Source organism: Dendrobates tinctorius, unplaced genomic scaffold (genome assembly GCF_039654945.1).
Source record: "Dendrobates tinctorius isolate UK_male_01 unplaced genomic scaffold, ASM3965494v1 ptg000188l, whole genome shotgun sequence".
In the NCBI taxonomy this organism is placed as follows: domain Eukaryota; kingdom Metazoa; phylum Chordata; class Amphibia; order Anura; family Dendrobatidae; genus Dendrobates; species Dendrobates tinctorius.
Genome location: NW_027361855.1, coordinates 6,250,746 through 6,322,834, shown reverse-complemented (window position 1 = coordinate 6,322,834; position 72,089 = coordinate 6,250,746).

Genomic DNA, 72,089 nt, shown 5'->3' with positions numbered 1-72,089 from the left:
ATGGAACCAGCCTTTATTACCAGAACCCACAGCCCACATAGGAAGCACCGAAACTGCAGGCACCATAGACTCGGCTAACCCGACCGCAACACGACAGGACAACGTATCGGTGGCAAAGTGACGTTGACACTACCCGGAAACAGCAGGCATGCTGGAACCAGGCTGGGCAGGAGGGAGTGCCCGTGCCAAAGACACTTCCGAGAACCAGCTGACAGTGCTGGAACCCGTATAGGTAGCATTAGCTACAAGAGTCAATGGAACTACCGAGAACCAGCTGACAGTGCTGGAACCCGGAGGGGCAGCAGAAGGAACAACATCCAATGGCACAACCGTGGACCAGCTGACGGTGCTTGAACACGGTTACTAAGCAAGAGGTACCTGTGCTACAAAGCACTACCAAGGACCAGCAGACGTTGCTGGAACTCGGATACCATGAAGGAGGCACCTAGGCCAAAGGCTCAGTGGCAAAGTGACGTCGACACTACTCGGAAACAGCAGGCGTGCTGTAACCAGGCTGGGCAGGAGGGAGTACCCGTGCCAAAGACACTGCCGAGAACCAGCTGACGGTGCTGGAACCCGGAGGGGAAGTAGAAGGAACAAGAGCCAATGGCACAACCGTGGACCAGCTGACGTTGCTGGAACACGGTTACTAAGCGGGAGGTACCTGTGCTACAAAGCACTACCAAGGACCAGCAGACGTTGCTGAAACTCGGATACCAAGAAGGAGGCACCTAGGCCAAAGGCACTGCCGTTAACCAGCTGACGGTGATGGAACCCAGATGGGTAACAGAAGGTACCTGTCATGGTCCAGTCCGGAGTTTATCTTCTGCTGTCTTCACTCCGGACTGGTCATGCGGGGGTTAATCTCCTCAGCCTCGTTCTGGAGCTAGCTGGGCTATTTCAATCCCTCACAGCCTGCTGACCAGTGTTAGTGATAGCTCAAGCTTGCAGTTTAGAGCCGCTGACCCTTGTACCCTGGTGATCCTCCTGCCTTGGACTGATATTCACGTGTATGACCCGGACTGATTTCTGACCCCGTCTCTTGGTATTTGTTTCTGCTGTTACGTTCCCTCTCTGGCATCTGACTCCCTGGCTTGTACCCCGACCACGTATTTCGTCTCACGTTTTGGACCCTGTGATCATGTTCTGGCTTTCTGACTCTCAGCTTTGGTATTTTGACTACGAGTATTGCTGCTCCTTCTGGTACGTCTGCTCCTGTTAGTTTCTGACTCGGTTCGTCTGACTATTCTCTCTCGTTACCTGTGGCACCTGTGCTGTTGCTCAGGGTTGCTGCTCTTAGTGTATAACCTCTCTTCCCTCACCAGCTCCCCCTGGTGGAGGTTTCACTACATTATCACTAACCAGACATTTAAACGGGATTTTGCTTTTTTTTTTCCTCTGGCCATGGATCTGCTGCATAACTTGGCAGATCAAGTGTCCAGTTTGACACAGATGGCGCAGGACTTTTCTGTGAATCATCAGTCCCTTGTCATGTCTCAGACCCACTTACAGAAAGAACTGACTGAGACTATTAAGACCATGCAGGGAAACACCTCTCATATTGTTTGTCCACCAGGTGACTCTGTAGATGTTATTTTGCACTCTCCTGAACCCTCAGTTAAACTTCCTGACACATTTTCTGGTGAAAAAGATAAATTTCATATATTCAAGGAGAGTTGTAAATTATGGTTTTCTCTTAGACCCCGATCGTCTGGGGATGAGACTCAGCGGGTGGGGATTGTTATCTCCTTACTTAGGGAGGGTCCCCAATCCTGGGCTTTTTCATTGCCCCCTACTGCCCCTGAACGGATGTCGGTAGATAGGTTCTTTGAGGCCCTAGGACTTATCTATGACGAACCGGACCGTGTTAGGGTGGCAGAGAACACTATTTTGGGTCTGGGGCAAGGGAAGCACTCAGCCGAATGGTACAGCTCCGAATTCCGTCGATGGTCCACTGAGGTGTCCTGGGACGACTCTGCACTGAGATGTCTGTTCAGGAAGGGACTGTCGGATTGCTTGAAGGACGCTCTGGCTCTCCATCCACCTCCCAGTTCATTGGAGGAGGCTATGACTCAGGCTATCCGTATGGATCGGAGACTGCGGGAGAGAGGTGTTACTCAGCGAGGGGTTCCGTTTTTCCCTGCTAACCCTGATGTTTTGCTTCCATCTGAACCTATGGAGGTGGGAGCCACCAACCCCCAGGAGAAAGAGAGGAGACGGCGACGTGATGGAAAATTGTGTTTTTACTGCGGAGATCCCGGACATTGGAAAAAAGACTGCCCCTCCTGTCCTCCGACTAACAAGCGGCTGAGTCTGGGTGATAATCGTGGCGGTCACCCAGACTCTCAGGTACCTTTTTCTTCTTTTTCAAGAGTACTGCTAAAGGTGGAACTTGGTGTTGAGAATGGCTTTTTCCATACTTCGGCTTTTTATAGACTGTGGGTCATCTCTGAACCTGATTGACTCTAAGCTGGTTGCTCGCTGTAGATTAGGGACAGTTAGGTTGGAGACTCCCTTAAAAATTGTGGCTATTGATTCTACACCTCTCACTAAGGATGGTCTCCATTTCAGTTCTAAAGAATTTACCCTCAGGGTGGGGGCCCTACACCAGGAGCGCATGTCATGCTTTGTTTTGGATAACCTCCCTGCTGGCCTGGTGTTAGGGTTTCCCTGGTTGCAATGGCATAACCCAGTTATTGACTGGGGGTCCCGGGATATTGTTAAATGGGGACCTGGGTGTTCTGAAAATTGTCTTGCTACTGTGTCTATGTCATCCGTCAACCTGGAGGGTATTCCGGAGTACCTAAAAGGGTTTTAAGGATGTGTTCTCCGAAAAGGAGGCTGAGGTTCTACCACCACACCGCCCATTCAATTGTGCCGTGGATCTTGTTCCCGGTGCCAAATTGCCCAAAGCCCGGCTGTACAATCTCTCCGGCCCTGAGCGGGCTGCTATGAAGGAGTATATCTCTGAGAGCCTCCGTAAAGGGCATATACGGCCATCTGTCTCTCCCGTGGCAGCGGGGTTCTTTTTTGTAAAAAAGAAGGATGGTGGGCCCATGCCTCGATTTTCAAGAACTGAATAAAATAACCATAAGAAACGCCTACCCTCTCCCACTGATACCTGATTTGTACAATCAATTGTCGGGGGCCAGGTGGTTCTCTAAGTTGGACCTCAGGGGAGCATACAATCTCATCCGTATGCAGGAGGGGGATGAATGGAAAACTGCGTTTCTCACCTCTGAGGGTCTGTTTGAAAATTTGGTTATGCCCTTCGGTTTGACTACCACACCAGCGGTATTCCAGAATTTCATTAACCATGTTTTTTCTGATTTTATTGGACGTTTTGTAGTTGTTTATCTTGACGATATACTTATATATTCTTCTGATAGACAAAGTCATATGGGTCATATTCATGCGGTTCTCCAGAGGCTCAGGGAGAACTCACTCTTTGCCAAATTGGAGAAGTGTTCATTTTTTACTCAAGAAGTGTCCTTTCTAGGGGTCATCCTGTCTGCTGAGGGGTTTCGTATGGACCCTAAGAAGGTACAGGCCATTGTGGATTGGGTGCAACCCAGATATCTCAAGGGTCTTCAGCGATTTCTGGGTTTTGCAAATTATTACAGAAAATTCATCAAGGGGTTCTCTCAAGTGGTCAAACCCCTCACTGATCTCACCCAAAAGGGAGCGGATCTTAAAAACTGGTCAGCTCCAGCTGTGGCGGCGTTTTCTTTGTTAAAAGAACGTTTCATGACTGCTCCGGTACTGGTGCAACCTGACTTGTCTAAACCATTCATCGTAGAAGTGGATGCCTCTGAGGTGGGAGTGGGGGCTGTGTTGTCCCAGGGGCCCACCACATTAACTAACTTAAGACCCTGTGCCTTCTTTTCTAAAAAAATTTTCCTCTGCTGAAAGGAATTATGATGTGGGTAACCGAGAGTTGTTGGCCATTAAATTGGCTTTTGAAGAATGGAGGCATTTTTTGGAGGGGGCTGTCCATCGTATCACTGTCATTACAGATCACAAGAATCTGTCTTACATCGAATCCGCCAAATGTCTGACTCCGAGACAGGCAAGGTGGTCACTTTGTTTTTTCCAATTTCAGTTTTCCATCACTTTCAGACCAGGTTCCAAGAATGTGAAGGCGGGTGCCTTGTCTCGCAGCCTAGATCCGGTATCGCCTCCGGAGCCTCCTTCCTCCATTCTTCAGCGCGGGGTGGTGGTGGCCTTGGTGTCCCAGAGATTGGAGCAGGAGATTCGTGAGGCCCAATCTCTAGCTCCCCCATCCATACCTGAAAATAAGCTCTTTGTGCCTGTCCAGTATCGGTTAAGGGTGCTTCGGGAGTTCCACGACTCGGCTCTGAGTGGGCATCCAGGAATCTCGGCCACTCGTAAAGCCATCACTAGGCTGTTCTGGTGGCCCTCGTTGACTTCTGACGTCACTGGTTTTGTGTCCTCCTGTGAAACTTGTGCCCGCGCTAAAGCCTCCCACAACCGGCCGGCCGGGGAATTGGTGCTACTGCCAATTCCGGATAGACCGTGGACTCATCTGTCCATGGATTTTATCACCGATCTCCCACCCTCTAATGGCAAAACCGTGATCTGGGTAGTTGTGGATAGGTTCAGTAAACAAGCACATTTTGTACCCTTAACGGGCCTTCCTAATGCTGAGACTCTATCTAAGCTATTCATTGAGCATGTGATTCGGTTGCATGGTGTGCCTGTCAGTGTGGTGTCTGATAGAGGGGTGCAATTCGTGTCAAAATTCTGGAGAGCTTTTTGTAAAAGGCTGGGCATCAGTCTGACCTTTTCATCGGCCTACCATCCCGAGACCAATGGTCAGACTGAAAGGACCAATCAGTCTTTAGAGCAGATCCTGCGGTGTCTTGTCACATCCAGACAGGATGATTGGTGCTCTATGATACCTATGGCAGAATTCGCCTTCAATAATCGTGTCAATCAGTCTACTGGTACTTCTCCTTTCTTCTGCAACTATGGGTTTCACCCCCATTTTGGTGAATTCTCCAGACTAGATTCGGAGTGTCCAGGGGCTGATTCAGCCTTTTTGCGGTTGGAGGAGGTTTGGAGGGAAGTTCAGAGAAACATTGGGGAGGCTCAGGGCAAATATAATTTTTTTGCAGATAAACGACGCTCGGTGGGGCCGACTTATCAGGTTGGGGATAAAGTATGGTTATCCACCAAAAACATAAGGCTGAGAATTCCCTCTGCTAAGTTGGGTCCCAAGTTTATTGGTCCGTATGAGATTTTAGAGGTGATTAATCCTGTGGTCTTTCGCCTGCGGTTGCCTCCGTCATTACGGATTCCTAATGTGTTCCATAAAGCACTTTTGAAGCCATCGGTGCCTTCCTCTGATGAGTCTCCCTTGCACCTGCCACCTGTTATGGTAGATGGGCAGACCGAGTACGAGGTGGAACAGGTGGTGGATTCTCGTATGCTCCGTCGTTCACTTCAGTACTTGGTCCATTGGAAAGGATACGGTCCTGAGGATCGGTCATGGGTGCCGGCGCGTTCGGTCCATGCGGATCGGTTGGTCCGGGCCTTTCACGCTCGTCATCCAGGGAAGCCTGGGGGTCCAGTGGCCCCCCATTGAGAGGGGGGTACTGTCATGGTCCAGTCCGGAGTTTATCTTCTGCTGTCTTCACTCCGGACTGGTCATGCGGGGGTTAATCTCCTCAGCCTCGTTCTGGAGCTAGCTGGGCTATTTCAATCCCTCACAGCCTGCTGACTAGTGTTAGTGATAGCTCAAGCTTGCAGTTTAGAGCCGCTGACCCTTGTACCCTGGTGATCCACCTGCCTTGGACTGATATTCACGTGTATGACCCGGACTGATTTCTGACCCCGTCTCTAGGTATTTGTTTCTGCTGTTACGTTCCCTCTCTGGCATCTGACTCCCTGGCTTGTACCCCGACCACGTATTTCGTCTCACGTTTTGGACCCTGTGATCATGTTCTGGCTTTCTGACTCTCGGCTTTGGTATTTTGACTACATGTATTGCTGCTCCTTCTGGTACGTCTGCTCCTGTTAGTTTCTGACTCGGTTCGTCTGACTATTCTCTCTCGTTACCTGTGGCACCTGTGCTGTTGCTCAGGGTTGCTGCTCTTAGTGTATAACCTCTCTTCCCTCACCAGCTCCCCCTGGTGGAGGTTTCACTACAGTACCCATGAAAAACAAAGTTGCAAGGCTGCGAGCCGGCCGCAGTTACCAAGACACACAGTCCTACAGGGAGTGATTGTCCTATTGGCACTATGGAACCAGCTTTTGTTACCAGAACCCGCAGCTCACATAGGAAGCACTGAAACTGCAGGCACCATAGACTCGGCTAACTCAACCGCAACACGACAGGACAACGTATCAGTGGCATAGTGACGTCGACACTACCCGGAAACAGCAGGCGTGCTGTAACCAGGCTGGGCAGGAGGGAGTATCCGTGCCAAAGACACTTCCGAGAACCAGCTTATGGTGCTGGAACCCGGAGGGGCAGCAAAAGGAACAAGAGCCAATGGCACAACCGTGGACCAGCTGACATTGCTGGAACACAGTTACTAAGCAGGAGGTACCTGTGCTAAAAAGCACTACCAAGGACCAGCAGACGTTGCTGGAACTCGGATACCATGAAGGAGGCACCTAGGCCCAAGGCTCTGCCGAGAAACAGCTGACGTTGCTGGAACCCGGCTGGGCAGGAGGGAGTACACGTGGCAAACCCACTTCTGAGCAGCAACATGCGATGTTGAAGCCCAGGGGTCAATCAGGCAGCAGGCTCAGGCCAACTAGGAGCGAGTTTTATATTGGTTGTACACAACTACTGATTGTAACCGTGATCCACTTTGGCCTCTGGCTCTACTGTCTCTAGTATTTCCCCTGGCCTCCAACCATGGCAGTTGCTGCTCTGCAGAGTTGTCTGCACAATCCACACTTGTTCCTGAGTTACTGGGGCTCAGTCACGTCAGTTGATCCCCTGATGTGTGTCAGGCAAGGTGTCCTGCTCTGTCCACATTCCCACAACTATTAATGGGAATGGGGACAGAGCAGGAGACATTACCAGACACACCACAGGGGATCAACTGACGTGACTGAGCCCCAGTAACACAGGAACAAGTGTGGATTGTGCAGATGGCACAGCAGAGCAGCGACTGGTGGGGTTGGAGGCCAGGGGAAATACTAGAGACAGTACAGCCAGAGGCCTAAGTGGACCACGGTTAAAAGTCAGTAGTAGTGTGATGTTGGAGGCAGAAGGAGACTTTGCCATCCGCACAGCAGGGGAACAGCTGGCGTTACTGAACCCCACAGACACAGGAGCGAGTGTTTCTATCTGTGCGGACGGCACTTCCAAGCTACAACTGGCTGTGTTGAAGCCCAGGATCAATGCTCCGAGCAGGCTGAGGCCTACTTGGAGCAAGTGGAAAATAACATGTAGTGTGATGTTGGAGGCAGCTGGAGACTTTGCCATCCGCACAGCAGGGGAACAGCTGGCATTACTGAACCCCACTAACACAGGAGCTAGCGTGTGTTTCTCTGTTAAGACGGCACTTCTGAACAACAACTGGCATTGTTGGAGCCCAGTATGAGGCATGGAGTTGGCTGAGGCCAACTTCCAGCACGTTTTATAGAGGTTGTAGACTACTACTGATTGTAACCGTGCTCCACTTATGCCTCTGGCTCCACTGTCTCTAGTATTTCCCCTGGCCTCCAACCCCGCCAGTGACAGCTCTGAAGTGGCATCAGCACAATCCACACTTGTTCCTGTGTTACTTGGCCTCAGTCCCGTCAGTTGATCCCCCGTTGAGTGTCCGGCAAGGTCTCCTGCTCTTTCCTCATTCACACTACTAGTAATGGGAATGTGGACAGAGCAGGAGACCTTTACGAACACACATCAGGGGATCAACTGACGTGACTGAGGCCAAGTAACACAGGAACAAGTGTGGATTGTGCTGACGCCACTTCAGAGCTGTCACTGGCGGGGTTAGAGGCCAGGGGAAATACTAGAGACAGTGGAGCCAGAGGCCTAAGTGGAGCAGGGTTAAAAATCAGTTGTAGTTTGAATGTGGATGGAGCAGGAGACTTTGACGTCCACACAGCAGGGAAGCAGCTGGCATTACTGATCCCCACTAACACAGGAGCGAGTTTTTCTATCTGTGCGGACGGCACTTCCAGGCTACAACTGGCTGTGTTGTAGCCCAGGATCAATGCTCCGAGCAGGCTGAGGCCTACTTGGAGTGAGGAGAAAAAGCGTTGCAGTGTGAGTTTGGAGGCAGCTGGAAACTTTGCCGTCCACACAGCAGGGGAACAGCTGGCTTTACTGAACCCCACTAACACAGGAGTGAGTGTTTCTATCTGTGCGGACGGCACTTCCAGGCTACAACTGGCTGTGTTGCAGCCCAGGATCAATGCTCCGAGCAGGCTGAGGCCTACTTGGAGCGAGGAGAAAAAGCGTTGTAGTGTGAGTTTGGAGGCAGCTGGAGACTTTGCCGTCCACACAGCAGGGGAACAGCTGGCGTTACTGAACCCCACTAACACAGGAGGGAGTGTTTCTATTTGTGCGGACGGCACTTCCAGGCTACAACTGACTGTGTTGTAGCCCAGGATCAATGCTCTGAGCAGGCTGAGGCCTACTTGAAGCGAGGAGAAAAAGCGTTGCAGTGTGAGTTTGGAGGCAGATGAGACTTTGCCGTCCACACAGCAAGGGAACAGCTGGCGTTACTGAACCCCACTAACACAGGAGTGAGTGTTTCTATCTGTGCGGACGGCACTTCCAGGCTACAACTGGCTGTGTTGTAGCCCAGGATCAATGCTCCGAGCAGACTGAGGCCTATTTGGAGCAAGGAGAAAAAGCGTTGTAGAGTGAGTTTGGAGGCAGCTGGAGACTTTGCCGTCCACACAGCAGGGGAACAGCTGGCGTTACTGAACCCCACTAACACAGGAGTGAGTGTTTCTATCTGTGCGGACGGCACTTCCAGGCTACAACTGGCTGTGTTGTAGCCCAGGATCAATGCTCCGAGCAGACTGAGGCCTATTTGGAGCGAGGAGAAAAAGCGTTGTAGTGTGAGTTTGGAGGCAGCTGGAGACTTTGCCGTCCACACAGCAGGGGAACAGCTGGTGTTACTGAACCCCACTAACACAGGAGCGAGTGTTTCTATCTGTGCGGACGGCACTTCCAGGCTACAACTGGCTGTGTTGTAGCCCAGGATGAGGCATGCAGCAGGCGGAGGACAACTTGCAGCTGGTTTTATAGAGGTTGTAGACTACTACTGATTGTCACCATGCTCCACTATGGCCTCCATCTCCACTGTCTCTAGTATTTCCCCAGGCCAACAACCCCGCCAGTTACAGCTCTGAAGTGGCGCCTGAACAATCCACACTTGTTCCTGTGTAACTGTGGCTCAGTCCCATCTGTTGATCCCCTGATGTGTGTCTGGAAGCTCTCCTGCTCAGTCCTCATTCACACTGCTAGCAATGTGAATGTGGACAGAGCAGGAGACCTTGCTGGACACACATCAGGGGATCAACTGACGGGACTGAGCCACAGTAACTCAGGAACAAGTGTGGATTTTCAGACGCCACTTCACAGCTGTAACTGACGTGGTTGTTGGCCAGGGGAAATACTAGAGACAGTGGAGCCAGAGGCCTAAGTTGACCAAAGTTACAAATCTGTAGTAGTTTGCATGTGGAGGCAGCAGGAGACTTTGCCATCCACACAGCAGGGGAACAGCTGACGTTACTGAACCCCACTAACACAGGAGCTAGTGTGTTTTTCTCTGCGGAGACGGCACTTATGAACACCAACTGGCGTTGTTGGAGCCCAGGATGAGGCATGGAGCAGGCTGAGGCCTGATGGTGTTGGCATGTGGAGGCAGCAGGAGACATTGCCGTCTACACAGAGGGGAACAGCTGGCATTACTGAACCCCACTGACACAGGAGCTAGAGTGTTATTCTCTGCGGAGACGGCACTTCTGAACACCAACTGGCGTTGTTGGAGCCCAGGATGAGGCATGGAGCAGGCTGAGGCCTGATGGTGTTGGCATGTGTATGGAGCAGGAGACATTGCCGTCTACATAGCAAGGGAATAGCTTTCATTACTGAACCCCACTGACACAGGAGCTAGAGTGTTTTTCTCTGCGGAGACGGCACTTCTGAACACCAACTGGCGTTGTTGGAGCCCAGGATGAGGCATGGAGCAGGCTGAGGCCTGATGGTGTTGGCATGTGTATGGAGCAGGAGACATTGCCATCTACACAGCAGGGGAACAGCTGGCATTACTGAACCCCACTGACACCAGGAGCTAGAGTGTTTTTCTCTGCGGAAACGGCACTTCTGAACACCAACTGGCGTTGTTGGAGCCCAGGATGAGGCATGGAGCAGGCTGAGGCCTGATGGTGTTGGCATGTGTATGGAGCAGGAGACATTGCCGTCTATACAGCAGGGGAACAGCTGGCATTACTGAACTCCACTAACACAGGAGCTAGTGTGTTTTTCTCTGTGAAGACAGCACTTCTGAACACCAACTGGCATTGTTGGAGCCCAGGATGAGGCATGGAGCAGGCTGAGGCTTGCTGTTTTTTGAATGTGGAGGCAGCAGGAGACATTGCCGTCCACACAGCAGGGGAACAGCTGACGTTACTGAACCCCACTAACACAGGAGTTAGTGTGTTTTTCTCTGTGAAGACGGCACTTCTGAACACCAACTGACCTTGTTGGAGCCCAGGATGAAGCATGGAGCTGGCTGAGGCCAGTTTGCAACACGTTTTATAGAGGTAGTAGACTACAACTGATTGTAACCGTGCTCCAATATGGTCTCCGGCTCCACTGTCTCTAGTATTTCCCCTGGCCTCCAACCCCGCCAGTGACAGCTCTGAAGTGGCGTCAGCACAATCCACACTTTTTCCTGTGTTACTTGGGCTCAGTTCCGTCAGTTGATCCCCTGATGTGTGTCCCGCAAGGTCTCCTGCTCTGTCCTCATTTACACTACTAGTAATGGGAATGTGGACAGAGCAGGAGACCTTGCCGGACACACATCAGGGGATCAACTGACGTGACTGAGGCCAAGTAACACTGGAACAAGTGTGGATTATGCAGACGCCACTTAAGAGCTGTCACTGGTGGGGTTGGAGGCCAGGGGAAATACTAGAGACAGTGAAGCCAGAGGCCTAAGTGGAACAGGGTTAAAAATCAGTAGTATTTTGAATGTGGATGGAGCAGGAGACTTTGCCGTCCACACAGCAGGGGAGCAGCTGGCGTTACTGAACCCCACTAACACAGGAGCTAGTGTTTTTCTCTGTGCAGATGACACTTCTGAGCAACAACTGGCTGTGTTGAAGCCCAGGGATTATAGTTCAGGTGGTAGAAACATGAACACAACAGGAGACCCGGATACAATTGCCAACAAATTATTTAGTCGGGAAGAGGACTAGCAAATTCTGGGGAGATCCAGGCCTTGTTCATTTTCAGAAAAGTAAGCCGATCGACGTTATCGGAAGAAAGTCGCGTGCGACAGTCAAAAAAAGTGTATATCACTAGTGAGGATATCATAATATATGGGATACTGAATATAAATTTATAGTAGTGAGGATATCAGAAAGTATGGGATTCTGGTTCTATATTTATACTAGTGACGATATCAGAATGTATGGGCTTCTGATTATATATTTGCACTAGTGACGATATCAGAATGTATGGGCTTCTGAATATAAATTTATAGTATTGTGGATATCAGAATGTATGGGCATCTGGTTATATATTTACACTAGTGAGGATTTCAGAATGTATGGGATTCTGATTCTATATTTACACTAGTTAGGATATCAGAATGTATGGGCTTCTAGTTATATATTTATACTAGTGAGGATATCAGAATGTATGGGCTTCTCGTTATATATTTACACTAGTGAGGATGTCAGAATGTATGATCTTCTGGTTCTATATTTATACTAGTGAGGATATCAGTATGTATGGACTACTGGTTATATATTTACACTAGTGAGGATATCAGAGTGTATGGGTTTCTGGTTATATATTTAAACTAGTGAGGATATCAGAATGCATGGGATTCTGTTTTTATATTTACACTAGTGAGGATATCAGAATGTATGGGCTTCTGGTTATATATTTACACTTGTAAGGATATCAGAATGTATGGCCTTCTGGTTATATATTTACACTAGTGAGGATATCAGTATGTATGGGCTTCTTGTTATATATTTATACTAGTGAGGATATCAGAATATATGGGCTTCTGGTTATAAATTTACACTAGTGAGGATATCAGAATGTATAGGATTCTGAATATAAATTTATAGTAGTAAGGATATCAGAAAGTATGGGCTTCTGGTTCTATATTTATACTAGTGATGATATCAGAATGTATGGGCTTCTGGTTATATATTTACACTAGTGAGGATGTCAGAATGTATGAGCTTCTGGTTATATCTTTACACTAGTGAGGATAACAGAATGTATGGAATATTGGTTCTATATTTACACTAGTGAGGATATCAGAATGTATGGTCTTCTGGTTATATATTTATACTAGTGAGGATCTCATAATGTATGGGCTTCTGGTTATATATTTATACTAGTGAGGATATCATAATATGTGGGATTCTGGTTGTATATTTACACTAGTGAGGATATCAGAATGTATAGGCTTCTGGTTCTATATTTACACTAGTGAGGATATCAGAATATATGGGCTTCTGGTTATATATTTATACTAGTGAGGATATCAGAATGCATGGGATTCTGTTTTTATATTTACACTAGTGAGGATCTCATAATGTATGGGCTTCTGGTTATATATTTATACTAGTGAGGATATCATAATATGTGGGATTCTGGTTATATATTTACACTTGTGAGGATATCAGAATGTATGGCCTTCTGGTTATATATTTACACTAGTGAGGATATCAGTATGTATGGGCTTCTGGTTGTACATTTACACTAGTGAGGATACCAGAATGTATGGGCTTCTTGTTATATATTTATACTAGTGAGGATATCAGAATATATGGGCTTCTGGTTATAAATTTACACTAGTGAGGATATCAGAATGTATAGGATTCTGAATATAAATTTATAGTAGTAAGTATATCAGAAAGTATGGGCTTCTGGTTCTATATTTATACTAGTGATGATATCAGAATGTATGGGCTTCTGGTTATATATTTGCACTAGTGAGGATATCAGAATGTATGGGCTTCTGAATATAAATTTATAGTATTGTGGATATCAGAATTTATGGGCTTCTGGTTCTATATTTACACTAGTGAGGATATCAGATAGTATGGGCTTCTGGTTCTTCATTTATACTAGTGACGATATCAGAATGTATGGGCTTCTGGATCTATATTTAAACTAGTGAAGATATCAGAATGTATGGGCTTCTAAATATATGCTTATACTTGTGAGGATATCAGAATGAATGAGCTTCTGTTTATATATTTGCACTAGTGAGGATATCAGAATGTAAGGGCTTCTAAATATAAATTTATAGTATTGTGGATATCAGAATGTACGGGCTTCTGGTTCTATATTTACAGTAGAGAGGATATCAGAAATTATGGGCTTCTAGCTCTATATTTATACTAGTGACGATATCAGAATGTATGGGCTTCTGGTTCTATATTTACACTAGTGAGGATATAAGAAACTATGGGCTTCTGGTTCTATATTTATACTAGTGACTATATCAGAAATTATGGGCTTATGGTTCTATATTTACACTAGTGAGGATATCGGAATGTATGGGCTTCTGGTTATATATTTATACTAGTGAGGATATCATAATATGTGGGATTCTGGTTGTATATTTACACTAGTGAGGATATCAGAATGTATGTGCTTCTGGTAATGTATTTACACTAGTGAGGATATCAGAATGTATGGGCTTCTGGATATATATTTATACTAGTGAGGATATCAGAATGTATGGGCTTCTGGTTATATATTTACACTGGTGAGGATATCAGAATGTATGAGTTTCTGGTTATATATTTATACTAGTGAGGATATCAGAATGTATGGGCTTCTGGTTACATATTTACACTAGTGAGGATATCCGAATGTATGGGCTTCTGGTTATATATTTACACTAATGAGGATATCTGAATATATGGGCTTCTGGTTATATATTTACACTAGTGAGGATATCAGAATGTATGGGCTTTTCCTTATATATTTACACTAGTGAGGATATCAGAATGTATGGGATTCTGTTTATATATTTACACTAGTGAGGATAACAGAATGTATGGGCTTCTGAATATAAATTTTTAGTATTGTGGATATCGGAATGTATGGGCTTCTGGTTAGATATTTACACTGGTGAGGATATCAGAATGTATGAGTTTCTGGTTATATATTTATACTAGTGAGGATATCAGAATGTATGGGCTTCTGGTTACATATTTACACTAGTGAGGATATCCGAATGTATGGGCTTCTGGTTATATATTTACACTAGTGAGGATATCAGAAAGTATGGGCTTCTGGCTCTATATTTATACGAGTGACGATATCAGAATGTATGGGATTCTGGTTCTATATTTACACTAGTGAGGATATTGGAATGTATGGGTTTCTGGCTCTATATTTATACTAGTGAGGATATCAGAATGTATGGGCTTCTGGTTCTATATTTACACTAGTGAGGATATCGGAATGTATGGACTTCTGGTTCTATATTTATACTAGTGAGGATATCAGAATGTATTGGCTTCTGGTTCTATATTTACACTAGTGAGGATATCAGAAAGTATGGGCATCTGGTTCTATATTTATACTAGTGACGATATCAGAATTTATGGGCTTCTGATTCTATATTTACACTAGTGAGGACATCGGAATGTATGGGCTTCTGGTTCTATATTTATACTAGTGAGGATATCAGAATGTATGGGCTTCTGATTATATATTTATACTAGTGAGGATATCAGTATGCATGGACTTCTGAATATAAATTTGTAGTATTGTGAATATCAGAATGTATGTGCTTCTGGTTATATATTTACACTAGTGAGGATATCAGAATGTATGGGCTTCTGGATATATATTTATACGAGTGAGGATATCAGAATGTATGGGCTTCTGAATATAAATTTATAGTATTGTGGATATCAGAATGTATGAGCTTCTGGTTATATATTTATATTAGTGAGTGTATCAGAATGTATGGGCTTCTGGTTACATATTTACACTAGTGAGGATATCCGAATGTATGGGCTTCTGGTTATATATTTACACTAGTGAGGATATCCGAATGTATGGGCTTCTGGTTATATATTTACACTATTGAGGATATCAGAATGTATGGGATGCTGAATATAAATTTATAGTAGTGATTAAGTCAGAATGTATGGGCTTCTGGATATATATTTACACAAGTGAGGATATCAGAATGTATGAGCTTCTGGTTATATATTTACACTAGTGAGGATATCAGAGAGTATGGGTTTCTGGTTATATATTTACACTAGTGAGGATATCAGAATATATGAGATTCTGTTTACATATTTACACTAGTGAGGATATCAGAATGTATGGGATTCTGAATATAAATTTATAGTAGTTAGGATATCAGAATGTATGGGCTTCTGGTTTTATATTTACACTAGTGAGGATATCAGAATGTATGGGATTCTGGTTCTATATTTACACTAGTGAGGATATCGGAATGTATGGGCTTCTGTTTCTATATTTATACTAGCGAGGATATCAGAATGTATGGGCTTCTGGTTCTATATTTACACTAGTGAGGATATCGGAAAGTATGGGCTTCTGGTTATATATTTACACTAGTGAGGATATCAGAATGTATGAGCTTCTGGTTATATATTTACACTAGTGAGGATATCAGAGTGTATGGGTTTCTGGTTATATATTTACACTAGTGAGGATATCAGAATGTATGGGATTCTGATTATATATTTACACTAGTGAGGATATCAGAATGTATGGGCTTCTGGTTATATATTTACACTAGTGAGGATATGAGAATGTAAGGGCTTCTGGTTCTATATTTACACTAGAGAGGATATCAGAAAGTATGGGCTTCTGGTTCTATATTTATACTAGTGACGATATCAGAATGTATGGGCTACTGGTTATACAGTATATTTGCACTAGTGAGGATATCAGAATATATGGGCTTCTGAATATAAATTTATAGTATTGTGGATATAAGAATGTATGGGCTTCAGGTTCTATATTTACACTAGTGAGGATATCAGAAAGTATGGGCTTCTTGTTCTGCATTTATACTAGTGACGATATCAGAATGCATGGGCTTCTGGTTCTATATTTACACTAGTGAGGATATCAGAATGTATGGGCTTCTGAATATATATTTATACTTGTGAGTATATCAGAATGAATGAGATTCTGGTTATATATTTGCACTAGTGAGGATATCAGAATGTATAGGCTTCTGAATATAAATTTATAGTATTGTGGATATCAGAATGTATGGGCTTCTGGTTATATATTTACAGTAGTGAGGATATCAGAATGTATGGGCTTCTGGTTATAATATTTATACTAATGAGGATCTCATAATGTATGGGCTTCTGGTTATATATTTATACTAGTGAGGATATCATAATGTATGGGATTCTGGTTCTATATTTACACTAGTGAGGATATCAGAATGTATAGGCTTCTGGTTCTATATTTACACTAGTGAGGATATCAGAATGTATGGGCTTCTCGTTATATATTTATACTAGTGAGGATATCAGAATGTATGGACTTCTGGTTCTATATTTACACTAGTGAGGATATCAGAATGTATGGACTTCTGGTTATATATTTATACTACTGAGGATATCAGAATGTTTGGGCTTCTGGTTATATATTTACATTAGTGAGGATTTCAGAATGTATGGGCTTCTGGTTATATATTAATGAGGATATCAGAATGTATGGGCTCCTGGTTCTATATTTACATTAGTGAGGATTTCAGAATGTATTGACTTCTGGTTATATATTTATACTATTGAGGATATCAGAATGTATGGGCTTCTGGTTCTATATTTACACTAGTGAGGATATCAGAATGTATGGGCTTCTGGTTATATATTTATACTAGTGATGATATCAGAATGTATGCACTTCTGGTTATATATTTATACTAGTGAGGATATCAGAATGTATGGGCTTCTGGTTCTATATTTACACTAGTGAGGATATCAGAAAGTATGGCCTTCTGGTTCTATATATTTATACTAGTGACGATATCAGAATGTAAGGGCTTCTGGTTCTATATTTACACAAGTAAGGATATCGGAATGTATGGGCTTCTGGTTCTATATTTATAAAAGTGAGGATATCAGAATGTATGGGCTTCTGGTTCTATATTTACACTAATGAGGATATCGGAATGAATGGGCTTCTGGTTCTATATTTATACTAGTGAGGATATCAGAATGTATTGGCTTCTGGTTCTATATTTACACTAGTGAGGATATCAGAAACTATGGGCTTCTGGTTATACAGTATATTTGCACTAGTGAGGATATCAGAATGTATGAGCTTCTGGTTATATATTTACACAAGTGAGGATATCAAAATGTATGAGCTTCTGGTTATATATTTACACTAGTGAGGATATCAGAATGTATTGGCTTCTGGTTATATATTTCTACTAGTGAGGATATCAGTATGTATGGGCTTCTGGTTCTATATTTACACTAGTGAGGATATCAGAATGTATGGGCTTCTGGTTATATATTTATACTAGTGAGGATTTCAGAATGTATGGGCTTCTGGTTCTACACTTACACTAGTGAGGATATCAGAATGTATGGGCTTCTGGTTCTATATTTACACTAGTGAGGATATCAGTATGTATGGGCTTCTGGCTGTATATTTACAATAGTGAGGATATCAGAATGTGTGGGCTTCTTGTTATATATTTACATTAGTGAGGATATCAGAATGTATTGGCTTCTGGTTATATAACTACACTAGTGAGGATATCAGAATGTATTGGCTTCTGGTTATATATTTTTACTAGTGAGGATATCAGAATGTATGGTCTTCTGGTTCTATATTTACACAAGTGAGGATATCAGAATGTATGGGCTTCTGGTTCTATATTTACACTAGTGAGGATATCAGAATGAATGGGCTTCTGGTTATATATTTATACTAGTAAGGATATCAGAATGTATGGGATTCTGGTTCTATATTTACACTAGTGAGGATATCAGAATGTATGGGCTTCTGGTTGTATATTTATACTAGTGAGGATATCAGAATGTATTGGCTTCTGGTTCTATATTTATACTAGTGAGGATATCAGAATGTATGGGCTTCTGATTATATATTTATACTAGTGAGGATATCAGTATGTATGGACTATTGGTTATATATTTACACTAGTGAGGATATCAGTATGTATGGGCTTCAGGTTGTATATTTACACTAGTGAGGATATCAGAATGTATGGGCTTCTTGTTATATATTTACACTAGTGAGGATATCAGAATGTATGGGCTTCTGGTTCTATATTTACACTAGTGAGGATATCAGAATGTATGGGATTCTGAATATAAATTTGTAGTAGTAAGGATATCAGAATGTATGGGCTTCTGGTTATATATTTACATTAGTGAGGATATCAAAATGTATGGACTACTGGTTATATATTTATACTAGTGAGGATATCAGAATATATGGGCTTCTGGTTATATATTTACACTTGTGAGGATATCAGAATGTATGGGCTTCTGGTTATATATTTGTACTAGTGAGGATATCAGAATGTATGGGCTTCTGGTTCTACACTTACACTAGTGAGGATATCAGAATGTATGGGCTTCTGGTTCTATATTTACGCTAGTGAGGATATCAGTATATATGGGCTTCTGGTTGTATATTTACACTAGTGAGGATATCAGAATGTATGCGCTTCTTGTTATATATTTACACTAGTGAGGATATCAGAATGTATGGGCTTCTGGTTATATACAGTGGGGCAAAAAAGTATTTAGTCAGTCAGCAATAGTGCCAGTTCCACCACTTATAAAGATGAGAGGCGTCTGTAATTTACATCATAGGTAGACCTCAACTATGGGAGACAAACTGAGAAAAAAAAATCCAGAAAATCACATTGTCTGTTTTCTTTCATTTTATTTGCATATTATGGTGGAAAATAAGTATTTGGTTAGAAACAAAATTTTATCTCAATACTTTGCGTTATATCCTTTGTTGGCAATGACAGAGGTCAAACGTTTTCTGTAAGTCTTCATAAGGTTGCCACACACTGTTGTTGGTATGTTGGCCCATTCCTCCATGCAGATCTCCTCTAGAGCAGTGATGTTTTTGGCTTTTTGCTTGGCAACACGGACTTTCAACTCCCTCCAAAGGTTTTCTATAGGGTTGAGATCTGGAGACTGGCTTGGCCACTCCAGGACCTTGAAATGCTTCTTACGAAGCCACTCCTTCATTGCCCTGGCGGTGTGCTTTGGATCATTGTCATGTTGAAAGACCCAGCCATGTTTCATCTGCAATGCCCTTGCTGATGGAAGGAGGTTTGCACTCAAAATCTCACGATACATGGCCCCATTCATTCTTTCATGTACCCGGATCAGTTGTCCTGGCCCCTTTGCAGAGAAACAGCCCCAAAGCATGATGTTTCCACCACCATGCTTTACAGTAGGTATGGTGTTTGATGGATGCAACTCAGTATTCTTTTTCCTCCAAACACGACAAGTTGTGTTTCTACCAAACAGTTCCAGTTTGGTTTCATCAGACCATAGGACATTCTCCCAAAACTCCTCTGGATCATCCAAATGCTCTCTAGCAAACTTCAGACGGGCCCGGACATGTACAGGCTTAAGCAGTGGGACACGTCTGGCACTGCAGGATCTGAGTCCATGGTGGCGTATTGTGTTACTTATGGTAGGCCTTGTTACATTGGTCCCAGCTCTCTGCAGTTCATTCACTAGGTCCCCCCGCGTGGTTCTGGGATTTTTGCTCACCGTTCTTGTGATCATTCTGACCCCACGGGGTGGGATGTTGCGTGGAGCACCAGATCGAGGGAGATTATCAGTGGTCTTGTATGTCTTCCATTTTCTAATTATTGCTCCCACAGTTGATTTATTCACTCCAAGCTGGTTGGCTATTGCAGATTCAGTCTTCCCAGCCTGGTGCAGGGCTACAATTTTGTTTCTGGTGTCCTTTGACAGCTCTTTGGTCTTCACCATAGTGGAGTTTGGAGTCAGACTGTTTGAGGGTGTGCACAGGTGTCTTTTTATACTGATAACAAGTTTAAACAGGTGCCATTACTACAGGTAATGAGTGGAGGAAAGAGGAGACTCTTAAAGAAGAAGTTACAGGTCTGTGAGAGCCAGAAATCTGGTTTGCTTGTTTCTGACCAAATACTTATTTTCCACCATAAAATGCAAATAAAATGAAAAAACAACAGACAATGTGATTTTCTGGATTTTTTTTCTCAGTTTGTCTCCCATAGTTGAGGTCTACCTATGATGTAAATTACAGACGCCTCTCATCTTTTTAAGTGGTGGAACTTGCACTATTGCTGACTGACTAAATACTTTTTTGCCCCACTGTATTTAAACAAGTGAAGATGTCAGAATGTATGATCTTCTGGTTATATATTTACATTAGTGAGGATATCAGAATGTATGGGATGCTGAATATAAATTTATAGTAGTGAGGATATCAGAAAGAATGGGCTTCTGCATATATATTTACACTAGTGAGGATATCAGAATGTATGGGCTTCTGGTTATATATTTACACTAGTGAGGATATCAGAATGTATGGGCTCCTGGTTCTATATTCACACTATTTAGGAAATCAGAATGTATGGGATTCTGGTTATATATTTATACTAGTGAGGATATCAGAATGTATGAGCTTCTGGCTATATATTTACACTAGTGAGGATATCAGAGAGTATGGGTTTCTGGTTATATATTTACACTAGTGAGGATATCAGAATGTATGGGATTCTGTCTATATGTTTGCACTAGTGAGTAAATCAGAATGTATGGGCTTCTGGTTATATATTTACACTAGCGAGGATATCAGAATGTATGGGCTTCTGGTTATATATTTACACTAGTGAGGATATCAGTATGTATGGGCTTTTGGTTGTATATTTACACTAGTGAGGATATCAGAATGTATGGGCTTCTTGTTATATATTTACACTAGTGAGGATATCAGAATGTATGGGCTTCTGGTTCTATATTTACACTAGTGAGGATATCAGAATGTATGGGATTCTGAATATAAATTTATAGTAGTAAGGATATCAGAATGTATGGGCTTCTGGTTCTATATTTACACTAGTGAGAATATCAGAATGTATGGGCTTCTGGTTATATATTTATACTAGTGAGGATATCAGAATATATGGGCTTCTGGTTATACATTTACAATAGTGAGGATATCAGAATGTATGGACTTCTGGTTATATATTTATACTAGTGAGGGTATCAGAAATATGGGCTTCTGGTTCTATATTTATACTAGTAACGATATCAGAATGTATGGGCTTCTGGTTATATATTTGCACTAGTGAGGATATCAGAATGTATGGGCTTCTGAATATAAATTTATAGTATTGTGGATATCAGAATGTATGGGTTTCAGGTTCTATATTTACACTAGTGAGAATATCAGAATGTATGGGCTTCTGGCTGTATATTTATACTAGTGAGGATATCAGAATGTTTGGGCTTCTGGTTATATATTTACACTTGTGAGGATATCAGAATGTATGGGCTTCTGGTTATATATTTATACTAGTGAGGATATCAGAATGTATGGGCTTCTGGTTCTATATTTACACTAATGAGGATATCAGGATGTATGGGCTTCTGGTTATATATTTATGCTAGTGAGGATATCAGAATGTATGGGCTTCTGGTTCTATATTTACACTAGTGAGGATATCAGAATGTATGGGCTTCTGGTTATATATTTATACTAGTGAGGATATCAGAATGTATGGGCTTCTGGTTCTACACTTACACTAGTGAGGATATCAGAATGTATTGGGCTTCTGGTTCTATATTTACACTAGTGAGGATATCAGTATGTATGGGCTTCTGGTTGTTTATTTACACTAGTGAGGATATCAGAATGTATGGGCTTCTTGTTATATATTTACACCAGTGAGGATATCAGAATGTATGGGCTTCTGGTTATATATTTATAGTAGTGAGGATATCAGAATGTATGGGCTTCTGGTTCTATATTTACACTAATGAGGATATCAGAATGTATGGGCTTCTGGTTATATATTTATGCTAGTGAGGATATCAGAATGTATGGGCTTCTGGTTATATATTTCTACTAGTGAGGATATCAGAATGTATGGGCTTCTGGTTCTATATTTACACTAGTGAGGATATCAGAATGTATGGGCTTCTGGTTATATATTTACATTAGTGAGGATATCAGAATGTATGGGCTTCTAGTTATATAATTACACTAGTGAGGATATCAGAATGTAATGGCTTCTGGTTATTTATTTATACTAGTAAGGATATCAGAATGTATGGTCTTCTGGTTCTATATTTACACTAGTGAGGATATCAGAATGTATGGACTTCAGGTTCTATATTTACACTAGTGAGGATATCAGAATGTATGGGCTTCTGGTTATATATTTATACTAGTGAGGATATCAGAATGTATGGGATTCTGGTTCTATATTTACACTAGTGAGGATATCAGAATGTATGGGCTTCTGGTTCTATATTTACACTAGTGAGGATATCAGAATGTATGGGCTTCTGGTCCTATATTTACACTAGTGAGGATATCAGAATGTATGGGCTTCTGATTGTATATTTATACTAGTGAGGATATAAGAACGTATTGGCTTCTGGTTCTATATTTATACTAGTGAGGATATCAGAAAGTATGGGCTTCTGATTATATATTTATATTAGTGAGGATATGAGTATGTATGGACTACTGGTTATATATTTACACTAGTGAGGATATCAGAATGTATGGGCTTCTGGTTATATATTTATACTAGTGAGGGTATCAGAAATATGGGCTTCTGGTTCTATATTTATACTAGTAACGATATCAGAATGTATGGGCTTCTGGTTATATATTTGCACTAGTGAGGATATCAGAATGTATGGGCTTCTGAATATAAATTTATAGCATTGTGGATATCAGAATGTATGGGTTTCAGGTTCTATATTTACACTAGTGAGAATATCAGAATGTATGGGCTTCTGGCTGTATATTTATACTAGTGAGGATATCAGAATGTATGGGCTTCTGGTTATATATTTACACTTGTGAGGATATCAGAATGTATGGGCTTCTGGTTATATATTTATACTAGTGAGGATATCAGAATGTATGGGCTTCTGGTTCTATATTTACACTAATGAGGATATCAGGATGTATGGGCTTCTGGTTATATATTTATGCTAGTGAGGATATCAGAATGTATGTGCTTCTGGTTCTATATTTACACTAGTGAGGATATCAGAATGTATGGGCTTCTGGTTATATATTTATACTAGTGAGGATATCAGAATGTATGGGCTTCTGGTTCTACACTTACACTAGTGAGGATATCAGAATGTATTGGGCTTCTGGTTCTATATTTACGCTAGTGAGGATATCAGTATGTATGGGCTTCTGGTTGTTTATTTACACTAGTGAGGATATCAGAATGTATGGGCTTCTTGTTATATATTTACACCAGTGAGGATATCAGAATGTATGGGCTTCTGGTTATATATTTATACTAGTGAGGATATCTGAATGTATGGGCTTCTGGTTCTATATTTACACTAGTGAGGATATCAGAATGTATGGGCTTCTGGTTATATATTTATACCAGTGAGGATTTCAGAATGTATGGGCTTCTGGTTCTACACTTACACTAGTGAGGATATCAGAATGTATGAGCTTCTGGTTGTATATTTACACTAGTGAGGATATCAGAATGTATGGGCTTCTTGTTATATATTTACATTAGTGAGGATATCAGAATGTATTGGGCTTCTGGTTCTATATTTACGCTAGTGAGGATATCAGTATGTATGGGCTTCTGGTTGTTTATTTACACTAATGAGGATATCAGAATGTATGGGCTTCTGGTTATATATTTATGCTAGTGAGGATATCAGAATGTATGGGCTTCTGGTTATATATTTATGCTAGTGAGGATATCAGAATGTATGGGCTTCTGGTTATATATTTCTACTAGTGAGGATATCAGAATGTATGGGCTTCTGGTTCTACACTTACACTAGTGAGGATATCAGAATGTATGAGCTTCTGGTTGTATATTTACACTAGTGAGGATATCAGAATGTATGGGCTTCTTGTTATATATTTACATTAGTGAGGATATCAGAATGTATGGGCTTCTAGTTATATAATTACACTAGTGAGGATATCAGAATGTAATGGCTTCTGGTTATATATTTATACTAGTGAGGATATCCGAATGTATGGTCTTCTGGTTCTATATTTACACTAGTGAGGATATCAGAATGTATGGGCTTCAGATTCTATATTTACACTATTGAGGATATCAGAATGTATGGGCTTCTGGTTATATATTTATACTAGTGAGGATATCAGAATGTATGGGATTCTGGTTCTATATTTATACTAGTGAGGATATCAGAATGTATGGGCTTCTGGTTCTATATTTACACTAGTGAGGATATCAGAATGTATGGGCTTATGATTGTATATTTATACTAGTGAGGATATAAGAACGTATTGGCTTCTGGTTCTATATTTATACTAGTGAGGATATCAGAAAGTATGGGCTTCTGATTATATATTTATATTAGTGAGGATATGAGTATGTATGGACTGCTGGTTATATATTTACACTAGTGAGGATATCAGAATGTATGGGCTTCTGGTTATATATTTATACTAGTGAGGGTATCAGAAATATGGGCTTCTGGTTCTATATTTATACTAGTAACGATATCAGAATGTATGGGCTTCTGGTTATATATTTGCACTAGTGAGGATATCAGAATGTATGGGCTTCTGAATATAAATTTATAGTATTGTGGATATCAGAATGTATGGGTTTCAGGTTCTATATTTACACTAGTGAGAATATCAGAATGTATGGGCTTCTGGCTGTATATTTATACTAGTGAGGATATCAGAATGTATGGGTTTCTGGTTATATATTTACACTTGTGAGGATATCAGCATGTATGGGCTTCTGGTTATATATTTATACTAGTGAGGACATCAGAATGTATGGGCTTCTGGTTCTATATTTACACTAATGAGGATATCAGGATGTATGGGCTTCTGGTTATATATTTATGCTAGTGAGGATATCAGAATGTATGGGCTTCTGGTTCTATATTTACACTAGTGAGGATATCAGAATGTATGGGCTTCTGGTTATATATTTATACTAGTGAGGATATCAGAATGTATGGGCTTCTGGTTCTACACTTACACTAGTGAGGATATCAGAATGTATTGGGCTTCTGGTTCTATATTTACGCTAGTGAGGATATCAGTATGTATGGGCTTCTGGTTGTTTATTTACACTAGTGAGGATATCAGAATGTATGGGCTTCTTGTTATATATTTACACCAGTGAGGATATCAGAATGTATGGGCTTCTGGTTATATATTTATACTAGTGAGGATATCAGAATGTATGGGCTTCTGGTTCTATATTTACACTAATGAGGATATCAGAATGTATGGGCTTCTGGTTATATATTTATGCTAGTGAGGATATCAGAATGTATGGGCTTCTGGTTATATATTTCTACTAGTGAGGATATCAGAATGTATGGGCTTCTGGTTCTATATTTACAATAGTGAGGATATCAGAATGTATGGGCTTCTGGTTATATATTTATACCAGTGAGGATTTCAGAATGTATGGGCTTCTGGTTCTACACTTACACTAGTGAGGATATCAGAATGTATGAGCTTCTGGTTGTATATTTATACTAGTGAGGATATCAGAATGTATGGGCTTCTTGTTATATATTTACATTAGTGAGGATATCAGAATGTATGGGCTTCTAGTTATATAATTACACTAGTGAGGATATCAGAATGTAATGGCTTCTGGTTATATATTTATACTAGTGAGGATATCAGAATGTATGGTCTTCTGGTTCTATATTTACACTAGTGAGGATATCAGAATGTATGGGCTTCAGGTTCTATATTTACACTAGTGAGGATATCAGAATGTATGGGCTTCTGGTTATATATTTATACTAGTGAGGATATCAGAATGTATGGGATTCTGGTTCTATATTTACACTAGTGAGGATATCAGAATGTATGGGCTTCTGGTTCTATATTTACACTAGTGAGGATATCAGAATGTATGGGCTTCTGGTCCTATATTTACACTAGTGAGGATATCAGAATGTATGGGCTTCTGATTGTATATTTATACTAGTGAGGATATAAGAACGTATTGGCTTCTGGTTCTATATTTATACTAGTGAGGATATCAGAAAGTATGGGCTTCTGATTATATATTTATATTAGTGAGGATATGAGTATGTATGGACTACTGGTTATATATTTACACTAGTGAGGATATCAGAATGTATGGGCTTCTGGTTATATATTTATACTAGTGAGGGTATCAGAAATATGGGCTTCTGGTTCTATATTTATACTAGTAACGATATCAGAATGTATGGGCTTCTGGTTATATATTTGCACTAGTGAGGATATCAGAATGTATGGGCTTCTGAATATAAATTTATAGTATTGTGGATATCAGAATGTATGGGTTTCAGGTTCTATATTTACACTAGTGAGGATATCAGAATGTATGGGCTTCTGGTTATATATTTACACTTGTGAGGATATCAGAATGTATGGGCTTCTGGTTATATATTTATACTAGTGAGGATATCAGAATGTATGGGCTTCTGGTTCTATATTTACACTAATGAGGATATCAGGATGTATGGGCTTCTGGTTATATATTTATGCTAGTGAGGATATCAGAATGTATGGGCTTCTGGTTCTATATTTACACTAGTGAGGATATCAGAATGTATGGGCTTCTGGTTATATATTTATACTAGTGAGGATATCAGAATGTATGGGCTTCTGGTTCTACACTTACACTAGTGAGGATATCAGAATGTATTGGGCTTCTGGTTCTATATTTACGCTAGTGAGGATATCAGTATGTATGGGCTTCTGGTTATATATTTACACCAGTGAGGATATCAGAATGTATGGGCTTCTGGTTATATATTTATACTAGTGAGGATATCAGAATGTATGGGCTTCTGGTTCTATATTTACACTAGTGAGGGTATCAGAAATATGGGCTTCTGGTTCTATATTTATACTAGTAATGATATCAGAATGTATGGGCTTCTGGTTATATATTTGCACTAGTGAGGATATCAGAATGTATGGGCTTCTGAATATAAATTTATAGTATTGTGGATATCAGAATGTATGGGTTTCAGGTTCTATATTTACACTAGTGAGAATATCAGAATGTATGGGCTTCTGGCTGTATATTTATACTAGTGAGGATATCAGAATGTATGGGCTTCTGGTTCTATATTTACACTAGTGAGGATATCAGAATGTATGGGCTTCTGGTTCTATATTTACACTAGTGAGGATATCAGAATGTATGGGCTTCTGGTCCTATATTTACACTAGTGAGGATATCAGAATGTATGGGCTTCTGATTGTATATTTATACTAGTGAGGATATAAGAACGTATTGGCTTCTGGTTCTATATTTATACTAGTGAGGATATCAGAAAGTATGGGCTTCTGATTATATATTTATATTAGTGAGGATATGAGTATGTATGGACTACTGGTTATATATTTACACTAGTGAGGATATCAGAATGTATGGGCTTCTGGTTATATATTTATACTAGTGAGGGTATCAGAAATATGGGCTTCTGGTTCTATATTTATACTAGTAACGATATCAGAATGTATGGGCTTCTGGTTATATATTTGCACTAGTGAGGATATCAGAATGTATGGGCTTCTGAATATAAATTTATAGTATTGTGTATATCAGAATGTATGGGTTTCAGGTTCTATATTTACACTAGTGAGAATATCAGAATGTATGGGCTTCTGGCTGTATATTTATACTAGTGAGGATATCAGAATGTATGGGCTTCTGGTTATATATTTACACTTGTGAGGATATCAGAATGTATGGGCTTCTGGTTATATATTTATACTAGTGAGGATATCAGAATGTATGGGCTTCTGGTTCTATATTTACACTAATGAGGATATCAGGATGTATGGGCTTCTGGTTATATATTTATGCTAGTGAGGATATCAGAATGTATGGGCTTCTGGTTCTATATTTACACTAGTGAGGATATCAGAATGTATGGGCTTCTGGTTATATATTTATACTAGTGAGGATATCAGAATGTATGGGCTTCTGGTTCTACACTTACACTAGTGAGGATATCAGAATGTATTGGGCTTCTGGTTCTATATTTACGCTAGTGAGGATATCAGTATGTATGGGCTTTTGGTTGTTTATTTACACTAGTGAGGATATCAGAATGTATGGGCTTCTTGTTATATATTTACACCAGTGAGGATATCAGAATGTATGGGCTTCTGGTTATATATTTATACTAGTGAGGATATCAGAATGTATGGGCTTCTGGTTCTATATTTACACTAATGAGGGTATCAGAAATATGGGCTTCTGGTTCTATATTTATACTAGTAACGATATCAGAATGTATGGGCTTCTGGTTATATATTTGCACTAGTGAGGATATCAGAATGTATGGGCTTCTGGTTCTATATTTACACTAGTGAGGATATCAGAATGTATGGGCTTCTGAATATAAATTTTTAGTATTGTGGATATCGGAATGTATGGGCTTCTGGTTATATATTTACACTGGTGAGGATATCAGAATGTATGAGTTTCTGGTTATATATTTATACTAGTGAGGATATCAGAATGTATGGGCTTCTGGTTACATATTTACACTAGTGAGGATATCCGAATGTATGGGCTTCTGGTTATATATTTACACTAGTGAGGATATCAGAAAGTATGGGCTTCTGGCTCTATATTTATACGAGTGACGATATCAGAATGTATGGGATTCTGGTTCTATATTTACACTAGTGAGGATATTGGAATGTATGGGTTTCTGGCTCTATATTTATACTAGTGAGGATATCAGAATGTATGGGCTTCTGGTTCTATATTTACACTAGTGAGGATATCAGAATGTATGGGCTTCTGGTTATATATTTATACTAGTGAGGGTATCAGAAATATGGGCTTCTGGTTCTATATTTATACTAGTAACGATATCAGAATGTATGGGCTTCTGGTTATATATTTGCACTAGTGAGGATATCAGAATGTATGGGCTTCTGAATATAAATTTATAGTATTGTGTATATCAGAATGTATGGGTTTCAGGTTCTATATTTACACTAGTGAGAATATCAGAATGTATGGGCTTCTGGCTGTATATTTATACTAGTGAGGATATCAGAATGTATGGGCTTCTGGTTATATATTTACACTTGTGAGGATATCAGAATGTATGGGCTTCTGGTTATATATTTATACTAGTGAGGATATCAGAATGTATGGGCTTCTGGTTCTATATTTACACTAATGAGGATATCAGGATGTATGGGCTTCTGGTTATATATTTATGCTAGTGAGGATATCAGAATGTATGGGCTTCTGGTTCTATATTTACACTAGTGAGGATATCAGAATGTATGGGCTTCTGGTTATATATTTATACTAGTGAGGATATCAGAATGTATGGGCTTCTGGTTCTACACTTACACTAGTGAGGATATCAGAATGTATTGGGCTTCTGGTTCTATATTTACGCTAGTGAGGATATCAGTATGTATGGGCTTTTGGTTGTTTATTTACACTAGTGAGGATATCAGAATGTATGGGCTTCTTGTTATATATTTACACCAGTGAGGATATCAGAATGTATGGGCTTCTGGTTATATATTTATACTAGTGAGGATATCAGAATGTATGGGCTTCTGGTTCTATATTTACACTAATGAGGGTATCAGAAATATGGGCTTCTGGTTCTATATTTATACTAGTAACGATATCAGAATGTATGGGCTTCTGGTTATATATTTGCACTAGTGAGGATATCAGAATGTATGGGCTTCTGGTTCTATATTTACACTAGTGAGGATATCAGAATGTATGGGCTTCTGAATATAAATTTTTAGTATTGTGGATATCGGAATGTATGGGCTTCTGGTTATATATTTACACTGGTGAGGATATCAGAATGTATAAGTTTCTGGTTATATATTTATACTAGTGAGGATATCAGAATGTATGGGCTTCTGGTTACATATTTACACTAGTGAGGATATCCGAATGTATGGGCTTCTGGTTATATATTTACACTAGTGAGGATATCAGAAAGTATGGGCTTCTGGCTCTATATTTATACGAGTGACGATATCAGAATGTATGGGATTCTGGTTCTATATTTACACTAGTGAGGATATTGGAATGTATGGGTTTCTGGCTCTATATTTATACTAGTGAGGATATCAGAATGTATGGGCTTCTGGTTCTATATTTACACTAGTGAGGATATCGGAATGTATGGACTTCTGGTTCTATATTTATACTAGTGAGGATATCAGAATGTATTGGCTTCTGGTTCTATATTTACACTAGTGAGGATATCAGAAAGTATGGGCATCTGGTTCTATATTTATACTAGTGACGATATCAGAATTTATGGGCTTCTGATTCTATATTTACACTAGTGAGGACATCGGAATGTATGGGCTTCTGGTTCTATATTTATACTAGTGAGGATATCAGAATGTATGGGCTTCTGATTATATATTTATACTAGTGAGGATATCAGTATGCATGGACTTCTGAATATAAATTTATAGTATTGTGAATATCAGAATGTATGTGCTTCTGGTTATATATTTACACTAGTGAGGATATCAGAATGTATGGGCTTCTGGATATATATTTATACGAGTGAGGATATCAGAATGTATGGGCTTCTGAATATAAATTTATAGTATTGTGGATATCAGAATGTATGAGCTTCTGGTTATATATTTATATTAGTGAGTGTATCAGAATGTATGGGCTTCTGGTTACATACAGTCATATGTAAAAGTTTGGGCACCCCTATTAATGTTAACCTTTTTTCTTTATAACAATTTTGTTTTTTGCAACAGGTATTTCAGTTTCATATATCTAATAACTGATGGACTCAGTTATATTTCTGGATTCAAATGAGGTTTATTGTACTAACAGAAAATGTGCATTCTGCATTTAAACAAAATTTGACCGGTGCAAAAGTATGGGCACCCTTATCATTTTCTTGATTTGAACACTCCTAACTACTTTTTACTGACTTCCTGAAGCACTAAATTGGTTTTGTAACCTCATTGATCTTTGAACTTCATAGCCAGGTGTATCAAATCATGAGAAAAGATATTTAAAGTGGCCACTTGCAAGTAGTTCTCCTATTTGATTCTCCTATGAAGAGTGGCATCATGGGCTCCTCAAAACAACTCTCAAATGATCTGAAAACAAAGATTATTCAACATAGCTTTTCAGGGGAAGGATACAAAAAGTTGTCTCAGAGATTTAACCAGTCAGTTTCCACTGTGAGGAACATAGTAAGGAAATGGAAGAACACAGGTACAGTTCTTGTTAAGCCCAGAAGTGGCAGGCCAAGAAAAATATCAGAAAGGCAGAGAAGAAGAATGGTGAGAACAGTCAAGGACAATCCACAGACCACCTCCAAAGACCTGCAGCATCATCTTGCTGCAGATGGTGTCACTGTGCATCGGTCAACAATACAGCGCATGCATAACGCCTTTTTGTATGACCAAACAACTCAATCTTTGTTTCATCAGTCCACAGGACCTTCTTCCAAAATGTAACTGGCTTGTCCAAATGTGCTTTTGCATACCTCAGGCGACTCTGTTTGTGGCGTGCTTGCAGAAACGGCTTCTTTCGCATCACTCTCCCATACAGCTTCTCCTTGTGCAAAGTGCGCTGTATTGTTGACTGATGCACAGTGACATCATCTGCAGCAAGATGATGCTGCAGGTCTTTGGAGGTGGTCTGTGGATTGTCCTTGACTGTTCTCACCATTCTTCTTCTCTGCCTTTCTGATATTTTTCTTGGCCTGCCACTTCTGGGCTTAACAAGAACTGTACCTGTGTTCTTCCATTTCCTTACTATGTTCCTCACAGTGGAAACTGACTGGTTAAATCTCTGAGACAACTTTTTGTATCCTTCCCCTGAAAAGCTATGTTGAATAATCTTTGTTTTCAGATCATTTGAGAGTTCTTTTGAGGAGCCCATGATGCCACTCTTCATAGGAGAATCAAATAGGAGAACTACTTGCAAGTGGCCACTTTAAATACCTTTTCTCATGATTTGATACACCTGGCTATGAAGTTCAAAGCTCATTGAGGTTACAAAACCAATTTAGTGCTTCAGGAAGTCAGTAAAAAGTAGTTAGGAGTGTTCAAATCAAGAAAATGATAAGGGTGCCCATACTTTTGCACCGGTCAAATTTTGCTTAAATGCAGATTGCATATTTTCTGTTAGTACAATAAACCTCATTTGAATTCAGAAATATAACTGAGTCCATCAGTTATTAGATATATGAAACTGAAATACCTGTTGCAAAAAACAAAATTGTTATAAAGAAAAAAGGTTAACATTAATAGAGGTGCCCAAACTTTTACATATGACTGTATTTACACTAGTGAGGATATCCGAATGTATGGGCTTCTGGTTATATATTTACACTAGTGAGGATATCCGAATGTATGGGCTTCTGGTTATATATTTACACTATTGAGGATATCAGAATGTATGGGATGCTGAATATAAATTTATAGTAGTGAGTAAGTCAGAATGTATGGGCTTCTGGATATATATTTACACTAGTGAGGATATCAGAATGTATGAGCTTCTGGTTTTATATTTACACTAGTGAGGATATCAGAATGTATGGGATTCTGGTTCTATATTTACACTAGTGAGGATATCGGAATGTATGGGCTTCTGTTTCTATATTTATACTAGCGAGGATATCAGAATGTATGGGCTTCTGGTTCTATATTTACACTAGTGAGGATATCGGAAAGTATGGGCTTCTGGTTATATATTTACACTAGTGAGGATATCAGAATGTATGAGCTTCTGGTTATATATTTACACTAGTGAGGATATCAGAATGTATGGGTTTCTGGTTATATATTTCCACTAGTGAGGATATCAGAATGTATGGGATTCTGATTATATATTTACACTAGTGAGGATATCAGAATGTATGGGCTTCTGGTTATATATTTACACTAGTGAGGATATGAGAATGTAAGGGCTTCTGGTTCTATATTTACACTAGTGAGGATATCAGAAAGTATGGGCTTCTGGTTCTATATTTATACTAGTGACGATATCAGAATGTATGGGCTTCTGGTTATACAGTATATTTTCACTAGTGAGGATATCAGAATATATGGGCTTCTGAATATAAATTTATAGCATTGTGGATATAAGAATGTATGGGCTTCTGGTTCTATATTTACACTAGTGAGGATATCAGAAAGTATGGGCTTCTTGTTCTGCATTTATACTAGTGACGATATCAGAATGCATGGGCTTCTGGTTCTATATTTACACTAGTGAGGATATCAGAATGTATGGGCTTCTGAATATATATTTATACTTGTGAGTATATCAGAATGAATGAGATTCTGGTTATATATTTGCACTAGTGAGGATATCAGAATGTATAGGCTTCTGAATATAAATTTATAGTATTGTGGATATCAGAATGTATGGGCTTCTGGTTATATATTTACACCAGTGAGGATATCAGAATGTATGGGCTTCTGGTTATAATATTTATACTAATGAGGATCTCATAATGTATGGGCTTCTGGTTATATATTTATACTAGTGAGGATATCATAATGTATGGGATTCTGGTTGTATATTTACACTAGTGAGGATATCAGAATGTATAGGCTTCTGGTTCTATATTTACACTAGTGAGGATATCAGAATGTATGGGCTTCTCGTTATATATTTATACTAGTGAGGATATCAGAATGTATGGACTTCTGGTTCTATATTTACACTAGTGAGGATATCAGAATGTATGGACTTCTGGTTATATATTTATACTACTGTGGATATCAGAATGTATGGGCTTCTGGTTATATATTTACATTAGTGAGGATTTCAGAATGTATGGGCTTCTGGTTATATATTTATATTAATGAGGATATCAGAATGTATGGGCTCCTGGTTCTATATTTACATTAGTGAGGATTTCAGAATGTATTGACTTCTGGTTATATATTTATACTATTGAGGATATCAGAATGTATGGGCTTCTGGTTCTATATTTACACTAGTGAGGATATCAGAATGTATGGGCTTCTGGTTATATATTTATACTAGTGATGATATCAGAATGTATGCACTTCTGGTTATATATTTATACTAGTGAGGATATCAGAATGTATGGGCTTCTGGTTCTATATTTACACTAATGAGGATATCGGAATGAATGGGCTTCTGGTTCTATATTTATACTAGTGAGGATATCAGAATGTATTGGCTTCTGGTTCTATATTTACACTAGTGAGGATATCAGAAACTATGGGCTTCTGGTTATACAGTATATTTGCACTAGTGAGGATATCAGAATGGATGAGCTTCTGGTTATATATTTACACTAGTGAGGATATCAGAGTGTATGGGTTTCTGGTTATATATTTACACTAGTGAGGATATCAGAATGTATGGGATTCTGATTATATATTTACACTAGTGAGGATATCAGAATGTATGGGCTTCTGGTTATATAATTACACTAGTGAGGATATGAGAATGTATGGGCTTCTGGTTCTATATTTACACTAGTGAGGATATCAGAAAGTATGGGCTTCTGGTTCTATATTTATACTAGTGACGATATCAGAATGTATGGGCTTCTGGTTATACAGTATATTTGCACTAGTGAGGATATCAGAATATATGGGCTTCTGAATATAAATTTATAGTATTGTGGATATAAGAATGTATGCGCTTCTGGTTCTATATTTACACTAGTGAGGATATCAGAAAGTATGGGCTTTTTGTTCTGCATTTATACTAGTGACGATATCAGAATGCATGGGCTTCTGGTTCTATATTTACACTAGTGAGGATATCAGAATGTATGGGCTTCTAAATATATATTTATACTTGTGAGTATATCAGAATGAATGAGCTTCTGGTTATATATTTGCACTATTTAGGATATCAGAATGTATAGGCTTCTGAATATAAATTTATAGTATTGTGGATATCAGAATATATGGGCTTCTGGTTATATATTTACACTAGTGAGGATATCAGAATGTATGGGCTTCTGGTTATAATATTTATACTAATGAGGATCTCATAATGTATGGGCTTCTGGTTATATATTTATACTAGTGATGATATCATAATGTATGGGATTCTGGTTCTATATTTACACTAGTGAGGATATCAGAATGTATAGGCTTCTGGTTCTATATTTACACTAGTGAGGATATCAGAATGTATGGGCTTCTCGTTATATATTTATACTAGTGAGGATATCAGAATGTATGGACTTCTGGTTCTATATTTACACTAGTGAGGATATCAGAATGTATGGGCTTCTCGTTATATATTTACACTAGTGAGGATATCAGAATGTATGGACTTCTTGTAATATATTTATACTAGTGAGGATATCAGAATGTTTGGGCTTCTGGTTATATATTTACATTAGTGAGTATTTCAGAATGTATGGGCTTCTGGTTATATATTTATATTAATGAGGATATCAGAATGTATGGGCTCCTGGTTCTATATTTACATTAATGAGGATTTCAGAATGTATGGACTTCTGGTTATATATTTATACTATTGAGGATATCAGAATGTATGGGCTTCTGGTTCTATATTTACACTAGTGAGGATATCAGAATGTATGGGCTTCTGGTTATATATTTATACTAGTGATGATATCAGAATGTATGCACTTCTGGTTATATATTTATACTAGTGAGGATATCAGAATGTATGGGCTTCTGGTTCTATATTTACACTAGTGAGGATATCAGAAAGTATGGCCTTCTGGTTCTATATTTATACTAGTGACGATATCAGAATAAAAGGGCTTCTGGTTCTATATTTACACTAGTGAGGATATCGGAATGTATGGGCTTCTGGTTCTATATTTATAAAAGTGAGGATATCAGAATGTATGGGCTTCTGGTTCTATATTTACACTAATGAGGATATCGGAATGAATGGGCTTCTGGTTCTATATTTATACTAGTGAGGATATCAGAATGTATTGGCTTCTGGTTCTATATTTACACTAGTGAGGATATCAGAAACTATGGGCTTCTGGTTCTATATTTATACTAGTGACGATATCAGAATTTATGGACTTCTGGTTCTATATTTACACTAGTGAGGAAATCGGAATATATTGGCTTCTGGATATATATTTATACTAGTGAGGATATCAGAATGTATGAGCTCCTGGTTACATATTTATACTAGTGAGGATATCAGAATGTATGAGCTTCTGGTTACATATTTACACTAGTGAGGATATCCGAATGTATGGGCTTCTGGCTATATATTTATACTAGTGAGGATATCAGAATGTATGGGCTTCTGGTTATATATTTACATTAGTGAGGATATCAGAATGCATGGACTTCGGGTTATATATTTATACTAGTGAGGATATCAGAATGTATGGGCTTCTGGTTCTATATTTACACTAGTGAGGATATCAGAATGTATGGGCTTCTGGCTATATATTTATACTAGTGAGGATATCAGAATGTATGGGCTTCTGGTTATATATTTACATAAGTGAGGATATCAGAATGTATGGACTTCTGGTTATATATTTATACTAGTGAGGATATCAGAATTTATGGGCTTCTGGTTCTAAATTTATATTAGTGATGTTATCAGAATGTATGGGCTTCTGGTTATATATTTGCACTGGGGAGGATATCAGAATGTATGGGATTCTGAATATAAATTTATAGTATTGTGGATATCAGAATGTTTGGGCTTCTGGTTCTATATTTACACTAGTGAGGATATCATAAAGTATTGGCTTCTGGTTGTACATTTATACTAGTGACGATATCAGAATATATGGGCTTCTGGTTCTATATTTACACTAGTGAGGATATCTGAATGTATTGGCTTCTGGTTCTATACTTATACTAGTGAGGATATCAGAATGTATTGGCTTCTAGTTCTATATTTACACTAGTGAGGATGTCAGAAACTATGCGCTTCTGGTTCTATATTTACACCAGTGACGATATCAGAATTTATGGGCTTCTGGTTCTATATTTACACTAGTGAGGATATCGGAATGTATGGGCTTCTGGTTCTATATTTATACTAGTGAGGATATCAGAATTTATGGGATTCTGAATATATATTTATACTAGTGAGGATGTCAGTATGCATGGACATCTGAATATAAATTTATAGTATTGTGGATATCAGAATGTATGGGCTTCTGGTTCTATATTTATACTACTGACGATATCAGAATGTATGGGCTTCTGGTTATACAGTATATTTGCACTAGTGAGGATATCAGAATATATGGGCTTCTGAATATAAATTTATAGTATTGTGGATATAAGAATGTATGGGCTTCTGGTTCTATATTTACACTAGTGAGGATATCAGAAAGTATGGGCTTCTTGTTCTGCATTTATACTAGTGACGATGTCAGAATGCATCAGCTTCTGGTTCTATATTTACACTAGTGAGGATATCAGAATGTATGGGCTTCTGAATATATATTTATACTTGTGAGTATATCAGAATGAATGAGCTTCTGGTTATATATTTGCACTAGTGAGGATATCAGAATGTATAGGCTTCTGAATATAAATTTATAGTATTGTGGATATCAGAATGTATGGGCTTCTGGTTATATATTTACACTAGTGAGGATATCAGAATGTATGGGCTTCTGGTTATAATATTTATACTAATGAGGATCTCATAATGTGTGGGCTTCTGGTTATATATTTATACTAGTGAGGATATCATAATGTATGGGATTCTGGTTCTATATTTACACTAGTGAGGATATCAGAATGTATAGGCTTCTGGTTCTATATTTACACTAGTGAGGATATCAGAATGTATGGGCTTCTCGTTATATATTTATACTAGTGAGGATATCAGAATGTATGGACTTCTGGTTCTATATTTACACTAGTGAGGATATCAGAATGTATGGACTTCTGGTTATATATTTATACTAGTGAGGATATCAGAATGTTTGGGCTTCTGGTTATATATTTACATTAGTGAGGATTTCAGAATGTATGGGCTTCTGGTTATATATTTATATTAATGAGGATATCAGAATGTATGGGCTCCTGGTTCTATATTTACATTAGTGAGGATTTCAGAATGTATTGACTTCTGGTTATATATTTATACTATTGAGGATATCAGAATGTATGGGCTTCTGGTTCTATATTTACACTAGTGAGGATATCAGAATGTATGGGCTTCTGGTTATATATTTATACTAGTGATGATATCAGAATGTATGCACTTCTGGTTATATATTTATACTAGTGAGGATATCAGAATGTATGGGCTTCTGGTTATATATTTATACTAGTGATGATATCAGAATGTATGCACTTCTGGTTATATATTTATACTAGTGAGGATATCAGAAAGTATGGCCTTCTGGTTTTATATTTATAATAGTGACGATATCAGAATGTAAGGGCTTCTGGTCCTATATTTACACAAGTGAGGATATCGGAATGTATGGGCTTCTGGTTCTATATTTATAAAAGTGAGGATATCAGAATGTATGGGCTTCTGGTTCTATATTTGCACTAATGAGGATATCGGAATGAATGGGCTTCTGGTTCTATATTTATACTAGTGAGGATATCAGAATGTATTGGCTTCTGGTTCTATATTTACACTAGTGAGGATATCAGAAACTATGGGCTTCTGGTTATACAGTATATTTGCACTAGTGAGGATATCAGAATGTATGAGCTTCTGGTTATATATTTACACAAGTGAGGATATCATAATGTATGAGCTTCTGGTTATATATTTACACTAGTGAGGATATCAGAATGTATTGGCTTCTGGTTATATGTTTACACTAGTGAGGATATCAGAATGTATGAGCTTCTGGTTATATATTTACACTAGTGAGGATATCAGAGTGTATGGGTTTCTGGTTATATATTTACACTAGTGAGGATATCAGAATGTATGGGATTCTGATTATATATTTACACTAGTGAGGATATCAGAATGTATGGGCTTCTGGTTATATATTTACACTAGTGAGGATATGAGAATGTATGGGCTTCTGTTTCTATATTTACACTAGTGAGGATATCAGAAAGTATGGGCTTCTGGTTCTATATTTATACTAGTGACGATATCAGAATGTATGGGCTTCTGGTTATACAGTATATTTGCACTAGTGAGGATATCATATTATATGGGCTTCTGAATATAAATTTATAGTATTGTGGATATAAGAATGTATGCGCTTCTGGTTCTATATTTACACTAGTGAGGATATCAGAAAGTATGGGCTTCTTGTTCTGCATTTATACTAGTGACGATATCAGAATGCATGGGCTTCTGGTTCTATATTTACACTAGTGAGGATATCAGAATGTATGGGCTTCTGAATATATATTTATACTTGTGAGTATATCAGAATGAATGAGCTTCTGGTTATATATTTGCACTAGTGAGGATATCAGAATGTATAGGCTTCTGAATATAAATTTATAGTATTGTGGATATCAGAATATATGAGCTTCTGGTTATATATTTACACTAGTGAGGATATCAGAATGTATGGACTTCTGGTTATAATATTTATACTAATGAGGATCTCATAATGTATGGGCTTCTGGTTATATATTTATACTAGTGATTATATCATAATGTATGGGATTCTGGTTCTATATTTACACTAGTGAGGATATCAGAATGTATAGGCTTCTGGTTCTATATTTACACTAGTGAGGATATCAGAATGTCTGGGCTTCTGGTTCTATATTTACACTAGTGAGGATATCAGAATGTATGGACTTCTGGTAATATATTTATACTAGTGAGGATATCAGAATGTTTGGGCTTCTGGTTATATATTTACATTAGTGAGTATTTCAGAATGTATGGGATTCTGGTTATATATTTATATTAATGAGGATATCAGAATGTATGGACTTCTGGTTATATATTTATACTATTGAGGATATCAGAATGTATGGGCTTCTGGTTCTATATTTACACTAGTGAGGATATCAGAATGTATGGGCTTCTGGTTATATATCTATACTAGTGATGATATCAGAATATATGCACTTCTGGTTATATATTTATACTAGTGAGGATATCAGAATGTATGGGCTTCTGGTTCTATATTTACACTAGTGAGGATATCAGAAAGTTTGGCCTTCTGGTTCTATATTTATACTAGTGACGATATCAGAATGTAAGGGCTTCTGGTTCTATATTTACACTAGTGAGGATATCGGAATGTATGGGCTTCTGGTTCTATATTTATAAAAGTGAGGATAACAGAATGTATGGGCTTCTGTTCTATATTTACACTAATGAGGATATCGGAATGAATGGGCTTCTGGTTCTGTATTTATAATAGTGAGGATATCAGAATGTATTGGCTTCTGGTTCTATATTTACACTAGTGAGGATATCAGAATGTATGATCTTCTGGTTGTATATTAATACTAGTGAGGATATCAGAATGCATGGACTTCTGGTTATATATTTATACTAGTGAGGATATCAGAATGTATCTACTTCTGGTTATATATTTACACGAGTGAGGATATCAGAATGTATGGGCTTCTGGTTATATATTTACACTAGTGAGGATATCAGAATGTATGGGCTTCTGATTATATATTTGCACTAGTGGCGATATCAGAATGTATGGGCTTCTGAATATAAATTTATAGTATTGTGGATATCAGAATGTATGGGCATCTGGTTATATATTTACACTAGTGAGGATTTCAGAATGTATGGGATTCTGATTCTATATTTACACTAGTTAGGATATCAGAATGTATGGGCTTCTAGTTATATATTTATACTAGTGAGGATATCAGAATGTATGGGCTTCTCGTTATATATTTACACTAGTGAGGATGTCAGAATGTATGATCTTCTGGTTCTATATTTATACTAGTGAGGATATCAGTATGTATGGACTACTCGTTATATATTTACACTAGTGAGGATATCAGAGTGTATGGGTTTCTGGTTATATATTTAAACTAGTGAGGATATCAGAATGCATGGGATTCTGTTTTTATATTTACACTAGTGAGGATATCAGAATGTATGGGCTTCTGGTTATATATTTACACTTGTGAGGATATCAGAATGTATGGCCTTCTCGTTATATATTTACACTAGTGAGGATATCAGTATGTATGGGCTTCTTGTTATATATTTATACTAGTGAGGATATCAGAATATATGGGCTTCTGGTTATAAATTTACACTAGTGAGGATATCAGAATGTATAGGATTCTGAATATAAATTTATAGTAGTAAGGATATCAGAAAGTATGGGCTTCTGGTTCTATATTTATAATAGTGATGATATCAGAATGTATGGGCTTCTGGTTATATATTTACACTAGTGAGGATGTCAGAATGTATGAGCTTCTGGTTATATCTTTACACTAGTGAGGATGACAGAATGTATGGAATATTGGTTCTATATTTACACTAGTGAGGATATCAGAATGTATGGTCTTCTGGTTATATATTTATACTAGTGAGGATCTCATAATGTATGGGCTTCTGGTTATATATTTTTACTAGTGAGGATATCATAATATGTGGGATTCTGGTTGTATATTTACACTAGTGAGGATATCAGAATGTATAGGCTTCTGGTTCTATATTTACACTAGTGAGGATATCAGAATATATGGGCTTCTGGTTATATATTTATACTAGTGAGGATATCAGAATGCATGGGATTCTGTTTTTATATTTACACTAGTGAGGATCTCATAATGTATGGGCTTCTGGTTATATATTTATACTAGTGAGGATATCATAATATGTGGGATTCTGGTTATATATTTACACTTGTGAGGATATCAGAATGTATGGCCTTCTGGTTATATATTTACACTAGTGAGGATATCAGTATGTATGGGCTTCTGGTTGTACATTTACACTAGTGAGGATACCAGAATGTATGGGCTTCTTGTTATATATTTATACTAGTGAGGATATCAGAATATATGGGCTTCTGGTTATAAATTTACACTAGTGAGGATATCAGAATGTATAGGATTCTGAATATAAATTTATAGTAGTAAGTATATCAGAAAGTATGGGCTTCTGGTTCTATATTTATACTAGTGATGATATCAGAATGTATGGGCTTCTGGTTATATATTTGCACTAGTGAGGATATCAGAATGTATGGGCTTCTGAATATAAATTTATAGTATTGTGGATATCAGAATTTATGGGCTTCTGCTTCTATATTTACACTAGTGAGGATATCAGATAGTATGGGCTTCTGGTTCTTCATTTATACTAGTGTCGATATCAGAATGTATGGGCTTCTGGATCTATATTTAAACTAGTGAAGATATCAGAATGTATGGGCTTCTAAATATATGCTTATACTTGTGAGGATATCAGAATGAATGAGCTTCTGTTTATATATTTGCACTAGTGAGGATATCAGAATGTAAGGGCTTCTAAATATAAATTTATAGTATTGTGGATATCAGAATGTACGGGCTTCTGGTTCTATATTTACAGTAGAGAGGATATCAGAAATTATGGGCTTCTAGCTCTATATTTATACTAGTGAGGATATCAGAATGTATGGGCTTCTGGTTCTACACTTACACTAGTGAGGATATAAGAAACTATGGGCTTCTGGTTCTATATTTATACTAGTGACTATATCAGAAATTATGGGATTATGGTTCTATATTTACACTAGTGAGGATATCGGAATGTATGGGCTTCTGGTTCTATATTTATACTAGTGAGGATATCTGAATGTATGGGCTTCTGATTATATATTTTATACTAGTGAGGATATCAGTATGCATGGACTTCTGAATATAAATTTATAGAATTGTGGATATCAGAATGTATGTGCTTCTGGTAATGTATTTACACTAGTGAGGATATCAGAATGTATGGGCTTCTGGATATATATTTATACTAGCGAGGATATCAGAATGTATGGGCTTCTGGTTATATATTTACACTGGTGAGGATATCAGAATGTATGAGTTTCTGGTTATATATTTATACTAGTGAGGATATCAGAATGTATGCGCTTCTGGTTACATATTTACACTAGTGAGGATATCCGAATGTATGGGCTTCTGGTTATATATTTACACTAATGAGGATATCTGAATATATGGGCTTCTGGTTATATATTTACACTAGTGAGGATATCAGAATGTATGGGCTTTTCCTTATATATTTACACTAGTGAGGATATCAGAATGTATGGGATTCTGTTTATATATTTACACTAGTGAGGATATCAGAATGTATGGGCTTCTGAATATAAATTTTCAGTATTGTGGATATCGGAATGTATGGGCTTCTGGTTAGATATTTACACTGGTGAGGATATCAGAATGTATGAGTTTCTGGTTATATATTTATACTAGTGAGGATATCAGAATGTATGGGCTTCTGGTTACATATTTACACTAGTGAGGATATCCGAATGTATGGGCTTCTGGTTATATATTTACACTAGTGAGGATATCAGAAAGTATGGGCTTCTGGCTCTATATTTATACGAGTGACGATATCAGAATGTATGGGATTCTGGTTCTATATTTACACTAGTGAGGATATCAGAATGTATAGGCTTCTGGTTCTATATTTACACTAGTGAGGATATCGGAATGTATGGACTTATGGTTCTATATTTATACTATTGAGGATATCAGAATGTATTGGCTTCTGGTTCTATATTTACACTAGTGAGGATATCAGAAAGTATGGGCATCTGGTTCTATATTTATACTAGTGACGATATCAGAATTTATGGGCTTCTGATTCTATATTTACACTAGTAAGGAAATCGGAATGTATGGGCTTCTGGTTCTATATTTATACTAGTGAGGATATCAGAATGTATGGGCTTCTGATTATATATTTATACTAGTGAGGATATCAGTATGCATGGACTTCTGAATATAAATTTGTAGTATTGTGAATATCAGAATGTATGTGCTTCTGGTTATATATTTACACTAGTGAGGATATCAGAATGTATGGGCTTCTGGATATATATTTATACGAGTGAAGATATCAGAATGTATGGGCTTCTGAATATAAATTTATAGTATTGTGGATATCAGAATGTATGAGCTTCTGGTTATATATTTATATTAGTGAGTGTATCAGAATGTATGGGCTTCTGGTTACATATTTACACTAGTGAGGATATCCGAATGTATGGGCTTCTGGTTATATATTTACACTAGTGAGGATATCCGAATGTATGGGCTTCTGGTTATATATTTACACTATTGAGGATATCAGAATGTATGGGATGCTGAATATAAATTTATAGTAGTGATTAAGTCAGAATGTATGGGCTTCTGGATATATATTTACACTAGTGAGGATATCAGAATGTATGAGCTTCTGGTTATATATTTACACTAGTGAGGATATCAGAGAGTATGGGTTTCTGGTTATATATTTACACTAGTGAGGATATCAGAATATATGAGATTCTGTTTATATATTTACACTAGTGAGGATATCAGAATATATGGGATTCTGAATATAAATTTATAGTAGTTAGGATATCAGAATGTATGGGCTCCTGGTTTTATATTTACACTAGTGAGGATATCAGAATGTATGGGATTCTGGTTCTATATTTACACTAGTGAGGATATCGGAATGTATGGGCTTCTGTTTCTATATTTATACTAGCGAGGATATCAGAATGTATGGGCTTCTGGTTCTATATTTACACTAGTGAGGATATCGGAAAGTATGGGCTTCTGGTTATATATTTACACTAGTGAGGATATCAGAATGTATGAGCTTCTGGTTATATATTTACACTAGTGAGGATATCAGAGTGTATGGGTTTCTGGTTATATATTTACACTAGTGAGGATATCAGAATGTATGGGATTCTGATTATATATTTACACTAGTGAGGATATCAGAATGTATGGGCTTCTGGTTATATATTTACACTAGTGAGGATATGAGAATGTAAGGGCTTCTGGTTCTATATTTACACTAGAGAGGATATCAGAAAGTATGGGCTTCTGGTTCTATATTTATACTAGTGACGATATCAGAATCTATGGGCTACTGGTTATACAGTATATTTGCACTAGTGAGGATATCAGAATATATGGGCTTCTGAATATAAATTTATAGTATTGTGGATATAAGAATGTATGGGCTTCAGGTTCTATATTTACACTAGTGAGGATATCAGAAAGTATCGGCTTCTTGTTCTGCATTTATACTAGTGACGATATCAGAATGCATGGGCTTCTGGTTCTATATTTACACTAGTGAGGATATCAGAATGTATGGGCTTCTGAATATATATTTATACTTGTGAGTATATCAGAATGAATGAGATTCTGGTTATATATTTGCACTAGTGAGGATATCAGAATGTATAGGCTTCTGAATATAAATTTATAGTATTGTGGATATCAGAATGTATGGGCTTCTGGTTATATATTTACACTAGTGAGGATATCAGAATGTATGGGCTTCTGGTTATAATATTTATACTAATGAGGATCTCATAATGTATGGGCTTCTGGTTATATATTTATACTAGTGAGGATATCATAATGTATGGGATTCTGGTTCTATATTTACACTAGTGAGGATATCAGAATGTATAGGCTTCTGGTTCTATATTTACACTAGTGAGGATATCAGAATGTATGGGCTTCTCGTTATATATTTATACTAGTGAGGATATCAGAATGTATGGACTTCTGGTTCTATATTTACACTAGTGAGGATATCAGAATGTATGGACTTCTGGTTATATATTTATACTACTGAGGATATCAGAATGTTTGGGCTTCTGGTTATATATTTACATTAATGAGGATATCAGAATGTATGGGCTCCTGGTTCTATATTTACATTAGTGAGGATTTCAGAATGTATTGACTTCTGGTTATATATTTATACTATTGAGGATATCAGAATGTATGGGCTTCTGGTTCTATATTTACACTAGTGAGGATATCAGAATGTATGGGCTTCTGGTTATATATTTATACTAGTGATGATATCAGAATGTATGCACTTCTGGTTATATATTTATACTAGTGAGGATATCAGAATGTATGGGCTTCTGGTTCTATATTTACACTAGTGAGGATATCAGAAAGTATGGCCTTCTGGTTCTATATATTTATACTAGTGACGATATCAGAATGTAAGGGCTTCTGGTTCTATATTTACACAAGTAAGGATATCGGAATGTATGGGCTTCTGGTTCTATATTTATAAAAGTGAGGATATCAGAATGTATGGGCTTCTGGTTCTATATTTACACTAATGAGGATATCGGAATGAATGGGCTTCTGGTTCTATATTTATACTAGTGAGGATATCAGAATGTATTGGCTTCTGGTTCTATATTTACACTAGTGAGGATATCAGAAACTATGGGCTTCTGGTTATACAGTATATTTGCACTAGTGAGGATATCAGAATGTATGAGCTTCTGGTTATATATTTACACAAGTGAGGATATCAGAATGTATGAGCTTCTGGTTATATATTTACACTAGTGAGGATATCAGAATGTATTGGCTTCTGGTTATATATTTCTACTAGTGAGGATATCAGTATGTATGGGCTTCTGGTTCTATATTTACACTAGTGAGGATATCAGAATGTATGGGCTTCTGGTTATATATTTATACTAGTGAGGATTTCAGAATGTATGGGCTTCTGGTTCTACACTTACACTAGTGAGGATATCAGTATGTATGGGCTTCAGGTTGTATATTTACACTAGTGAGGATATCAGAATGTATGGGCTTCTTGTTATATATTTACACTAGTGAGGATATCAGAATGTATGGGCTTCTGGTTCTATATTTACACTAGTGAGGATATCAGAATGTATGGGATTCTGAATATAAATTTGTAGTAGTAAGGATATCAGAATGTATGGGCTTCTGGTTATATATTTACATTAGTGAGGATATCAAAATGTATGGACTACTGGTTATATATTTATACTAGTGAGGATATCAGAATATATGGGCTTCTGGTTATATATTTACACTTGTGAGGATATCAGAATGTATGGGCTTCTGGTTATATATTTGTACTAGTGAGGATATCAGAATGTATGGGCTTCTGGTTCTACACTTACACTAGTGAGGATATCAGAATGTATGGGCTTCTGGTTCTATATTTACGCTAGTGAGGATATCAGTATATATGGGCTTCTGGTTGTATATTTACACTAGTGAGGATATCAGAATGTATGCGCTTCTTGTTATATATTTACACTAGTGAGGATATCAGAATGTATGGGCTTCTGGTTATATACAGTGGGGCAAAAAAGTATTTAGTCAGTCAGCAATAGTGCCAGTTCCACCACTTATAAAGATGAGAGGCATCTGTAATTTACATCATAGGTAGACCTCAACTATGGGAGACAAACTGAGAAAAAAAAATCCAGAAAATCACATTGTCTTTTTTCTTTCATTTTATTTGCATATTATGGTGGAAAATAAGTATTTGGTCAGAAACAAAATTTTATCTCAATACTTTGCGTTATATCCTTTGTTGGCAATGACAGAGGTCAAACGTTTTCTGTAAGTCTTCATAAGGTTGCCACACACTGTTGTTGGTATGTTGGCCCATTCCTCCATGCAGATCTCCTCTAGAGCAGTGATGTTTTTGGCTTTTTGCTTGGCAACACGGACTTTCAACTCCCTCCAAAGGTTTTCTATAGGGTTGAGATCTGGAGACTGGCTTGGCCACTCCAGGACCTTGAAATGCTTCTTACGAAGCCACTCCTTCATTGCCCTGGCGGTGTGCTTTGGATCATTGTCATGTTGAAAGACCCAGCCATGTTTCATCTGCAATGCCCTTGCTGATGGAAGGAGGTTTGCACTCAAAATCTCACGATACATGGCCCCATTCATTCTTTCATGTACCCGGATCAGTCGTCCTGGCCCCTTTGCAGAGAAACAGCCCCAAAGCATGATGTTTCCACCACCATGCTTTACAGTAGGTATGGTGTTTGATGGATGCAACTCAGTATTCTTTTTCCTCCAAACACGACAAGTTGTGTTTCTACCAAACAGTTCCAGTTTGGTTTCATCAGACCATAGGACATTCTCCCAAAACTCCTCTGGATCATCCAAATGCTCTCTAGCAAACTTCAGACGGGCCCGGACATGTACAGGCTTAAGCAGTGGGACACGTCTGGCACTGCAGGATCTGAGTCCATGGTGGCGTATTGTGTTACTTATGGTAGGCCTTGTTACATTGGTCCCAGCTCTCTGCAGTTCATTCACTAGGTCCCCCCGCGTGGTTCTGGGATTTTTGCTCACCGTTCTTGTGATCATTCTGACCCCACGGGGTGGGATGTTGCGTGGAGCACCAGATCGAGGGAGATTATCAGTGGTCTTGTATGTCTTCCATTTTCTAATTATTGCTCCCACAGTTGATTTATTCACTCCAAGCTGGTTGGCTATTGCAGATTCAGTCTTCCCAGCCTGGTGCAGGGCTACAATTTTGTTTCTGGTGTCCTTTGACAGCTCTTTGGTCTTCACCATAGTGGAGTTTGGAGTCAGAATGTTTGAGGGTGTGCACAGGTGTCTTTTTATACTGATAACAAGTTTAAACAGGTGCCATTACTACAGGTAATGAGTGGAGGAAAGAGGAGACTCTTAAAGAAGAAGTTACAGGTCTGTGAGAGCCAGAAATCTGGTTTGCTTGTTTCTGACCAAATACTTATTTTCCACCATAAAATGCAAATAAAATGAAAAAACAACAGACAATGTGATTTTCTGGATTTTTTTTCTCAGTTTGTCTCCCATAGTTGAGGTCTACCTATGATGTAAATTACAGACGCCTCTCATCTTTTTAAGTGGTGGAACTTGCACTATTGCTGACTGACTAAATACTTTTTTGCCCCACTGTATTTAAACAAGTGAAGATGTTAGAATGTATGATCTTCTGGTTATATATTTACATTAGTGAGGATATCAGAATGTATGGGCATCTGGTTATATTTTTACACTAGTGAGGATATCAGAATGTATGGGATGCTGAATATAAATTTATAGTAGTGAGGATATCAGAAAGAATGGGCTTCTGCATATATATTTACACTAGTGAGGATATCAGAATGTATGGGCTTCTGGTTATATATTTACACTAGTGAGGATATCAGAATGTATGGGCTCCTGGTTCTATATTCACACTATTTAGGAAATCAGAATGTATGGGATTCTGGTTATATATTTATACTAGTGAGGATATCAGAATGTATGAGCTTCTGGCTATATATTTACACTAGTGAGGATATCAGAGTGTATGGGTTTCTGGTTATATATTTACACTAGTGAGGATATCAGAATGTATGGGATTCTGTCTATATGTTTGCACTAGTGAGTAAATCAGAATGTATGGGCTTCTGGTTATATATTTACACTAGCGAGGATATCAGAATGTATGGGCTTCTGGTTATATATTTACACTAGTGAGGATATCAGTATGTATGGGCTTTTGGTTGTATATTTACACTAGTGAGGATATCAGAATGTATGGGCTTCTTGTTATATATTTACACTAGTGAGGATATCAGAATGTATGGGCTTCTGGTTCTATATTTACACTAGTGAGGATATCAGAATGTATGGGATTCTGAATATAAATTTATAGTAGTAAGGATATCAGAATGTATGGGCTTCTGGTTCTATATTTACACTAGTGAGAATATCAGAATGTATGGGCTTCTGGTTATATATTTATACTAGTGAGGATATCAGAATATATGGGCTTCTGGTTATACATTTACAATAGTGAGGATATCAGAATGTATGGACTTCTGGTTATATATTTATACTAGTGAGGGTATCAGAAATATGGGCTTCTGGTTCTATATTTATACTAGTAACGATATCAGAATGTATGGGCTTCTGGATATATATTTGCACTAGTGAGGATATCAGAATGTATGGGCTTCTGAATATAAATTTATAGTATTGTGGATATCAGAATGTATGGGTTTCAGGTTCTATATTTACACTAGTGAGAATATCAGAATGTATGGGCTTCTGGCTGTATATTTATACTAGTGAGGATATCAGAATGTTTGGGCTTCTGGTTATATATTTACACTAGTGAGGATATCAGAATGTATGGGCTTCTGGTTCAATATTTACACTAATGAGGATATCAGGATGTATGGGCTTCTGGTTATATATTTATGCTAGTGAGGATATCAGAATGTATGGGCTTCTGGTTCTATATTTACACTAGTGAGGATATCAGAATGTATGGGCTTCTGGTTATATATTTATACTAGTGAGGATATCAGAATGTATTGGCTTCTGGTTCTACACTTACACTAGTGAGGATATCAGAATGTATTGGGCTTCTGGTTCTATATTTACACTAGTGAGGATATCAGTATGTATGGGCTTCTGGTTGTTTATTTACACTAGTGAGGATATCAGAATGTATGGGCTTCTTGTTATATATTTACACCAGTGAGGATATCAGAATGTATGGGCTTCTGGTTATATATTTATAGTAGTGAGGATATCAGAATGTATGGGCTTCTGGTTCTATATTTACACTAATGAGGATATCAGAATGTATGGGCTTCTGGTTATATATTTATGCTAGTGAGGATATCAGAATGTATGGGCTTCTGGTTATATATTTCTACTAGTGAGGATATCAGAATGTATGGGCTTCTGGTTCTATATTTACACTAGTGAGGATATCAGAATATATGGGCTTCTGGTTATATATTTATACCAGTAAGGATTTCAGAATGTATGGGCTTCTGGTTCTACACTTACACTAGTGAGGATATCAGAATGTATGAGCTTCTGGTTGTATATTTACACTAGTGAGGATATCAGAATGTATGGGCTTCTTGTTATATATTTACATTAGTGAGGATATCAGAATGTATGGGCTTCTAGTTATATAATTACACTAGTGATGATATCAGAATGTAATGGCTTCTGGTTATTTATTTATACTAGTGAGGATATCAGAATGTATGGTCTTCTGGTTCTATATTTACACTAGTGAGGATATCAGAATGTATGGGCTTCAGGTTCTATATTTACACTAGTGAGGATATCAGAATGTATGGGCTTCTGGTTATATATTTATACTAGTGAGGATATCAGAATGTATGGGATTCTGGTTCTATATTTACACTAGTGAGGATATCAGAATGTATGGGCTTCTGGTTCTATATTTACACTAGTGAGGATATCAGAATGTATGGGCTTCTGGTCCTATATTTACACTAGTGAGGATATCAGAATGTATGGGCTTCTGATTGTATATTTATACTAGTGAGGATATAAGAACGTATTGGCTTCTGGTTCTATATTTATACTAGTGAGGATATCAGAAAGTATGGGCTTCTGATTATATATTTATATTAGTGAGGATATGAGTATGTATGGACTACTGGTTATATATTTACAGTAGTGAGGATATCAGAATGTATGGGCTTCTGGTTATATATTTATACTAGTGAGGGTATCAGAAATATGGGCTTCTGGTTCTATATTTATACTAGTAACGATATCAGAATGTATGGGCTTCTGGTTATATATTTGCACTAGTGAGGATATCAGAATGTATGGGCTTCTGAATATAAATTTATAGTATTGTGGATATCAGAATGTATGGGTTTCAGGTTCTATATTTACACTAGTGAGGATATCAGTATGTATGGGCTTCTGGCTGTATATTTACACTAGTGAGGATATCAGTATGTATGGGCTTCTGGCTGTATATTTACACTAGTGAGGATATCAGAATGTGTGGGCTTCTTGTTATATATTTACATTAGTGAGGATATCAGAATTTATTGGCTTCTGGTTATATAACTACACTAGTGAGGATATCAGAATGTATTGGCTTCTGGTTATATATTTTTACTAGTGAGGATATCAGAATGTATGGTCTTCTGGTTCTATATTTACACAAGTGAGGATATCAGAATGTATGGGCTTCTGGTTCTATATTTACACTAGTGAGGATATCAGAATGAATGGGCTTCTGGTTATATATTTATACTAGTAAGGATATCAGAATGTATGGGATTCTGGTTCTATATTTACACTAGTGAGGATATCAGAATGTATGGGCTTCTGGTTGTATATTGATACTAGTGAGGATATCAGAATGTATTGGCTTCTGGTTCTATATTTATACTAGTGAGGATATCAGAATGTATGGGCTTCTGATTATATATTTATACTAGTGAGGATATCAGTATGTATGGACTATTGGTTATATATTTACACTAGTGAGGATATCAGTATGTATGGGCTTCAGGTTGTATATTTACACTAGTGAGGATATCAGAATGTATGGGCTTCTTGTTATATATTTACACTAGTGAGGATATCAGAATGTATGGGCTTCTGGTTCTATATTTACACTAGTGAGGATATCAGAATGTATGGGATTCTGAATATAAATTTGTAGTAGTAAGGATATCAGAATGTATGGGCTTCTGGTTATATATTTACATTAGTGAGGATATCAAAATGTATGGACTACTGGTTATATATTTATACTAGTGAGGATATCAGAATATATGGGCTTCTGGTTATATATTTACACTTGTGAGGATATCAGAATGTATGGGCTTCTGGTTATATATTTGTACTAGTGAGGATATCAGAATGTATGGGCTTCTGGTTCTACACTTACACTAGTGAGGATATCAGAATGTATGGGCTTCTGGTTCTATATTTACGCTAGTGAGGATATCAGTATATATGGGCTTCTGGTTGTATATTTACACTAGTGAGGATATCAGAATGTATGCGCTTCTTGTTATATATTTACACTAGTGAGGATATCAGAATGTATGGGCTTCTGGTTATATACAGTGGGGCAAAAAAGTATTTAGTCAGTCAGCAATAGTGCCAGTTCCACCACTTATAAAGATGAGAGGCGTCTGTAATTTACATCATAGGTAGACCTCAACTATGGGAGACAAACTGAGAAAAAAAAATCCAGAAAATCACATTGTCTGTTTTCTTTCATTTTATTTGCATATTATGGTGGAAAATAAATATTTGGTCAGAAACAAAATTTTATCTCAATACTTTGCGTTATATCCTTTGTTGGCAATGACAGAGGTCAAACGTTTTCTGTAAGTCTTCATAAGGTTGCCACACACTGTTGTTGGTATGTTGGCCCATTCCTCCATGCAGATCTCCTCTAGAGCAGTGATGTTTTTGGCTTTTTGCTTGGCAACATGGACTTTCAACTCCCTCCAAAGGTTTTCTATAGGGTTGAGATCTGGAGACTGGCTTGGCCACTCCAGGACCTTGAAATGCTTCTTACGAAGCCACTCCTTCATTGCCCTGGCGGTGTGCTTTGGATCATTGTCATGTTGAAAGACCCAGCCATGTTTCATCTGCAATGCCCTTGCTGATGGAAGGAGGTTTGCACTCAAAATCTCACGATACATGGCCCCATTCATTCTTTCATGTACCCGGATCAGTCGTCCTGGCCCCTTTGCAGAGAAACAGCCCCAAAGCATGATGTTTCCACCACCATGCTTTACAGTAGGCATGGTGTTTGATGGATGCAACTCAGTATTCTTTTTCCTCCAAACACGACAAGTTGTGTTTCTACCAAACAGTTCCAGTTTGGTTTCATCAGACCATAGGACATTCTCCCAAAACTCCTCTGGATCATCCAAATGCTCTCTAGCAAACTTCAGACGGGCCCGGACATGTACAGGCTTAAGCAGTGGGACACGTCTGGCACTGCAGGATCTGAGTCCATGGTGGCGTATTGTGTTACTTATGGTAGGCCTTGTTACATTGGTCCCAGCTCTCTGCAGTTCATTCACTAGGTCCCCCCGCGTGGTTCTGGGATTTTTGCTCACCGTTCTTGTGATCATTCTGACCCCACGGGGTGGGATGTTGCGTGGAGCACCAGATCGAGGGAGATTATCAGTGGTCTTGTATGTCTTCCATTTTCTAATTATTGCTCCCACAGTTGATTTATTCACTCCAAGCTGGTTGGCTATTGCAGATTCAGTCTTCCCAGCCTGGTGCAGGGCTACAATTTTGTTTCTGGTGTCCTTTGACAGCTCTTTGGTCTTCACCATAGTGGAGTTTGGAGTCAGAATGTTTGAGGGTGTGCACAGGTGTCTTTTTATACTGATAACAAGTTTAAACAGGTGCCATTACTACAGGTAATGAGTGGAGGAAAGAGGAGACTCTTAAAGAAGAAGTTACAGGTCTGTGAGAGCCAGAAATCTGGTTTGCTTGTTTCTGACCAAATACTTATTTTCCACCATAAAATGCAAATAAAATGAAAAAACAACAGACAATGTGATTTTCTGGATTTTTTTTCTCAGTTTGTCTCCCATAGTTGAGGTCTACCTATGATGTAAATTACAGACGCATCTCATCTTTTTAAGTGGTGGAACTTGCACTATTGCTGACTGACTAAATACTTTTTTGCCCCACTGTATTTAAACAAGTGAAGATGTTAGAATGTATGATCTTCTGGTTATATATTTACATTAGTGAGGATATCAGAATGTATGGGCATCTGGTTATATTTTTACACTAGTGAGGATATCAGAATGTATGGGATGCTGAATATAAATTTATAGTAGTGAGGATATCAGAAAGAATGGGCTTCTGCATATATATTTACACTAGTGAGGATATCAGAATGTATGGGCTTCTGGTTATATATTTACACTAGTGAGGATATCAGAATGTATGGGCTCCTGGTTCTATATTCACACTATTTAGGAAATCAGAATGTATGGGATTCTGGTTATATATTTATACTAGTGAGGATATCAGAATGTATGAGCTTCTGGCTATATATTTACACTAGTGAGGATATCAGAGTGTATGGGTTTCTGGTTATATATTTACACTAGTGAGGATATCAGAATGTATGGGATTCTGTCTATATGTTTGCACTAGTGAGTAAATCAGAATGTATGGGCTTCTGGTTATATATTTACACTAGCGAGGATATCAGAATGTATGGGCTTCTGGTTATATATTTACACTAGTGAGGATATCAGTATGTATGGGCTTTTGGTTGTATATTTACACTAGTGAGGATATCAGAATGTATGGGCTTCTTGTTATATATTTACACTAGTGAGGATATCAGAATGTATGGGCTTCTGGTTCTATATTTACACTAGTGAGGATATCAGAATGTATGGGATTCTGAATATAAATTTATAGTAGTAAGGCTATCAGAATGTATGGGCTTCTGGTTCTATATTTACACTAGTGAGAATATCAGAATGTATGGGCTTCTGGTTATATATTTATACTAGTGAGGATATCAGAATATATGGGCTTCTGGTTATACATTTACAATAGTGAGGATATCAGAATGTATGGACTTCTGGTTATATATTTATACTAGTGAGGGTATCAGAAATATGGGCTTCTGGTTCTATATTTATACTAGTAACGATATCAGAATGTATGGGCTTCTGGTTATATATTTGCACTAGTGAGGATATCAGAATGTATGGGCTTCTGAATATAAATTTATAGTATTGTGGATATCAGAATGTATGGGTTTCAGGTTCTATATTTACACTAGTGAGAATATCAGAATGTATGGGCTTCTGGCTGTATATTTATACTAGTGAGGATATCAGAATGTTTGGGCTTCTGGTTATATATTTACACTTGTGAGGATATCAGAATGTATGGGCTTCTGGTTATATATTTATACTAGTGAGGATATCAGAATGTATGGGCTTCTGGTTCTATATTTACACTAATGAGGATATCAGGATGTATGGGCTTCTGGTTATATATTTATGCTAGTGAGGATATCAGAATGTATGGGCTTCTGGTTCTATATTTACACTAGTGAGGATATCAGAATGTATGGGCTTCTGGTTATATATTTATACTAGTGAGGATATCAGAATGTATGGGCTTCTGGTTCTACTCTTACACTAGTGAGGATATCAGAATGTATTGGGCTTCTGGTTCTATATTTACACTAGTGAGGATATCAGTATGTATGGGCTTCTGGTTGTTTATTTACACTAGTGAGGATATCAGAATGTATGGGCTTCTTGTTATATATTTACACCAGTGAGGATATCAGAATGTATGGGCTTCTGGTTATATATTTATAGTAGTGAGGATATCAGAATGTATGGGCTTCTGGTTCTATATTTACACTAATGAGGATATCAGAATGTATGGGCTTCTGGTTATATATTTATGCTAGTGAGGATATCAGAATGTATGGGCTTCTGGTTATATATTTCTACTAGTGAGGATATCAGAATTTATGGGCTTCTGGTTCTATATTTACACTAGTGAGGATATCAGAATGTATGGGCTTCTGGTTATATATTTATACCAGTGAGGATTTCAGAATGTATGGGCTTCTGGTTCTACACTTACACTAGTGAGGATATCAGAATGTATGAGCTTCTGGTTGTATATTTACACTAGTGAGGATATCAGAATGTATGGGCTTCTTGTTATATATTTACATTAGTGAGGATATCAGAATGTATGGGCTTCTAGTTATATAATTATACTAGTGAGGATATCAGAATGTAATGGCTTCTGGTTATTTATTTATACTAGTGAGGATATCAAAATGTATGGTCTTCTGGTTCTATATTTACACTAGTGAGGATATCAGAATGTATGGGCTTCAGGTTCTATATTTACACTAGTGAGGATATCAGAATGTATGGGCTTCTGGTTATATATTTATACTAGTTAGGATGTCAGAATGTATGGGCTTCTGGTTATACTGTATATTTGCACTAGTGAGGATATCAGAATGTATGGGCTTCTGGTTATATATTTATACTAGTTAGGATGTCAGAATGTATGGGCTTCTGGTTATATATTTGCACTAGTGAGGATATCAGAATGTATGGGCTTCTGGTTATATATTTATACTAGTGAGGATATCAGAATGTATGGGCTTCTGGTTCTATATTTACACTAATGAGGATATCAGAATGTATGGGCTTCTGGTTATATATTTACACTTGTGAGGATATCAGAATGTATGGGCTTCTGGTTATATATTTATACTAGTGAGGATATCAGAATGTATGGGCTTTTGGTTCTATATTTACACTAATGAGGATATCAGGATGTATGGGCTTCTGGTTATATATTTATGCTAGTGAGGATATCAGAATGTATGGGCTTCTGGTTCTATATTTACACTAGTGAGGATATCAGAATGTATGGGCTTCTGGTTATATATTTATACTAGTGAGGATATCAGAATGTATGGGCTTCTGGTTCTACTCTTACACTAGTGAGGATATCAGAATGTATTGGGCTTCTGGTTCTATATTTACACTAGTGAGGATATCAGTATGTATGGGCTTCTGGTTGTTTATTTACACTAGTGAGGATATCAGAATGTATGGGCTTCTTGTTATATATTTACACCAGTGAGGATATCAGAATGTATGGGCTTCTGGTTATATATTTATAGTAGTGAGGATATCAGAATGTATGGGCTTCTGGTTCTATATTTACACTAATGAGGATATCAGAATGTATGGGCTTCTGGTTATATATTTATGCTAGTGAGGATATCAGAATGTATGGGCTTCTGGTTATATATTTCTACTAGTGAGGATATCAGAATGTATGGGCTTCTGGTTCTATATTTACACTAGTGAGGATATCAGAATGTATGGGCTTCTGGTTATATATTTATACCAGTGAGGATTTCAGAATGTATGGGCTTCTGGTTCTACACTTACACTAGTGAGGATATCAGAATGTATGAGCTTCTGGTTGTATATTTACACTAGTGAGGATATCAGAATGTATGGGCTTCTTGTTATATATTTTCATTAGTGAGGATATCAGAATGTATGGGCTTCTAGTTATATAATTACACTAGTGAGGATATCAGAATGTAATGGCTTCTGGTTATTTATTTATACTAGTGAGGATATCAAAATGTATGGTCTTCTGGTTCTATATTTACACTAGTGAGGATATCAGAATGTATGGGCTTCAGGTTCTATATTTACACTAGTGAGGATATCAGAATGTATGGGCTTCTGGTTATATATTTATACTAGTTAGGATGTCAGAATGTATGGGCTTCTGGTTATATATTTGCACTAGTGAGGATATCAGAATGTATGGGCTTCTGGTTATATATTTATACTAGTTAGGATGTCAGAATGTATGGGCTTCTGGTTATATATTTGCACTAGTGAGGATATCAGAATGTATGGGCTTCTGGTTATATATTTATACTAGTGAGGATATCAGAATGTATGGGCTTCTGGTTCTATATTTACACTAATGAGGATATCAGAATGTATGGGCTTCTGGTTATATATTTACACTTGTGAGGATATCAGAATGTATGGGCTTCTGGTTATATATTTATACTAGTGAGGATATCAGAATGTATGGGCTTCTGGTTATATATTTATGCTAGTGAGGATATCAGAATGTATGGGCTTCTGGTTCTATATTTACACTAATGAGGATATCAGAATGTATGGGCTTCTGGTTATATATTTACACTTGTGAGGATATCAGAATGTATGGGCTTCTGGTTATATATTTATACTAGTGAGGATATCAGAATGTATGGGCTTCTGGTTCTACACTTACACTAGTGAGGATATCAGAATGTATTGGGCTTCTGGTTCTATATTTACACTAGTGAGGATATCAGTATGTATGGGCTTCTGGTTGTTTATTTACACTAGTGAGGATATCAGAATGTATGGGCTTCTTGTTATATATTTACACCAGTGAGGATATCAGAATGTATGGGCTTCTGTTTATATATTTATAGTAGTGAGGATATCAGAATGTATGGGCTTCTGGTTCTATATTTACACTAATGAGGATATCAGAATGTATGGGCTTCTGGTTATATATTTATGCTAGTGAGGATATCAGAATGTATGGGCTTCTGGTTATATATTTCTACTAGTGAGGATATCAGAATGTATGGGCTTCTGGTTCTATATTTACACTAGTGAGGATATCAGAATGTATGGGCTTCTGGTTATATATTTATACCAGTGAGGATTTCAGAATGTATGGGCTTCTGGTTCTACACTTACACTAGTGAGGATATCAGAATGTATGAGCTTCTGGTTGTATATTTACACTAGTGAGGATATCAGAATGTATGGGCTTCTTGTTATATATTTACATTAGTGAGGATATCAGAATGTATGGGCTTCTAGTTATATAATTACACTAGTGAGGATATCAGAATGTAATGGCTTCTGGTTATTTATTTATACTAGTGAGGATATCAGAATGTATGGTCTTCTGGTTCTATATTTACACTAGTGAGGATATCAGAATGTATGGGCTTCAGGTTCTATATTTACACTAGTGAGGATATCAGAATGTATGGGCTTCTGGTTATATATTTATACTAGTGAGGATATCAGAATGTATGGGATTCTGGTTCTATATTTACACTAGTGAGGATATCAGAATGTATGGGCTTCTGGTTCTATATTTACACTAGTGAGGATATCAGAATGTATGGGCTTCTGGTCCTATATTTACACTAGTGAGGATATCAAAATGTATGGGCTTCTGATTGTATATTTATACTAGTGAGGATATAAGAACGTATTGGCTTCTGGTTCTATATTTATACTAGTGAGGATATCAGAAAGTATGGGCTTCTGATTATATATTTATATTAGTGAGGATATGAGTATGTATGGACTACTGGTTATATATTTACACTAGTGAGGATATCAGAATGTATGGGCTTCTGGTTATATATTTATACTAGTGAGGGTATCAGAAATATGGGCTTCTGGTTCTATATTTATACTAGTAACGATATCAGAATGTATGGGCTTCTGGTTATATATTTGCACTAGTGAGGATATCAGAATGTATGGGCTTCTGAATATAAATTTATAGTATTGTGGATATCAGAAAGTATGGGTTTCAGGTTCTATATTTACACTAGTGAGAATATCAGAATGTATGGGCTTCTGGCTGTATATTTATACTAGTGAGGATATCATAATGTATGGGCTTCTGGTTATATATTTACACTTGTGAGGATATCAGAATGTATGGGCTTCTGGTTATATATTTATACTAGTGAGGATATCAGAATGTATGGGCTTCTGGTTCTATATTTACACTAATGAGGATATCAGGATGTATGGGCTTCTGGTTATATATTTATGCTAGTGTGGATATCAGAATGTATGGGCTTCTGGTTCTATATTTACACTAGTGAGGATATCAGAATGTATGGGCTTCTGGTTATATATTTATACTAGTGATGATATCAGAATGTATGGGCTTCTGGTTCTACACTTACACTAGTGAGGATATCAGAATGTATTGGGCTTCTGGTTGTTTATTTACACTAGTGAGGATATCAGAATGTATGGGCTTCTTGTTATATATTTACACCAGTGAGGATATCAGAATGTATGGACTTCTGGTTATATATTTATACTAGTGAGGATATAAGAACGTATTGGCTTCTGGTTCTATATTTATACTAGTGAGGATATCAGAAAGTATGGGCTTCTGATTATATATTTATATTAGTGAGGATATGAGTATGTATGGACTACTGGTTATATATTTACACTAGTGAGGATATCAGAATGTATGGGCTTCTGGTTATATATTTATACTAGTGAGGGTATCAGAAATATGGGCTTCTGGTTCTATATTTATACTAGTAACGATATCAGAATGTATGGGCTTCTGGTTATATATTTGCACTAGTGAGGATATCAGAATGTATGGGCTTCTGAATATAAATTTATAGTATTGTGGATATCAGAATGTATGGGTTTCAGGTTCTATATTTACACTAGTGAGAATATCAGAATGTATGGGCTTCTGGCTGTATATTTATACTAGTGAGGATATCAGAATGTATGGGCTTCTGGTTATATATTTACACTTGTGAGGATATCAGAATGTATGGGCTTCTGGTTATATATTTATACTAGTGAGGATATCAGAATGTATGGGCTTCTGGATCTATATTTACACTAATGAGGATATCAGAATGTATTGGGCTTCTGGTTCTATATTTACACTAGTGAGGATATCAGTATGTATGGGCTTCTGGTTATATATTTATACTAGTGAGGATATCAGAATGTATGGGCTTCTGGTTATATATTTATGCTAGTGAGGATATCAGAATGTATGGGCTTCTGGTTCTATATTTACACTAATGAGGATATCAGAATGTATGGGCTTCTGGTTATATATTTACACTTGTGAGGATATCAGAATGTATGGGCTTCTGGTTATATATTTATACTAGTGAGGATATCAGAATGTATGGGCTTCTGGTTCTACACTTACACTAGTGAGGATATCAGAATGTATTGGGCTTCTGGTTCTATATTTACACTAGTGAGGATATCAGTATGTATGGGCTTCTGGTTGTTTATTTACACTAGTGAGGATATCAGAATGTATGGGCTTCTTGTTATATATTTACACCAGTGAGGATATCAGAATGTATGGGCTTCTGGTTATATATTTATAGTAGTGAGGATATCAGAATGTATGGGCTTCTGGTTCTATATTTACACTAATGAGGATATCAGAATGTATGGGCTTCTGGTTATATATTTATGCTAGTGAGGATATCAGAATGTATGGGCTTCTGGTTATATATTTCTACTAGTGAGGATATCAGAATGTATGGGCTTCTGGTTCTATATTTACACTAGTGAGGATATCAGAATGTATGGGCTTCTGGTTATATATTTATACCAGTGAGGATTTCAGAATGTATGGGCTTCTGGTTCTACACTTACACTAGTGAGGATATCAGAATGTATGAGCTTCTGGTTGTATATTTACACTAGTGAGGATATCAGAATGTATGGGCTTCTTGTTATATATTTACATTAGTGAGGATATCAGAATGTATGGGCTTCTAGTTATATAATTACACTAGTGAGGATATCAGAATGTAATGGCTTCTGGTTATTTATTTATACTAGTGAGGATATCAGAATGTATGGTCTTCTGGTTCTATATTTACACTAGTGAGGATATCAGAATGTATGGGCTTCAGGTTCTATATTTACACTAGTGAGGATATCAGAATGTATGGGCTTCTGGTTATATATTTATACTAGTGAGGATATCAGAATGTATGGGATTCTGGTTCTATATTTACACTAGTGAGGATATCAGAATGTATGGGCTTCTGGTTCTATATTTACACTAGTGAGGATATCAGAATGTATGGGCTTCTGGTCCTATATTTACACTAGTGAGGATATCAAAATGTATGGGCTTCTGATTGTATATTTATACTAGTGAGGATATAAGAACGTATTGGCTTCTGGTTCTATATTTATACTAGTGAGGATATCAGAAAGTATGGGCTTCTGATTATATATTTATATTAGTGAGGATATGAGTATGTATGGACTACTGGTTATATATTTACACTAGTGAGGATATCAGAATGTATGGGCTTCTGGTTATATATTTATACTAGTGAGGGTATCAGAAATATGGGCTTCTGGTTCTATATTTATACTAGTAACGATATCAGAATGTATGGGCTTCTGGTTATATATTTGCACTAGTGAGGATATCAGAATGTATGGGCTTCTGAATATAAATTTATAGTATTGTGGATATCAGAAAGTATGGGTTTCAGGTTCTATATTTACACTAGTGAGAATATCAGAATGTATGGGCTTCTGGCTGTATATTTATACTAGTGAGGATATCATAATGTATGGGCTTCTGGTTATATATTTACACTTGTGAGGATATCAGAATGTATGGGCTTCTGGTTATATATTTATACTAGTGAGGATATCAGAATGTATGGGCTTCTGGTTCTATATTTACACTAATGAGGATATCAGGATGTATGGGCTTCTGGTTATATATTTATGCTAGTGAGGATATCAGAATGTATGGGCTTCTGGTTCTATATTTACACTAGTGAGGATATCAGAATGTATGGGCTTCTGGTTATATATTTATACTAGTGATGATATCAGAATGTATGGGCTTCTGGTTCTACACTTACACTAGTGAGGATATCAGAATGTATTGGGCTTCTGGTTGTTTATTTACACTAGTGAGGATATCAGAATGTATGGGCTTCTTGTTATATATTTACACCAGTGAGGATATCAGAATGTATGGACTTCTGGTTATATATTTATACTAGTGAGGATATAAGAACGTATTGGCTTCTGGTTCTATATTTATACTAGTGAGGATATCAGAAAGTATGGGCTTCTGATTATATATTTATATTAGTGAGGATATGAGTATGTATGGACTACTGGTTATATATTTACACTAGTGAGGATATCAGAATGTATGGGCTTCTGGTTATATATTTATACTAGTGAGGGTATCAGAAATATGGGCTTCTGGTTCTATATTTATACTAGTAACGATATCAGAATGTATGGGCTTCTGGTTATATATTTGCACTAGTGAGGATATCAGAATGTATGGGCTTCTGAATATAAATTTATAGTATTGTGGATATCAGAATGTATGGGTTTCAGGTTCTATATTTACACTAGTGAGAATATCAGAATGTATGGGCTTCTGGCTGTATATTTATACTAGTGAGGATATCAGAATGTATGGGCTTCTGGTTATATATTTACACTTGTGAGGATATCAGAATGTATGGGCTTCTGGTTATATATTTATACTAGTGAGGATATCAGAATGTATGGGCTTCTGGTTCTATATTTACACTAATGAGGATATCAGGATGTATGGGCTTCTGGTTATATATTTATGCTAGTGAGGATATCAGAATGTATGGGCTTCTGGTTCTATATTTACACTAGTGAGGATATCAGAATGTATGGGCTTCTGGTTCTACACTTACACTAGTGAGGATATCAGAATGTATTGGGCTTCTGGTTCTATATTTACGCTAGTGAGGATATCAGTATGTATGGGCTTCTGGTTGTTTATTTACACTAGTGAGGATATCAGAATGTATGGGCTTCTTGTTATATATTTACACCAGTGAGGATATCAGAATGTATGGGCTTCTGGTTATATATTTATACTAGTGAGGATATCAGAATGTATGGGCTTCTGGTTCTATATTTACACTAGTGAGGATATCAGAATGTATGGGCTTCTGGTTATATATTTATACCAGTGAGGATTTCAGAATGTATGGGCTTCTGGTTCTACACTTACACTAGTGAGGATATCAGAATGTATGAGCTTCTGGTTGTATATTTACACTAGTGAGGATATCAGAATGTATGGGCTTCTTGTTATATATTTACATTAGTGAGGATATCAGAATGTATTGGGCTTCTGGTTCTATATTTACGCTAGTGAGGATATCAGTATGTATGGGCTTCTGGTTGTTTATTTACACTAATGAGGATATCAGAATGTATGGGCTTCTGGTTATATATTTATGCTAGTGAGGATATCAGAATGTATGGGCTTCTGGTTATATATTTCTACTAGTGAGGATATCAGAATGTATGGGCTTCTGGTTCTATATTTACACTAGTGAGGATATCAGAATGTATGGGCTTCTGGTTATATATTTATACCAGTGAGGATTTCAGAATGTATGGGCTTCTGGTTCTACACTTACACTAGTGAGGATATCAGAATGTATGAGCTTCTGGTTGTATATTTACACTAGTGAGGATATCAGAATGTATGGGCTTCTTGTTATATATTTACATTAGTGAGGATATCAGAATGTATGGGCTTCTAGTTATATAATTACACTAGTGAGGATATCAGAATGTAATGGCTTCTGGTTATATATTTATACTAGTGAGGATATCAGAATGTATGGTCTTCTGGTTCTATATTTACACTAGTGAGGATATCAGAATGTATGGGCTTCAGATTCTATATTTACACTAGTGAGGATATCAGAATGTATGGGCTTCTGGTTATATATTTATACTAGTGAGGATATCAGAATGTATGGGATTCTGGTTCTATATTTACACTAGTGAGGATATCAGAATGTATGGGCTTCTGGTTCTATATTTACACTAGTGAGGATATCAGAATGTATGGGCTTCTAGTCCTATATTTACACTAGTGAGGATATCAGAATGTATGGGCTTATGATTGTATATTTATACTAGTGAGGATATAAGAACGTATTGGCTTCTGGTTCTATATTTATACTAGTGAGGATATCAGAAAGTATGGGCTTCTGATTATATATTTATATTAGTGAGGATATGAGTATGTATGGACTACTGGTTATATATTTACACTAGTGAGGATATCAGAATGTATGGGCTTCTGGTTATATATTTATACTAGTGAGGGTATCAGAAATATGGGCTTCTGGTTCTATATTTATACTAGTAACGATATCAGAATGTATGGGCTTCTGGTTATATATTTGCACTAGTGAGGATATCAGAATGTATGGGCTTCTGAATATAAATTTATAGTATTGTGGATATCAGAATGTATGGGTTTTAGGTTCTATATTTACACTAGTGAGAATATCAGAATGTATGGGCTTCTGGCTGTATATTTATACTAGTGAGGATATCAGAATGTATGGGTTTCTGGTTATATATTTACACTTGTGAGGATATCAGAATGTATGGGCTTCTGGTTTTATATTTATACTAGTGAGGACATCAGAATGTATGGGCTTCTGGTTCTATATTTACACTAATGAGGATATCAGGATGTATGGGCTTCTGGTTATATATTTATGCTAGTGAGGATATCAGAATGTATGGGCTTCTGGTTCTATATTTACACTAGTGAGGATATCAGAATGTATGGGCTTCTGGTTATATATTTATACTAGTGAGGATATCAGAATGTATGGGCTTCTGGTTCTACACTTACACTAGTGAGGATATCAGAATGTATTGGGCTTCTGGTTCTATATTTACGCTAGTGAGGATATCAGTATGTATGGGTTTCTGGTTGTTTATTTACACTAGTGAGGATATCAGAATGTATGGGCTTCTTGTTATATATTTACACCAGTGAGGATATCAGAATGTATGGGCTTCTGGTTATATATTTATACTAGTGAGGATATCAGAATGTATGGGCTTCTGGTTCTATATTTACACTAATGAGGATATCAGAATGTATGGGCTTCTGGTTATATATTTATGCTAGTGAGGATATCAGAATGTATGGGCTTCTGGTTATATATTTCTACTAGTGAGGATATCAGAATGTATGGGCTTCTGGTTCTATATTTACACTAGTGAGGATATCAGAATGTATGGGCTTCTGGTTATATATTTATACCAGTGAGGATTTCAGAATGTATGGGCTTCTGGTTCTACACTTACACTAGTGAGGATATCAGAATGTATGAGCTTCTGGTTGTATATTTACACTAGTGAGGATATCAGAATGTATGGGCTTCTTGTTATATATTTACATTAGTGAGGATATCAGAATGTATGGGCTTCTAGTTATATAATTACACTAGTGAGGATATCAGAATGTAATGGCTTCTGGTTATATATTTATACTAGTGAGGATATCAGAATGTATGGTCTTCTGGTTCTATATTTACACTAGTGAGGATATCAGAATGTATGGGCTTCAGGTTCTATATTTACACTAGTGAGGATATCAGAATGTATGGGCTTCTGGTTATATATTTATACTAGTGAGGATATCAGAATGTATGGGATTCTGGTTCTATATTTACACTAGTGAGGATATCAGAATGTATGGGCTTCTGGTTCTATATTTACACTAGTGAGGATATCAGAATGTATGGGCTTCTGGTCCTATATTTACACTAGTGAGGATATCAGAATGTATGGGCTTCTGATTGTATATTTATACTAGTGAGGATATAAGAACGTATTGGCTTCTGGTTCTATATTTATACTAGTGAGGATATCAGAATGTATGGGCTTCTGGTTCTACACTTACACTAGTGAGGATATCAGAATATATTGGGCTTCTGGTTCTATATTTACGCTAGTGAGGATATCAGTATGTATGGGCTTCTGGTTGTTTATTTACACTAGTGAGGATATCAGAATGTATGGGCTTCTTGTTATATATTTACACCAGTGAGGATATCAGAATGTATGGGCTTCTGGTTATATATTTATACTAGTGAGGATATCAGAATGTATGGGCTTCTGGTTCTATATTTACACTAATGAGGATATCAGAATGTATGGGCTTCTGGTTATATATATATATGCTAGTGAGGATATCAGAATGTATGGGCTTCTGGTTATATATTTCTACTAGTGAGGATATCAGAATGTATGGGATTCTGGTTCTATATTTACACTAGTGAGGATATCAGAATGTATGGGCTTCTGGTTATATATTTATACCAGTGAGGATATCAGAATGTATGGGATTCTGGTTCTATATTTACACTAGTGAGGATATCAGAATGTATGGGCTTCTGGTTCTATATTTACACTAGTGAGGATATCAGAATGTATGGGCTTCTGGTCCTATATTTACACTAGTGAGGATATCAGAATGTATGGGCTTCTGATTGTATATTTATACTAGTGAGGATATAAGAACGTATTGGCTTCTGGTTCTATATTTATACTAGTGAGGATATCAGAAAGTATGGGCTTCTGATTATATATTTATATTAGTGAGGATATGAGTATGTATGGACTACTGGTTATATATTTACACTAGTGAGGATATCAGAATGTATGGGCTTCTGGTTATATATTTATACTAGTGAGGGTATCAGAAATATGGGCTTCTGGTTCTATATTTATACTAGTAACGATATCAGAATGTATGGGCTTCTGGTTATATATTTGCACTAGTGAGGATATCAGAATGTATGGGCTTCTGAATATAAATTTATAGTATTGTGGATATCAGAATGTATGGGTTTCAGGTTCTACACTCACTGGCCACTTTATTAGGTACACCTGTCCAACTGTGTGTTAAGACTTAATTTCTAATCAGCCAATCACATGGCGGCAACTCAGTGCATTTAGGCATGTAGACATGGTCAAGACAATCTCCTGCAGTTCAAACCGAGCATCAGTATGGGGAAGAAAGGTGATTTGAGTGCCTTTGAACGTGGCATGATTGTTGGTGCCAGAAGGGCTGGTCTGAGAATTTCAGAAACTGCTGATCTACTGGGATTTTCACGCACAACCATCTCTAGGGTTTACAGAGAATGGTCCGAAAAAGAAAAAAAATCCAGTGAGCGGCAGTTCTGTGGCCGGAAATGCCATGTTGATGCCAGAGGTCAGAGGAGAATGGGCAGACTGGTTCGAGCTGATAGAAAGGCAACAGTGACTCAAATTGCCACCCGTTACAACCAAGGTAGGCAGAAGAGCATCTCTGAACGCACAGTGCGTCGAACTTTGAGGCAGATGGGCTACAGCAGCAGAAGACCACACTGGGTACCACTCCTCTCAGCTAAGAACAGGAAACTGAGGCTACAATTTGCACAAGCTCATCGAAATTGGACAGTAGAAGATTGGAAAAACGTTGCCTGGTCTGATGAGTCTCGATTTCTGCTGCGACATTCGGATGGTAGGGTCAGAATTTGGCGTAAACAACATGAAAGCATGGATCCATCCTGCCTTGTATCAACGGTTCAGGCTGGTGGTGGTGGTGTCATGGTGTGGGGAATTTTTTCTGGGCACTCTTTGGGCCCCTTGGTACCAATTGAGCATCGTTGCAACGCCACAGCCTACCTGAGTATTGTTGCTGACCATGTCCATCCCTTTATGACCACAATGTACCCAACATCTGATGGCTACTTTCAGCAGGATAATGCGCCATGTCATAAAGCTCGAATCATCTCAGATTGGTTTCTTGAACATGACAATGAGTTTACTGTACTCAAATGGCCTCCTCAGTCACCAGATCTCAATCCAATAGAGCATCTTTGGGATGTGGTGGAACAGGAGATTCGCATCAGGGATGTGCAGCCGACAAATCTGCGCCAACTGTGTGATGCCATCATGTCAATATGGTCCAAAATCTCTGAGGAATGCTTCCAGCACCTTGTTGAATCTCTGCCACGAAGAATTGAGGCAGTTCTGAAGGCAAAAGGGGGTCCAACCCCTTACTAGCATGGTGTACCTAATAAAGTGGCCAGTGAGTGTATATTTACACTAGTGAGAATATCAGAATGTATGGGCTTCTGGCTGTATATTTATACTAGTGAGGATATCAGAATGTATGGGCTTCTGGTTCTATATTTACACTAGTGAGGATATCAGAATGTATGGGCTTCTGGTTCTATATTTACACTAGTGAGGATATCAGAATGTATGGGCTTCTGGTCCTATATTTACACTAGTGAGGATATCAGAATGTATGGGCTTCTGATTGTATATTTATACTAGTGAGGATATAAGAACGTATTGGCTTCTGGTTCTATATTTATACTAGTGAGGATATCAGAAAGTATGGGCTTCTGATTATATATTTATATTAGTGAGGATATGAGTATGTATGGACTACTGGTTATATATTTACACTAGTGAGGATATCAGAATGTATGGGCTTCTGGTTATATATTTATACTAGTGAGGGTATCAGAAATATGGGCTTCTGGTTCTATATTTATACTAGTAACGATATCAGAATGTATGGGCTTCTGGTTATATATTTGCACTAGTGAGGATATCAGAATGTATGGGCTTCTGAATATAAATTTATAGTATTGTGGATATCAGAATGTATGGGTTTCAGGTTCTATATTTACACTAGTGAGAATATCAGAATGTATGGGCTTCTGGCTGTATATTTATACTAGTGAGGATATCAGAATGTATGGGCTTCTGGTTATATATTTACACTTGTGAGGATATCAGAATGTATGGGCTTCTGGTTATATATTTATACTAGTGAGGATATCAGAATGTATGGGCTTCTGGTTCTATATTTACACTAATGAGGATATCAGGATGTATGGGCTTCTGGTTATATATTTATGCTAGTGAGGATATCAGAATGTATGGGCTTCTGGTTCTATATTTACACTAGTGAGGATATCAGAATGTATGGGCTTCTGGTTATATATTTATACTAGTGAGGATATCAGAATGTATGGGCTTCTGGTTCTACACTTACACTAGTGAGGATATCAGAATGTATTGGGCTTCTGGTTCTATATTTACGCTAGTGAGGATATCAGTATGTATGGGCTTCTGGTTGTTTATTTACACTAGTGAGGATATCAGAATGTATGGGCTTCTTGTTATATATTTACAACAGTGAGGATATCAGAATGTATGGGCTTCTGGTTATATATTTATACTAGTGAGGATATCAGAATGTATGGGCTTCTGGTTCTATATTTACACTAATGAGGGTATCAGAAATATGGGCTTCTGGTTCTATATTTATACTAGTAACGATATCAGAATGTATGGGCTTCTGGTTATATATTTGCACTAGTGAGGATATCAGAATGTATGGGCTTCTGAATATAAATTTATAGTATTGTGGATATCAGAATGTATGGGTTTCAGGTTCTATATTTACACTAGTGAGAATATCAGAATGTATGGGCTTCTGGCTGTATATTTATACTAGTGAGGATATCATAATGTATGGGCTTCTGGTTATATATTTACACTTGTGAGGATATCAGAATGTATGGGCTTCTGGTTATATATTTATACTAGTGAGGATATCAGAATGTATGGGCTTCTGGTTCTATATTTACACTAATGAGGATATCAGGATGTATGGGCTTCTGGTTATATATTTATGCTAGTGAGGATATCAGAATGTATGGGCTTCTGGTTCTATATTTACACTAGTGAGGATATCAGAATGTATGGGCTTCTGGTTATATATTTATACTAGTGATGATATCAGAATGTATGGGCTTCTGGTTCTACACTTACACTAGTGAGGATATCAGAATGTATTGGGCTTCTGGTTGTTTATTTACACTAGTGAGGATATCAGAATGTATGGGCTTCTTGTTATATATTTACACCAGTGAGGATATCAGAATGTATGGACTTCTGGTTATATATTTATACTAGTGAGGATATAAGAACGTATTGGCTTCTGGTTCTATATTTATACTAGTGAGGATATCAGAAAGTATGGGCTTCTGATTATATATTTATATTAGTGAGGATATGAGTATGTATGGACTACTGGTTATATATTTACACTAGTGAGGATATCAGAATGTATGGGCTTCTGGTTATATATTTATACTAGTGAGGGTATCAGAAATATGGGCTTCTGGTTCTATATTTATACTAGTAACGATATCAGAATGTATGGGCTTCTGGTTATATATTTGCACTAGTGAGGATATCAGAATGTATGGGCTTCTGAATATAAATTTATAGTATTGTGGATATCAGAATGTATGGGTTTCAGGTTCTATATTTACACTAGTGAGAATATCAGAATGTATGGGCTTCTGGCTGTATATTTATACTAGTGAGGATATCAGAATGTATGGGCTTCTGGTTATATATTTACACTTGTGAGGATATCAGAATGTATGGGCTTCTGGTTATATATTTATACTAGTGAGGATATCAGAATGTATGGGCTTCTGGTTCTATATTTACACTAATGAGGATATCAGGATGTATGGGCTTCTGGTTATATAATTATGCTAGTGAGGATATCAGAATGTATGGGCTTCTGGTTCTATATTTACACTAGTGAGGATATCAGAATGTATGGGCTTCTGGTT